Source organism: Morchella importuna, assembly GCF_003444635.1.
Source record: "Morchella importuna strain M04M26 chromosome Unknown Morimp01GS051, whole genome shotgun sequence".
Lineage (NCBI taxonomy): Eukaryota > Fungi > Ascomycota > Pezizomycetes > Pezizales > Morchellaceae > Morchella > Morchella importuna.
The window spans coordinates 117,829-189,917 of NW_025763448.1; the positions used below are offsets into that span (position 1 = coordinate 117,829).

At 45.7% G+C, this 72,089-nt stretch overlaps 5 protein-coding genes across 5 annotated transcripts; 3 read left to right on the forward strand and 2 right to left on the reverse strand.

The window, feature by feature from the left end:
* Positions 1-11,767: 11,767 nt before the first annotated feature.
* Positions 11,768-14,679, forward strand: LAJ45_10832 (uncharacterized protein; the record flags this gene model as incomplete). The annotated part of the gene is made up of 4 exons (XM_046120347.1): positions 11,768-12,109; positions 12,166-12,387; positions 12,442-12,591; positions 12,697-14,679. 4 exons carry the CDS (start codon positions 11,768-11,770, stop codon positions 14,677-14,679), a joined length of 2,697 nt encoding a protein of 898 aa, XP_045966472.1.
* Positions 14,680-19,567: 4,888 nt separating this feature from the next.
* On the forward strand, positions 19,568-20,559 carry LAJ45_10833 (uncharacterized protein; the record flags this gene model as incomplete). Its single annotated transcript, XM_046120348.1, has 2 exons — positions 19,568-20,014; positions 20,083-20,559. 2 exons carry the CDS (start codon positions 19,568-19,570, stop codon positions 20,557-20,559), a joined length of 924 nt encoding a protein of 307 aa, XP_045966473.1.
* A 3,754-nt stretch (positions 20,560-24,313) lies between these two features.
* Positions 24,314-26,225, forward strand: LAJ45_10834 (uncharacterized protein; the record flags this gene model as incomplete). The annotated part of the gene is made up of 2 exons (XM_046120349.1): positions 24,314-24,349; positions 24,486-26,225. The coding sequence occupies 2 exons, from the start codon at positions 24,314-24,316 to the stop codon at positions 26,223-26,225; spliced, it is 1,776 nt and encodes a 591-aa protein (XP_045966474.1).
* A 10,132-nt stretch (positions 26,226-36,357) lies between these two features.
* On the reverse strand, positions 36,358-37,427 carry LAJ45_10835 (uncharacterized protein; the record flags this gene model as incomplete). The annotated part of the gene is made up of 2 exons (XM_046120350.1): positions 36,358-36,855; positions 36,942-37,427. 2 exons carry the CDS (start codon positions 37,425-37,427, stop codon positions 36,358-36,360), a joined length of 984 nt encoding a protein of 327 aa, XP_045966475.1.
* Positions 37,428-69,359: 31,932 nt separating this feature from the next.
* LAJ45_10836 (uncharacterized protein) lies at positions 69,360-69,856 on the reverse strand (the record flags this gene model as incomplete). The annotated part of the gene is made up of 2 exons (XM_046120351.1): positions 69,360-69,689; positions 69,743-69,856. The coding sequence occupies 2 exons, from the start codon at positions 69,854-69,856 to the stop codon at positions 69,360-69,362; spliced, it is 444 nt and encodes a 147-aa protein (XP_045966476.1).
* Positions 69,857-72,089: the final 2,233 nt, after the last annotated feature.

The following is a 72,089-nucleotide window of genomic DNA, read 5'->3' on the forward strand; positions in this document are numbered from 1 at the left end:
CCAAACTGGCGGATTGGCTCCTAAGGTCACAGCCCCCCTCATCCATGTACCTAGAGAAATGGGCACCTAATAGTTGAGACTTGGTGATAGCCAAAAAAGAACAATGAAAAAGAAGAAGCTCTAGCCTTAAGGCCTTTCCTTTCCCAGGATCCACAAAACGGTGTGACGTTAGGATTTTCATTTTACACAGGGGGTGCATAGTCGTCGATTGTTTGCCACGTGGTTGACAGGTACTCTAGTTGCGGCATATGTATCGTGCTAGGGGTCTAGGGTCCCGAATAATAATTGATCAGAGAGATTCCTTTTTTCCCTTCCTCGTACATGATACCGGATACATACCGGGAGATAACCACGTTCTGAGAAACATAAGCGAGTCTTTTTGACACCTACCTCCCTTGCGCTCTACCCACTCTTACTAGCCAGGTACCTGGTACACTCCTTCGGAATCCTTCCTTTTCGTTATTTCTTTCTTTTCCCGGGAGTTGTTGTGGAGGGGTCTATTTTTTCGCCACTCGAGGTTTCTTTATCAAGGTTCCAGGTTTGGCGGCTAACTCCATGGGTGGCTTCAAGCTAGGTTCTCGTACGTCTTCTAGAAGCAGATTAAGCCCGAAAGGCCGAAATTCGAGAACACGATCCCGCCTGGGATGACTACGGCTTTCCTCCCTCCTCTTCTCATACCGGCACGCATTGATGTACACTCCCTTTAGAGAGGCTTCGGAGGGGTATGTAGAGTCTATACTTGATACGCACCATATATTCGAACAAAAGTAAATCTCCCCCTTTCTGTTATTACACAATCCTAGAGTATCTCTTTAGGCATCCCGCGAAAAAAGACCTCAAGAAGAGGACGAGGAGGAAGAAACTGGTGTGATGAGTCGATTATCACATTCTCATGAACCTACCAGGCCTAAAGAATGCATTGGTCATCGGAGTATGTCCGTATATGCAATGATATGATCATGGCGGAGGCTGGGCTGGGCTGGGAGGCACGGAGTTAATTTTCGGGACGGGAAGATGAAGGACCCTGATCTGTGATGGGTTGCAGATATATGGAGTTTACCGATTCTTCCTGTGTCAATGATGTTATTCCTCTTCTTTGGTCAGTTTCAAGTGGTATGCACGTTGGATAATTCTTGATCATGAGGTCTATGATAGTGGACATACGTTACTATGTTTTATTTAGTGAGTCCTTTAGGAAACTCCTCCCTTTTGAAGCCATTGCCGTCATGGGGGTCTCTAATCTGTGTTTTTTAACATTCCCGCCAGTTTCCAGGTAAAAGCGAGACGGCCCATGACTTCAACGGAAGCACATAGCTAGCCAGTTGTTTCGAATCAATTGATGGAAACCATTACTATTATTTATCGGTACTGTATTTGTCTAATAGTCACATATATGTGTTCGTTATACATACCGTGTAACGGCCTCAAACCCTTAGTCCTCTTCAAGAAGCCAGCTCAATGTACCGGTACATATGTTCGGTACGGATAACGGATATTACCTGCGTGCGGCAGTATCAAACCGGAGGAATGATTTCGGCAGCCACTTTGCAATTGCTTGCCATGTAGCATCGGGATTAACCGCTCCAAATCTTAATCCAGACCCAGCCAAAATTGCCACGAGTTTCGTGTGGCGGTGTGGCGGTGTGGCGGTGTGGCGGTGTGGCGGTGCCCAGTCATACAAAACTACATGTATGGACATGGTGCAATTTCGTGCCTTTCCACCTATGATACTCTACTCGCCTACTCCCCTGTTGGACCTGAGGGGTAGGTCAAGTAATTTTTGGGTAGTTTTTTTTTATACTATTTGACAGGACGCCAGTCTAGTCGCTTGAGGTTGGGAAGTAGTTCATAGCTTATATCTGAGATTGATACATGTATACAAGTACTCAAACAGAAGTTTACCAGGTTTGATCCAGAGGCCCCACAGTTGGAATATCTGTGGGAAAAGCACCCTATCGGCACTCTTTGGAGATTCAAGCAGAACGAGCGAGTCCCTACCATACTTGTAGGATAACCATAGGCACATAGATCTAAACCCGCACGCATGCGAGGTCCAACGTGCGACAGGTAGAACAGATCTCGGCGGTGATTGTGGGGCCCGCTCGAGCCTCATCACAATCAGAGTGTCCTGTCGGTCCATCCTGAGACATAGATGTCACGAGGTGGTGGGTGGGGTGTGCGGTTTTTTTCTCCTTCCCGGCAAGCGCTCCGCCTGTGTATGATAGGTTGATTTCGGCGGGCATTTTGTAACTTCTCGGCAAGCCTCGTTTCCCTAGCACGTAATTGACCTGCTTTTGCGAGATTCTAGCTGTGCCGTTTTGCTTTTTTGTTTCTGTTTCAGCTCGCCTGTTGGTGGGTGCGCCTTCTCTAGACTCACCGTTTAGCTTAAGTTTTTATTATTATTATTATTTTATTATTATTGCGGTGAGGACCGCTGGAAAACCCAGGTTCAATTGCAGACTAAAGTACTGGCACAATGATGATCAATAGCAATTGACCGGTAGGGTCAGACATACAGAAGTTCGTTACTTTGATGACCATTCGTTGGTTTTTGAGATCTACATTGAATTTTCTTTTTCATCGATCCCTATGGCCCAGGATGCTTAAACTCATGCATGGTGAACCCGGAACGATGAGGAGAGCCAGATATCCCTCCATTACTACGACACGGTCTAGTACTCGCTTCAAAGCCGTCAATAACCTTCACATGTTACAGTGTGACGACGATTGGAGATGAAATTGAAAAGCATAGCCCAATCAAAGCCTCAAGCTGTAACCTCTGACCTATGTGTAGAATTGCCTTTACAGTTCCAAGCCCGACCAGTTTCAAGGTCGTATCCAGATAATTAAGAAACTGATTGAATGCAGGGTATGCACCTGTGTCTAGTGTACGATTCGTACATCCGCCGCGCATAGTACGATGATGTAGTTGGAATTGTCAATGTGGCCCTTCCCCGCAGGGCTATCCGAAAGATTCAGTTGATGAATTATTCCCGAACCGCGTCAAAGGTGGGAAGGGTCCACAGGTAATTAGAGTGCATACTCCACATGTAGGCACTTATCAACCGACCCCTAGCGAACAAAACCCAAAACTTATTCTGGTTACTCCATGCGGTCCGCCATTTCAAAGGATCGGAAACAAACAGTTATTTCTGGGACATCAAATATATGGGCAGAGTACCAATTCGTACTAGGTCCAAAGAATTCATTACCCCACAGAAGAGTAGAGTGGAGTGCTTTATCTACTCCAGGGTAGAGCATGCGGCTAATAATGTCGCGGTTAGATACAGTCAGTGCTTGTCGTTTGTGCAAATAGGGATGTCCACAGTGTAAGTGCACACTTATTTAACCCAGTTTCATACCCACTCACGTGGGCCATGTTGTTCCTGTAAACAAGGAACAAATTTAGTAGATAAGCATGTTGACTTGTGATAACTAGCCACTTAGAGACACCCGGCCCACCATTTATGAGAAATGCCGAGCTTATTGCCGGTTGTTCCGTTCGGCGCCTCCGGAAAAAACAAGCGTCCCAGCTTCACAGGAAGGGTCTGGGTGACACTCAAAGTGGGAGCTGCTTCCCGTCTCGGTTAAACAGAGATGGTAGGTGTTGGGCTTCACTGCTCCTCTTGGCGCGATAATCGAGTGACTTCTAGTGAAGCATCTCTGGAATGTATTAGAGGTGTTCGAAACAATGGGCGAGTGGCTTCCCACACAACGATAAGCTCTATTGAAACCTGCTGTAGATCATTCTAGCGATGATGATGTGCCGGCGGCGGTGGGCACGCCTACCTGAAAGTGTAGTTGTGCCATCAAGCCCTCAAAATAATGTAGATATAGTTATTCACCGTCACCTCACTCGACGAATACCCTCTGTTGACGAGCGGGGGAGGGTTGAGGCAATAGAAATCAGCTGGAGGGTTTCACGACTTGCCATGTTTTCAACCCCTGTTTGTCAATAGGCAGTATTCGAATATTCGTTAACGACTGTACGAAACCTCGGGCTCGCCGAGAAAACCTCCTTTTATTATAATTGTCGGCGCATATTGACCCGGACCCTCAGTGAAAAATTCCACGATAGTCAGGAACTTATTTCCTATATAAGCAGCCTTTAGGCTTTGCGCTTTGTAGATCTTGTAGATCTATGCTGGTTATCAAAAGGTTACTCGTCCCTGGGAATATGCACCCTCGCTTATTAGAATTGTCTCAACGTATCCCCGTTAATCATAAGATATCACTCGGCTATGAAACCTCGTATCGCTATTCCACCCAGGAAGTAATTATAAGCTTGATAACCGAGGCTGTTTGAGGATTTCAAGCATAAAAGTTGGCCGATCCAATAATGAAACTGCGGAGATATAGCAATTGCCATCACATGTTTTCATTCGTGAGGTTTGACTTACCGATGATCCACCAATTCATCTGGCGCAGTAAGGTATCGCTTCCTCCGGAGCGCCCCTTGAACTCGATGTTTGGGAGGTGCCACAGCTTGTACCTGGTACCTAGGCATCGAGACATCTCACCAACGCTTTGAAACCTGTTTTTTCTATAATTAGTTTCTTCTCATCGTCCTTCTTCTATAAAATTCTAAATCTACTCATTCTATGATCCTTGGATTCTTCTAGAACTTTATGCCCGGAGAAATTCACGGGAAACATGTAAATCAAATGTAAACAAAAACGGACAGATCGATCTTAAATCCGATCCTAAAGCCCCCGGCGATGTGAAATAAGTGTCTTGAATGCTGTTTCAAAGCCCCCCCATCGCCCCATCTACGTCATTGTGGTACAACGACAAGCACACGGACCTTCCGCCCGTCGGTTCATCCGTCCTCTTCGTCGTTGGCCGAATATTAGGCAGGCAGGTAAATTGAGTAGCGAATATGCTAAAGGATCCGTTGTGGTGGCCAATGAAAGAGTGTGGGGGTTACATACAGCTTGCGGTAAGATTATTGTAGAAATATGGGAGGAGCCCTATTGGCTTGCCCAGCCACAGAAACCCTGTTTTTAGACCCTGTTTCTACAATAATTTTACCTCTCGCTGTACATTCAGCACAAACCTCTGAGTTGCATGATATGTGCCTCAAATGTAGACCCTTTATGTGGTACGTATGTACCCACCATAGGGTTTTGACCATCGAAGAATGTATATGCGCAGCTAGGATTAACGTTTCATTCATCATGTTCCAACCGGAGAATAAATATCTAGACCCGGGGACATGGTTTATACCGAAACTTTCGATTATGTCTTTCCGATGAGGTTCTGTAAACTGATTATACTGTGAGTCGCGAGATTTTGGGCGGGGAGTTCTCCGGGGTATTAGGAATGAGTTTGTCTGAGTGGTTGGTGAACCTATCAAAGGTGCATAACTAATGTAAGCACTTAGATAGTAGGTTCAGCCCCAAAGATGAGAACGTTGTGCAGAGAAATTGCTCATATCTATTCGAATGAAGATTTGAATTTGAAATAGTCGAACCTACATAGAGGCACTTGTGGAGCATAAGAATTGACTAAAACTCAGGTCAGGTTTGTGTTCCGCTTTAGATGTACTATAAGTGTAAGTACGCTCTTCGACGTACGCGTAGCTGGTTGCTTAAAATGCGTGCGTGATCACTGGTGATCACGTTTTTTAGGATCTACTCCACTGTAATTTTAGTTGCAACGCAAATCTCGTGACTTTACTTACTCCTGCTTTCCTTGGGTGGGTAATACAAGGTGTGATCCCAAGATGCTTAAATTATAAATGTAAATGGCCTTGGCTTAACATGCACATGTGTGTAATGAAATAATTCTATGATACGTTAGGTACCGCTGTCAAGGATACCGGAGGAAACAAACATATACTTGACTCCTCTTTTAGCCCAACGACAATCGACCAGTAACGTGTTTCACCGGGAAAGCGATCATCACCAGGAAAGCAACCGAAGCTCACAGAAGGGCATTATGAGCACCAAAACAATATCTATGAAGCCATACATGTATAGGAGAGTTCTTTTGGTGTTTTTGACTATTTCTTATGATCATAGCGAGTATACATAGTGGAGTCCCGATAGTAGCAACCTCGATAATAGCATATCCTCGATAGTAGCATATAGTTGGGCAATCCCAAACGAGTCGGTACGGGCAAAGTTATTCCCGATACAAGCATATCCCCGATAGTGGCACACGAAAATCCGTTCCCGACCATATGCTATTATCGAGACTCCACTGTAGCTGTGGGAGGGTCATCAGCTGTCATCAAGCCTTGATGACCCTCCCACAGCTATATACTCGCTACCTATTAGTAACAATCATCAGAAATATTCGAAAGATATCTCAAAATGACTTTAGTGTATTTCGTTCTGTAATTCTGGGTGATTTTGAATTTTCACAGCAATTCGCGATCCCGTTCATGTCATGCTTGATTGCTTTCCCGGTGACGATTGCGTTCCCGGTGAAAAACGTTATTCTGTAAGGTAATAAAATCAAATTTTGAGATAGACGTAGAAATAACATGGGGTTTATAGCAACCCTCTATCTATTCACACCCGGAAATGCGTAGAAGAATACTATTGCACCATAAATTGGTAAGCCTTTGAACCAGTAAATTATTGAGAATCCCTTTGTCAGTCTCGAAGCAGAAAGCTACATGCTACCTAAGTTTCGCGCCGCTGGATGGGTGCAAACATACGTATATATACGGAACCAGATCTTATTTAGATGACGGCTTGGTTATTACTTTGATCATGGACACAGAGGGTCGGAAAAGTTCTTTTTTTTACCAGTATTTATCGTTTTTCATGGGCAAGCATGAACGGGAAACAATAGCCTCTGACCCTGAAAGTTGATGGCATAAGTGTGAAATCTGATCTTTGGTCATGCTCTTGAACCTGCGTAGGATATATTGTCAGCTTCTTTATGAGACCTATTTGGATACGTATCGGATTCACAATGTGGAAGAAAATAACAGCGTTTCTCTTAAAATTGAAGAAATAAAGAAGCAAAGAAAAGAAAAACACTACTTGGGCCGAAGCCACCGAAGCCTGAGAACTGGAAATTAAGTAGTGGTTAGAATAGTTCGCGAACTATACAAGAACCCATACATATGAGTAAATGAAGAGTATAGAAAGTGCTTGTCATCGAGCTCTTACATAAAGCTCCTTGCTCAGTATCTTCGTCTAGGGGACTTTATCTTATTTGTTTTGACGCGATAATCGAATATTGCTCCTTAATCCATGAACTATATATTAGACTTTCGTATATTGACACTGACTGTCAATTTTGAACCCAAGATCTCATTGAGGTGAGCCAATTATTACTCGCTGCCTGGTAGCAACAGACATCAAGTATAGATGGTTGTTTGTAGTTTCGATTCGTTTGAATTTGAGGGGTTGGACGAGAGGCTGCAGGCGTGTTGTCAGATATAGTTACTTTGGGGGTTTAAAAAAGATGCATGTACTCTCTTAAAATTAGAAGAATTGTAGGTGGGTGTATGGTTCTCTTAAATCAAACAAATGGATTCGTAGAAGGTACCAACATTGTCCTTCGTGATGTGATCAACCTCTCCTTATGATGTGTTTATCTTGTGTAAACCATTGGGCATGTTGCCATGAATTCAGCTCGACCTAGTAGACAGAATTATTCCATCGCAATGATCGAGTATTTGTAGTGGCCTAAAGACTGAGAGACATTGAAGACTGATTATAGAAAGGTGTGGTAGGTGATACGTGAGAAGAGGGGCAGAATGAAAGCTTACAGTAATGAATGTGGCCTGATGAGAGTGTGCGCATGTAATTAGGAAAATAAAGCTCCAACCTTAATTAAAATGCCCCTTGGGTGCGGTTCCTTGTAGGATAGAATTCGTAAAGCTATATAATCCACACCACTTACACTATGTAACGTGATCTGATACATCACAATTTCGACGCTACCAGCGGCGTAATATTAATGTGATACAGTTGGTAGGCAATATCACCCGCCATCACCCGCCATCACCCGCCATCATTCGCCATCGCCTGCCATCACGTGCTATTACAAGCTCCATTTAATATTTCATACTATTCACTGTTTGCTCTTCCAAAAATTTAGTGTTCTATTTCTTTTATCGGAGCTTCAATAAGTAAGTAACTCGAATCGTTATAAGCTCCTTTGTTTGTATCCTGACTTTGACATAGATCTATCTCACGCGCTGTCTTCGAAGCTGTCTTCGAAGCCATTTTCAAGCTCATCCTCAAGGTCATTCATTAGTGACAGTTTCAACGAGATGCAGGCTTAGTAAGACTCAGAACGAGATGTTCTCTTATATTCTCAACCGGTAATGGTTTCCCATTATTCTAGAGAGCAAGTTTAAAAAAGTTCAATATCGACAAAACAACGAGAGTGGTGGTCTAATGTGGTATGCACAGGGCAAAATCTTGGTATAAGTGATGATACCTCTAGCATCTGTAGTAACAGTTTGGTGTGGTCAACGAGACGAGTCAACCCGAGTAGCCACGAACAACTACTTTCACGATCGCGAGTCGAGATAATTAATTCGAGCTTATCTCACTGCTCGACTTGAGAAGCTCGAGTTTTTTAGGTGTTGCTTCTATGCACTCCCCACCTTTCTTTGTCTTGAAATAATCTTCTAGAGATGCGGACAATATCAGTGATAATTTAACACTTTGGCATGGAGCCTCAGTATATATTTGGCTCCCAAATTCAGAATAATGAGTTTATAAGATCTTGGGGTATCAAACACGAGCAATATAATATATTGACATAAACAGAGCTAGTATGACTTCAAGGGCTAATAATCGAGACCACTTGAGTCAAGCCGAGTAGCTGCCAGTATCACAGGTCGAGTCGAACTTTTCCTCGGCCTTCCTCTCTTCTCGAGCTGGCTCTAATCAATAAATCAATCAATCAACCAATCTCGAGCTGGCTCGCGGACCACATCCACTACAAGGAGCAATTACCAAAGTTTTTTGTCAGTTCTAACATAACCTTGGTATTTGTCTTCCTTATCCTGGTAGCGGCCAAATTTATCCTCGTCTTAGCAGGTCCTAGTTGCAGCTTTCCCCCAAGTGCACCTCTTAAACCCCATATTATCAATCCGGCGGACCATTATTGGACCTGTACGGGGTATATGAGTGATGATAGAGTATTAGATCATATCTCGAGACAAATCTTAGCCTTGTCTCGAGATGAAGTTCCTCCAAACGCTCTGTATTGCCGGGTGATCTTGCAGGCATGCGTGCAAGTCTCAAGACGATAGCTCGAGATATCTTGTCTCGTGGCCATCACTAGACAGTGACTTCCGACCTCCAGAAATGTCCTGCATTCAGTTTAGACAAACATCGTGGTACCAAAAATCCATGGGACATTCCAAACCAGAGTATTTTAAGGCATTTTAAACACCGGATACGTATACAAATCTTAAGATAGAGATAGAAGTGTTTTCAAGCTATTAAATATCGTATACTTCGAGTTACGTATGTGGAGCTATGCAATTCAGAAATTGGGGTGGGTCATCATCCGATTAATTCATTGTGCGTGGTCATGACATATATGTCATACTAAACCCAAATTACAGATTTGGGTCATACGCCATCACTCGTTCATACCACATATCGGAGTGTTCGTAAGAATCAATTACTCCTCAACGCATACAAGTATACAAGCTAAACACACGTACGTAGCCTGGTGTCGCCGACTCCGAGCCCTTCAAGAAAAGATTCCCGGATACATTCGTACGACTTCATGTAATACTATTTGTAACCCAGCTGGAACTTGAAAAAGGACGGGGAAACAAAGTTTTTAATGCTCATTGAGTATCATATAAGGATAACGTCAGTCTTGGACCTAGGCAATCAGTCCATACCCTAGTCTCGTTCCCAGACTGTGTTATGTGTGACCATGTGCACCATGAGCACAGTCTGGTGTAATAAGTTTTCGGAACTTCCTCTGAGAAATGTCCGAGTGACTCCGGGGGGCTCTCGGAGAGTCTAGGGGTTTGGAGAGATTTTAAAACCCCGAAATACTTGATTTTGTATGGCAAAGTCGCAAAGATTTAAGGTTCGCCGGGGATATTTAAGGTTCAGAAAACCTCCGCTAGCGTTCAAATTTTACGCTAGTTCGGGGTACTCTCGGGGGGGTGCTGAGCCCATACAAAATACCCCGAAAAGCCTCTTTGAGAGCCCCCCGAGAGCCCTCCGACGCTAATATCTCCGAGAAAATAAGCCACCAAACGAAAAAGACCTATTACACCAGACTGTGCCGGTGTTGGCACATTCTGGGCACGAGACTACCCATACCCATATATATCTCCCCGAACCGAAAACCATGCATCCTTGATTACAAATCAATATATTACTAGGGAAGGGCAATGTGTAAGGATAGATTGCAAGTCTGCCGATAGCTAGGGTTAGTCATTCGTTAATAGCACTGTATTCGTGGCTAGAGAGAATAGTCAGCATCATACAAGTAGAACAGATCATATACCAGACTAACTGGTATATTCTCGGCCAGGGGACTCTTCTACAGCCACAAAATTATCTACATTACAAGGACAGGACTTTTTACAACGAGTGAGAATTTATGACGGAACCCACCGCTTCTTCACTCTCGAGTCTGTCGCTGATCCCACGTCATCCCACTAAGCCTCGGTTGTTGATTCTGTCAAACATCATTTGATGATTACCATAGGAAATCATCACAATACAAATTGGTTCCAATCGGGATTGTGTGAGCGGGGTATTCCCGAATGCGGATAGGAACCTGTGAGTAGAAATGTGAATTCTCTTTTGCCATATCGAATTCATTGCAAGTGAGATAACGTGTAACAGATGTGATTTAGGTTGTTGATAAATGATGAACGGGATTCATACGGCGTCAGGGCATCAAATCGATTATCTTATCCACCTCTTGCTCGTCTCTGTTTCAGGTCTGTGCATGCAGACACATAGGACTACGAACGCTTGCCCGGGCAGTGGGGCTGAAGTATGGCGGCCGGAAGGGTTGTAACCTTTTATTGAAAGTCGAGTATTCGCCAACTTTCTGGTTGGGCCCGCAATTCTTCATATTCGGGGAGAACAGGAATTGGCGAGGGATAGGATGGTACATGCATATATACACCACGGATATATCGGTCTGGGTAATTGGCGAGGGGTAAGATGGTGTGTATACACCACTCCACGCATGCAGTATTTCCTTTTTTTTGCGACTTGGCATATATAGGGTTAGGGCCAGACTCAATAGTAGATACTAATATACCTATGTTGAGACCCCTATGATTGCGGTTTTACTTAATTAAGGACATATATACGTAATTGTAACCAAACGATGCTTGCTGTCTCTTGAGCTGTCCAAACAGTCCCGGGCGCAGTGCATGGAGCGCTCACGATAATGATGGACATTCACTAGCATGGCCATTATGGTGCGAAGTTCTTCACTGGTTAACTGTCAAAATTCTTATTTTGGTAACCAACATGGTGGCGGCGCTTGGCTGAAATACGTAGATATGTGCTTACCTACATGTAGCGTAGGCAGCAGTTCAGCTTCGCCGGAGCAAAAGTGAATGCAGAAGTCTGATTGATTGGCTGCGGCGCTTCTGGATAATGCGCATGTTACACCAATCCCGGGTGTGGCAGTGGCCAGTGACAAAGCGCATGCCCGAATACGTATGTATGTATTACATAGGAGGCAGCGCAGCCAGCAGCGCAAGCTGTGAAAACTGTGATCAAAAAGATGGGGGACAAGGGAGGTGTACTAGTACTCTTCTTCGAATCTTCAACAACATTCACCCCCGACCATGGCAAAACGAGCCCCGACACCGATACCGCCGCTCGATATTCTTCGGTTCAAGCTCAACACAAAGTTCGAAACAGCGAACGAAATTGTTGAGCACTCGGAGGGCGTGGGGTCAGGGTGGTTATGGCCGGTCGTCTGGCTGCTGCAGGTAGGCGCTAGATGGAAGACGGGGCAGAAGCTCGGCGAGGGCGGGTACGGGGAGGTCTATCTTCAGCAGGAGCAACAGACGGGTGAATTGAGGGCGGTCAAGAAGGTAAAGCTGAATAGCACGGGATACAAGGGGCCGGGGGATCGGCATAAGGTGGTCGAGCGGGAGTTGAGGACGATGCTTGAGTTGAGAGATGTGAGGAATTCCTCTAGCTTTTTGTGGTTGATTTACAACTGACATGAAATGGTTAGAACCACCTTTTCGTGAAATGCCTGGGATGGTACGAGGACACGAATTCAATTTATATTGCGATGGAATACATGGAGGGCGGCGACTTATCACAGTACATAAAGGATGATCATGAATCTGAGAGGATGACAGAGGAAAAGGCCCGACAAATAATTGAGCAAGTACTCGATGGGCTTGTGGTATTGCATAAGTTAAAAATATGTCACAGAGATTTAAAGCCAAAGGTATGGGAATTTCTGATTTGCTTGCTCAGTTGTTGAAACCATACCCCGTACTAGGATCGTTCCCAGTCCCATATCGACCCGATACCCACAAATGGTTTACTACTACTCGAGTTTAGTTATGAGCTGCAAATATGGAGGTCGTATCAAGGTAAGATCTCTATGGTGGAGCTCAATCTAAACAGAAAAAGTATATCAATGGGGGGTGTCAGTGTAGTGGGAAACCTCAATTATCTATGCCTAACCATTGTGTATATTTGTGCATTGATATTCCTGGCAAACATATTAAGATTCCTTACTAAAGAATTGTAGAATATTCTTATCGCCGACTTCGACCCCTTGCGTATCAAGTTGGCAGATTTCGGATCATCAAAATCCATGGTGAATAAGACCCAGTCAGGTAATCGGGGAGGGACCTTTGGATACATGGCGCCGGAGCTACTGGGATACCATATGCCCAAAGAAGTCTTTGATTGGACGGCTGTGGATATGTGGGCTCTAGGTTGTGTTGTTTTCGAGGTCATGACCGGTCAAACGCCTTTTGCTGTAGCCGCTAAAGCTACCGATTCCGAGAGCTTTTCTTGCCTTCACCCGGAAGCGTATACCCTAGAGGCTAACACAAAGCTTTTTAACGCTTACTGCACCGGTAACGCGGAATTTCCGGAGAAGACCTTGAAGCATCGCATCCCTGTCTCTGAGTGGGGTGTGGAATTTTCTCAGAGGTGCCTAGCTCCCGAACAGTGGCTTAGGATAACCTCAAGTGAGGCCCGGATGCATAGGTGGATAACAAAGCGGGACGAGCTTGAGGACTTGATGTACAAGTATGGGATGGGCGACATTTCAGCCATGAGAGAAGCACTCATATTGGCGGCGAGCAGTGGGAGAACAAAGTGCTTATCCAACCTCTTGGATAAACAAGGGGTTGACATCAACGCGTACGCCAATGAGCCTAGAGTACATGGTAGGACACCACTCCAGGTGGTAGTGGATGAAGGGCATATCGAAGTCGTAAGATATCTCTTGGATAGGGGTGCGGACATCAATCTTGAAGCAGGGGAATTTGGAGGTCGAACAGCACTTCAGACAGCAGCAGGTAGAGGGCACCTCAATATTGTATCACTCCTCTTGGGTCGAGGCGCGGACATCAATGCCAGGCCAGCGGAATTTGATGGACGGACGGCGCTTCAAGCAGCGGCAGGTAACGGACATATCGAAGTGGTGGAACTCCTCTTGGAAAAGGATGCGGCCATAAATGCTAGAGCAGGATATGACCACGGTCGAACAGCATTACAGGCAGCGGCGGAGGGTGGTCATCTTAGGGTTGTGGAACTTCTCTTGAGCAAACGTGCCGATGTCAACGGACAGCCGGGGGATGAGTATGGTCGAACGGCACTACAAGCAGCGGCAGGTCGTGGACACGCTGGGGTCGTGAGCTGCCTCTTGGATAATGGTGCCGATGCCAACGCCGAACCAGGAGGCAGCGGCGGCCTTACAGCTTTGCAAGCAGCAGCAGCTGAAGGGTACGCGGACGTCGTGAGGCTGTTATATATAAATGACGCCAACATCGATGCTAGAGCAGGAGAGAACGGTGGTCGGACAGCACTGCAAGCAGCGGCAGGTAATGGCCAAACACGAATGGTGATGATTCTCTTGACTATTATGGATGCCGATATCGACGCTGCAGGGGCACAATCTAATGGCCGAACAGCGCTGCAGGCGGCGGCAGAAGGGGGACACCTCGATACCGTGACGTTGCTCCTGAAGCGCGGCGCATACGTCAACGCCAGAGCAGTGGATTATCACGGTCGAACAGCGCTACAAGCAGCAGCAGGCAACGGATACACCAAAATCGTCTCACTTCTGTTGAGTAAGGGTGCGAATGTCAATGCCCCCGCAGGGCATAGCAATGGTCGAACAGCACTGCAAGCAGCGGCGGAAAACGGTCATATGGATATTGTGCGCATCCTCCTGGATAGAGGGGCGAATGTCAATGACGAGCCGGGGGATATCGAGGGCCGAACAGCACTCCAGGCAGCAGCAGGTGGAGGGCATCTCGACATCGTGTTACTCCTCATAGAGAAGGGTGCCAATGTCAATGCTAGTGCTGGGTGGGGCAACGGCATGACAGCGTTTCAGGCAGCAGCAAACGGCGGGCACGGCTCGATACTGAGAGTCCTTTTTGAGAAAGGTGCTAACTTCAAACCAAAAGACGAAACCTCCAGTGGCCGGATAACACTCGGGATTTCAGAAATTACAAGGATGCTACGACGTCCCTCACTCGAAGGTGTTCTTTGATTAGAGCTTCAGCGTTAACCCCTTTCTTTTCTTTCACATATATTCTTCTTTTCTTATGCACTCTTCTTAATTCTACTTTCTTTTAAAGCATTTATTTATATATGTGTATAGCGCATTTGTATATAGTACTCATAACAGACCCGCCCACGTATTTCTTTTGTCCTAATTATGTAATTATGTATAACGCCACACGATCGCAGTATTCATATTTTTTCATTAAGCTACATTTACCCTCATGACTGACCCATATTCTTCAAAGAAGTGGCCAAAAAAAAACCCCCCAATCATAATCTCCGACTGACACTTGGCATCTAGATGTATGATCTGCAGTTACCTGTGAGCGCCTAATTATTGTTCATCAGATGCAATCCGCGTCTAGTCTATACTAGAGTTTACGGATAACAGATACCCAGCTGCAGGCAGCTAGTATATTTGATGTTGGAATGTGGGGGGTAGTAGTAGTATGGCGTTGGAGACTTTTGTGGAATTTTTTTTGTATATGTATATATTAGGAGAGACGAGCTGTGCATACACACATAGGCCAAATACTGTGCTTGAACACATAAGCGTTAAGTTTATAAGAGGTGTGCGTGCATGCGCTACTATTAATTAATTTCGGGGTCTTAACCAGGTAATCAATTAATAATATCTCGGGTATATATATATTTCTGGCGAGTGATGCCCTATGCGCCAAGCCATGGACAAGGTTCTTGTCAATAGGCCGGACTCGGACAGGGTGCTTCACCCGTCTTTTGGGTTTTAGCACCTGTGTATGTACAGCCAGTCAGCAAAAGTGTTTGAGATATAGTTTTAATGTCGGTGCGCAGTGTGGCGCATCCGTAATACTGATGTTATTAAAGTTGAGATTCAAAACAACGAGAAATATATAATATTGTCCGTGACTATTATAGATATATATAAAAGGAAGATAGGTCATTGATCGTAGTATTCTTCATTAACTTGGGCACCATTGGTCACTGGGAAGGTCTTCTGATCTTGGGGGTTCTTGATGGCCCACCACGGTTACATATGGAGAAATGCCTCACTCCGAAATCGGAATCACGAACAGTTTTGCAGAGTGGCTGTAGCTACAGTCACCTCTCGATATAAGGATATGGTCGGGACCGAAAATCTGTGTTGAATATATTCTTATCGCTTCGTCTGGCGAAAAATGCGGACCCCACCCCCCCCCCCCAAAAAAAAAAAAAAAGAAAAAAAGCAAACTTTTGTGTGGCTTTACTAACAGATCCTGCTATCTCTCTTATCAAATAATAGATCTCCCATACAAATTTAATTCCTCTATTATAGGGGGGTCAGCATTGCCAGACTAAGGGATAAGGCGAGTATCACTATAAGAAGTAAGGAGATACTAGTAAGAAGGTATTTCGGGACCACCGATTGCTATCATTATAACGAGAGTATCACTATATGAAGTATCACTATAACGAGAGTCGACTGTAGAGACCCCACTCCATACTATGACCAAGTTAGGCCAATGACCGAAACAATATCGATGAGTGCTTGAGTTCATCTATCCTTGGGTATTATATATACGTCCCTTTGATCTCGAATGGAACACCCATGACCATAGCTACATGTACCCAGGGCTGCTGGAAAGTGATGTAACGGCTAGTTCTTGGGTGACTTCGCAACCACCCTAGTTTCTAATTTTGTTTAAACTTGATTGATGAACTCGATCCTTATACTCTCTTTACTCTATATAACCATTTATTGTTGCTTCGTTAGAGTTAAAGTTGGGTCGTGCGTGGTTGAGGTCTTGAGAGTCGTTGCATCACTTTCGATTTCTGGGTACATACATGTACCCAGGGGTGCCGGAAAGTGATGCAACGACTCAATTCACTACTCACGATTTCAACCACATGCAACCCAACTTTGGCTTTACTAATGAAGCAGCGATATATAGTATGTAAAGTAAAGAGAGTATGAAGAATTCATCAATCATATCAAAATAAAAGAAATTACATGTAAGGTGGTTGCGAATTCACTAGGACCTCACCCTATATTTCCAAGCCGTTGCATCACTTTTGGGTACCCCTGGGTACATACACAGAGTACAGGCATAGATGTACCGTATATACCGAGCGCTTCATCATGCTCTCACCCGTTTTGAGTCTTACATAGATACATGTATGTACCAATTACTTGTAAGTCCTTTTAGAACTAATGTACAGCCACTCGTCAAAAGTGTTCGTGATACAATTTTAATGTTAGTGCACAGTGTGGCGCACCCGTAATACTGATGTTATTAAAGTTGAGATTTAAAACAACGAAAAATATATATAATATAGTTCGTGGCTATATATAAAAAGAAGATAGCTCATTGATCGTATTCTTCATTAATTTGGGTGCCATTGGTCACTGGGAAAGTCTTCTCTTGGGGTGTTCTTGATGGTCCGCCGCAGTTACATATGGAGAAATGTCTCACTCTGAAATCGGAATCACGAACACTTTTGCAGAGTGGCTGTAGCTATATGTAGCTACAAGTACATTCTGTAGCTATAACCCCCACTGCTCCCACGACTCCCACTGCGATCGAGTGATCCCACATGCGCCAAGCTAGCTAGCCGAGTGTAAGCCCACCCACGAGCAGACTGGCAGAAGTAAGGCTTACCACATACACATACAACTCTTGTCATGTCATGTAACCCGTACCTACGCTACCTACCTACTTACCTCGTTGTGCAAAAAAGGTCTCTCCATATAGATTCGCCCATATCTGCCCTTTCCCACCCCCTCCCTTCCCCCCCGCGGCCAGTGCAGCTCTACCGCCAGAACCAGAACCACCAGAACGCAAACACCCGCGGTTAACCCATCCCCTCCGCGGTGCCCTCGCCCCTCCGGCTCCCTCGGTCTGAAACCCAACCCCCAGGAAAGCAAAGCAGCGGGGCAAATCACAAGAGTGGGGGGGGGGGGGAGGCGATCAAACGGTCGCGTAATCATAGACCCTATCAGTAGGGACTATGGGGGAGGCAGTGGCTGCGCATGGAGGGGGGGGGGGGGGAGGGTGGATGCGCATCTTATATGGTTGTTCAACGGCTGGCTGGGTGGGGTTTGGGGGGGGGGGGTCCGGGGTCCGGGGGTCCGGGGGAGTAGATAGCATATACATGTGCTCTGCGCAGTGCGTGTTGGAGTGGGTATGGTGCTATACATGTAGAGTACATGTAGAGTACTAGTAGCGATTCTACGATCTCATCCGCCGATGCTACTCTACCTACCTACTCTACTTGGACGGCCGGCCAGGACTACGACTGCGCGCGTATACTTTGCTCTGGAGTATTCTATTCTACTCCGCTCTACATTGCCTTGTACTGTTGCAGGTACATACCGGATCCGTCTGTACCGGTCCGTCCGGCAGCGTATGTACATACTCTACAAGTATGCACATACTTCCTTCTCCGTCCTGGCCACTCCTCGGCAATCGATCGCTGAGCACTATAGACAGTCTCATCCTGGTCCGGCGGGTAGAGTACTATACAGGTAGCTATCTATATCACCATGTATCTATCCATCCAACTCAGTACTCTAATCACAGCTCTCTACTTAGATGTAGCTCTAGTTCTAGAGCCAAGCACACTAGCCGCAACGGACCTGACGTTTTTGAAACGGCCTAGCCGCGACGGGCGGGGCAGGTACAGCCTTTAACACTGTACTCTATGTAGATCGTGTGCTGTGGGGGTTGGGTCGAGTTTGGTTGTTGTGCATAGAGAGTAGAGTAGGGTAGGTGAGTATATTGTTGGTGGGAACTGTAGATGTGGATGTAGGTATCATCAGAGAGTGAGAGAGGAGAGGACCAGTCTGCGAGAAACTCGTAAACCTCACTCACTCACTTACTCACTCATGGATGTATGTATGTATCAAGTATGTGCTCTACTCTACTCTACCTCCTCTACCCTACCCGGGGCGTACTCTACCGTACCGTGCTGCCCCCCAAAATTCCACCGACGTAGAATATGTATCCTCGACAGCTCCACCGACGTAGCTGGCTGGCCACACATCCCTACCTACCTAGGTACTCTGGGAGTACTCTACTCTAGCTTCTCATGCTCGCGCGTAGAGAAAACTACTAGTCCGTCTCCTCAGGCACCCCCCCAACAAACGTTACTTCTGCGCACACTCAGTAGGTACACGTACCACGCGTTCTCTGATCTGATAGGCTGCTCGCCAGCGCAGCCCTAACCCTCGCCTCTCGCACGACACTGGACCAGCACATGTCTGTGGATGGTGGTGTGTGGTTGGGTTGGGTTGTGTGGTGTCATGCACGCCGACAGGAGGGGGGCGCTTATGCGGCCCGGTTGGGGGTGGGAGTATGTATGTATGGCGAGGGGTCGGTCACGATATCGACGGAGCTGGCTGAGGAGACACAGTGGAGGTCGGATGGTGGGTGATAGGTGCTGGGGGAGGGTGTTGGGAGATTTGGCGTTTAGGTGAGAGTGAGGGGATGGGAATAACTACAGAAGGGGAAAAAGACGGAGACGGAGGGCATGAAACAAAGGCATGCCAGGCTGGTGGGTGAGTGAGTGAGTGAGTGAGTGAGTGAGTGAGTGAGGCAGGCATGCAGTGTGCGGGTACCACCCGTGTATGTACGAGTAGGTAAGTAAGTAGAGCCCAAGATGTCGGGTTGGCTGTGTGGACTGATATAAGTAACCCTGGCCAACTCACCCGCCCACCACTTCCTTTCCTCTCTCCTCTCTCCTTCTCTCGATCTCTTTCCTCAATTCATGTTCCCGTGAGGAGTTTTGTGCTACAACTTCAGTCAGTGCAACACACACTCTCACACTCACTCACTTACTCTCACGCATCCATCCATCCCAACACAACCAATTACTCGAATCCCACCCACCACCACCACCACCACCACCACCACACAATGTCCAAATCCTCCAAATCCTCCTCCAAGCACCTTCCCAACGACCCCACCACCCTCTCCTCCACCCTCTTCACCACAATCCTCCTCTTCGACACCATCAGCACCCACAAAACGCACTCCAAAAAGCACCAATCCCTGCTCCTGCAACTCTCCATCGAGCGCCTCTTCCTCATCACCTGGGGCAAGACGCTCGGCCTCCTCCGCGACAAGGGCCACAACCCCCGCCCGCTCGACGCCCGCCTCAACAGCATCGAGACCCGCAACGTCATCACAAACCTCCTCACCCTCATCGCCGGCGGCTTCAGCGAGCGCGGCGGCCTCGAGCGTCTCCGCGACGACGAGGTCATCGTCACGCGGGAGGGATTTGAGTGGACGCACGTGAACCTCCGCTGCCTGAGTAAGAAGCTGCAGAAGAAGGCGGCCGCGAAGAAGAAGGTGTTTTGGGTCGTGAGTGACCGCAGCCGCTTCTCGGCGCTGGTGAAGGAGATTAGGGGCTATAATGAGAGCTTGAATAGGGTGCTGCCGGCGGGCGGTGGGGGTGGTGGCGGGGGTGGCGGGGGAGTGGGGGTACGTCGAGTACGGAGACGATGGAGATTGTGGTGCAGCATCAGACGTTTGGGAATGGCATGGGGATGGGGGGCATGGGGAATGGTGGGGTGGCGTATAATGTCAATATGAGCAATGGCTTGGTGTCGCCGACGGCGTTCGATCACCATCATCAGCATGTGCATCAGCACCAGTTCATCACGCAGCACGCGGGCCACCAGCAGCAGCAGCAGCAGCAGGGGCAGCAGCAGCAGACAATGTATATACCGACGATCCCGTCGCCGCCGCCAGCGGCACCGCATCCGGCGCAGTATTTGATGATTGAGGCGCCCCCGCCGCCGCCGCTGATGCTGCAGCAGACGCCGTATTATGATGATATGGTTGAGATTGAGGAGGCGCGGCATCCGGATGAGAGGGAGACGGTGCATATGTATAGGACGTATTAGGGCCCGCGGAGGTGTGGGGAATGATTAAATGGGTGTTTTTCTTTTCTTTTTTCTTTTAGGCTTTTATTACATGGAGGGCGGGGGGGGATCTGATTTTGCTAGTTGGCTTTTTTTCTGTCGTTTTTTTTTCTTTAAGTCTTGCTTGTGCTTTAAAGTCTTTGCTTGCGAGATATATCTGCTTTGTCGGAGTTTGGCTGTTATTTTTCTTCCGCTTGCTAGTTCTATTTCATTTTTTCCCCTTCTTGTTCTCTGGTTTCGGGCTTCGGGATGGGATAGGATGGGATATATTAGGTCGTTCGTTGATGATAGTGCACGTAGTAATGATGACGAGACGAGACAAGGCATGAGTTGGGTGGGGCGGGGGGTGGAGGTTAGAAGAGTGGAGGTTAGAAGAGAGGGGGAGGGAGGGGGAAGGGGAGAGGAGGAAGATGAGGGAGAGGAAATGATATTCATAGCGTAGCATACATATAATACACACCACTGGATCGATCTGTTTATATACAGCACAGTACCGCTATAGAGGTGGATATTACCTTGATCAAAGTATAGTAGCGCAGCCACCCACTCTTACGTAACATGCTGTGGTTTCGATCAATCAGTCGACCAAGGGAACAATGTAGATTGATGTAAAGATAGATGTGTAGACTCATCTGTGCTTAAGTAGTGTAGGTAGGTGGGTAGGTGGGTACATGTAGGTAACTGGCGAGGAGGTAGGTAGGCAGTGAGGAGGTACATGTAGGTTGCACAAGTAGCTATTTACATAGCTACATGGCTAAATCTACATGTAGGTGCGCAAGTGGTCAATCAAACCACCTAGCTATATAGCTCGGCTCTGACCATGGTCCGCTTCGACCGTACAACGTAACGGTGCTGTCTGTGCTGGTCTTCTAGTTCGGGTGCAAAAAAAGGACATCATGACTATAACTAGCTGGTATAGTTGGCTAGCTAGCTATGTATAATATACCGTATACAGCGCGAAACTGTGAGGAAGAGGTGGCGTGATAGTCTGGCTGTACGTGCCCTTGGTTATGGCGTGTGTATATAGGGGAGAAATCCGGGCGGTGATGTTGGTAGGCTCTTCTATCGTCTAGTAGGTGGTTTGGGCTCTAGATCTTGTTGCAGAAAGTAGCTATAGCTATGTATTGGGATACGGCGGGAGGTGGGGGTGGGGGGTCATGGATTATCATCCGTACTAATATCTGTTTCTAGACAGCATGATATCACGATAGAGCACTCGGCGCAGATGTAGTCCTTTGATATTAATGTTTCTTTCTTTCTATTTTCGACCGCCATGTGTAATGGGGCTAGCTACATAGGTGCAGGATTGATATATGTATAACTATAGGAGTCAAGGTTTCTGGGCTGCATATATATGGGCGGGCTGTTGTGTTTTTTTTTTTTTTACAGTTTTTGATATTATATCTGTTGTTACTACTTTGTCTATATAGACAACGATTGATGATACGTGTTTATTGTTAGCTAGTTATAACAGGAGCCTGTTCGTTCCTTCTTCTCTCGTTACTTCGCTATTTAATTCAATCATATAATTAGTATGACCCGGGGGTCCCTATAAGTAATGCAACAATCATGTCATATCAGACAGATATCTATCTAATCCATACTTCCCAACACCAATAGGATAGGAAGTGAATTTATGGTAATCTACAACCTGGGGACCACCATTCTAGCAAGGAATGTTACGAATAGCTGTTGCTTGTCCCTTTTATCACCTTTGGCACTAGCTAGTGGTCGGAAGAAGTTAACTTTGCAAAACGCAGATTCTATACTAGAGGCTCCGCCCCGGTGTTATGCGTATGATCAGAATATCTGTGTTTAAACACCGGAATCTGGTGCCTTTTGGCGTTGTTGCATCACTTTAGGGACCCCCGGATACCGTGGTATTGGATATCGGCTGATGTGGGGTAGCGTAGGGTAGTGGGAGTGGGAGGGTATGGGTTCTAAAGATGGATATGGGCCGGGGTGAGCTAGGGTGTTCCTGACTGGTGCTGGCCCTGGGCTTGGGATGGGATGGGATGGGATGGGATGGGATGGGATGGTATAGAGCCGTTTGGTAGCTGGCGGGGGCTTTTTGGTAGCTGGTAGCTGGTAGGTGGTATTACCCACATTCACATTCACATTCACATTCACGCCCCCACCAGCAAAAAGAGGCAAGAAAGAAAAAGAAAGAAAAAAAAAAAAGAGGCAAAAAGAACCAGCGAAAGCAAAAACCACACCATACTTACAACCCCCACCGCCACTCTTAATACCCCTCCTCCTCCTCCTCCTCCTCCCCCCCCCCCGGCCCCCCTCTCCTCCTCCCCCCTCCTCCTCCCCTCCTCCCTACTCCCCCCAATCCTCCGCACCCCATCCACAACCCCCTTGACAAACCCCCTCACCTCCGCAATCTCCATCGCCCCCAGCCCATTCATCATCACATACGTCCCCTCCACGCCCGCGCGCACGCCCTCACGCACCTTCCCCTGCCGCACCTCGCGCAGCTCGCGCAGCTGCACGCGCACGTCGCCGATGTCGTCCGCGGCGACTTCGAGCAGCAGCTCGGCCGTCTCGAGCCAGCGGAAGGGCAGCAGCGCGCTGAAGAAGGTGGACTCGGTTTCGGATCTGAGCGCGGCGTCGAGTTGCGGGGGCGTGAGCCAGGGGGGGGGAGGATGTTGCAGCGCCGTTGACGCTTGAGGAGGAGGGCGAGCCAGAGGGGGACGGTGGCGCGTTGCGGGGGGTGGAAGGCGGGGAGGGTGCCCTGTGGTAGTGGTGGGGTTGTTAGTGGTGTGGTGAGGAGGGGGAGAGGAGGGAGGGGGGGGGGGGGGGGACGGACAGAGATGAGGGGGAGACGGTCGAGGCGCTGGCGTGGGATTATGGTGATTGGTTGGGACTCGGCGAGGAAGGCGATTTCGGAGGGGGTGAGGGGGCCCGTGCCGGGGAGGGGGGAGCCGGCGGTGGTCATTTTGTGTGTGTTTGGTGGTGGGGAGTGTGTGGATGGTGTTTGGTGGTGGGGAGTGTGTGGATGGGGGTTGTGGATGGGGGTTGTGGATGGGGGTTGTTTGGTAACTTGTTTATCGCAGCACGCGACTCGAGTAAGAGGTGAGAGGTGAGGTTTCAAGACCAGAGCGAGGACTCGCACCCCGTTCCATGTCGGCCCTTTCTGCACTTGAATCTCTGCCTTGTATCACTCCATGATCCTCCGGTGCCTCAACGTCTACAGGGTTAGGGTTGCCACACCACTCACTTGTGATTGGTTACACGGCAGGGCTAGGGGCCGCGGCAAACTCTTCAGTGCCAGGGTCCAACACTCGGCACATTCCGTGAGGGAAAGATTGGGGGTTTCTTGTAGATGGAGATGTGTTGCGGTGTTTACGGGATATGTAGGACACGAATTGCAGAGCTCCTCCAGTGTTGTCTATCTGTCTCTGTATATTACTCTACTGTCGATCATGCCTTCTCTATATTACTCACCGAAGAGGCAGAGACAGACAGCCATTGGTCCACAGTGCAGTGGGTGAGTGAGGCTCAACAGAAACGTGCAGTGGACAACCGACAACTATCTAGCTGAACTGCGTCCTTTCCCTTTCCCTCTTTCCTTCTCCCCTCCCCTCCCCTCCCCCCGACACTCCTCACTTCCCCATACACGCAAAAAAAATTACAAAAAGCAAATACACAACCAGAGGGGTGTATCAACAAGAAAAATGCACCCTCTCATCCCCGGGCCTGCGTCATCGCCGCGGCGACTGTGGCCGTGAGCATGCTCGTCAACACTGTTGTGCCGGAGCCCTATCTGGTACGCCGGTCCTAATTGCTCTTGATGTTGCTGGAGGTAGAGGTGGTGGTGGTGGTGGTGGTGGTGGTAGTAGTAGTAGTAGTTGGTACATAGCGGAGGGCAGGCAGCGCTGACAGCCCTCTCTCTCCCCGCACAGGACGAAGTCTTCCACATCCCGCAAGCACAAGCCTACTGCAGCAACCGCTTCGCCGTCTGGGACCCGAAACTCACCACCCCCGCCGGCCTCTACCTGCTCTCCTACCCGCTCGCCTTCATCTCCACGTGCACGCCCGCCGCGCTGCGGTTGCTCAACGCCGTCGGTGTGGCTCTCGTGCTGCCGCTCGTCACGTACCAGATCCTGCGTCTCGTGCACCCGGGCTTGCCGCGCGCCGCGGCCGCACACAGCGCTGTCAACGTGGCGCTGTTCCCGCTGCTGTTCTTCTTTGCCGGATTGTACTACACGGACGTGTATTCGACGGTGTTTGTGCTGCTAAGCTACTTGTGCTGGCTGCAGCGCCGGACGTGGGCGAGTGCGGGGGCGGGATGGGTGGCGCTGTGGTTCAGGCAGACGAATGTGTTGTGGGCTGTGTTTCTGGTTGTGCTGGAGGGCGTGAGGGCGCTTGAGGTTGCGCAGGGGGAGGAGAAGGCGGAGGAGCCTGCTGCTGCTGCGGCGGCGGCGGTCGAGGCGGTGGCGGAGGGGAAGGAGGTGACGCCGGCGGTGACACCGATTGCGTCGCCGGGGGGGAGGAGGAAGAAGAGGAAGGGACGGCCGGCCGTGGCATCCCCGCAGGCACCGACGCCGCCGGCGCTGAGTAGGGTGAATTCACGGCTTGCGGAGGAGGAGCCGCTGCAGCCGCTGGTGGTGCTGCCGCAGGAGGAGGTCCAGGATGGGCCGTGGACTATCAATGTGCAGTCCACCCCCGCGCGCACCAGCGAGCTGTCCCAAGCGTGGTCCCGCGTCCTCGACATGGCGTCCAAGATCCGCGTCTGGAACCCTCCGTTCACGGCCTCCGTCACTGCGCAGGACTTCTTCTTCTCAACCCCCGTGTCCATCCTCCTCGCGGCGCTGCAGCACTGGACCGCCCTGCTCGTCGCGATCCTACCGTACCTGTGTGTGCTCTCGTCCTTCGCCATCTTCATCCTCTGGAACAACCTCTCCATCGTCCTCGGCGACAAATCCGCGCACCAGCCCACCCTCCACATCCCACAGCTCTTCTACTTCGCAACCTTCACGCTCCTCACCTCCTGGCCACTCCTGCTCTCAAAATCCTTCATCGCAGAGTGCTGGGCCGATAACGTCGGCATCTACATCACGCTCCCACGCCGCTCCGCACGCGGCAAACGCGCGCGCAAGCTCCCGCCTGGCTTCGCCCCCGCCGCGGCCACAAAGCCCGTGTCAGTGGCCTGGCTGACACTGCTCCGCACCACATGTTTCTTAGCGGCGATTGTGTTTACTGTTCATTACAACACGTACCTGCACCCGTACCTGCTTGCGGACAACCGGCACTTTGTGTTTTACGTATTCCGGCGGAGCATCCTGCGCCACCCGCTCGTGCGGTATGCGTTGGCGCCGGTGTATCTGGTCGCTGCATGGAGCGTGCTCGCGGGTCTGCGGCGCGGGGGCGTGGTGAGTGTGGTGTGGATGTGGGGGTGGACAGCGGCGGTCGTGGGGACGCTGGTGGGCGCGGGGCTGGTGGAGCCGCGGTATTTTGTTGTGGGGTGGGTGTTGTGGAGGGTGCATGTTTGTGGTGGCGGGGAGGGGGAGGGGGTGGAAAAGTGGAGGAGGTGGGCAGAGACTGTGGGCTTTGTGCTCGTGAATGCGGGAGTGTTGTGGGTGTTTTTGAGGTGGGGATTCGCGTGGGAGGGTGAAGCGGGGGTGCAGAGGTTTATGTGGTAGTGGGGAGGGGGAAGCAGAGGGAAGGGAGTTGGGAGCCCAGGGGAGCGCGGGAGAGAGATATCAATGTAGTTTCCATTTATTTGTGCTGGAATAGCAGGGCAGAATAGCGGTGTGTGGGGAATAAAGTCGAATAGTGAAGCAATAAATACCCACGCTTATACCTACTCCCCGTACCGTCCATCTCTCCACCACCAAGCACTTACATCACAAACCCTCACTCGCAATGCACGAGTGATAGCACATGATCGTACACCAGGTCTAGCTTTTCTGGGTCCATCAGAAACGGCACCCCGTGAGCCTATGATACGCATCGAGGGACGCCTAGCTGGAAAGACTGCATCTGTATCCATCTGTACCATCAACTTTTATTGAGTCGTTATACAGGCCCCAAACACCACCTTGAATGCACGGTTTCGGGGCACTTCTAGCGGGTGTCTTCACTACTGCCGCAGGTACAGACATGAGGTTTAGCAGAGCGAGGTTTCAAATCTATTTATTGATCCTGGTACCGGGTCCGTAGTCTTCGAACGTGTGCAGCATCGAAGAGTCGCTACTACCTTTGGGGATTTACTGCTGGTACGTATTTGAGACTGGGTCAGGCTGGTGCTGTGCAGTGGTAGGTGGGCCTATAGCTCAGTGAGTGGGTTTGTGTATACGTGTAATATGGATCCCCCGGTTTGTGCGTGGATGGGTGTATATATGGATGTGATGATTCTGGGTAGGTGGGGGTGACGTTGGGTGCGATAGAGTTTAGTGACTTGTTGGTTTGTGCCGGAAACATGCAAACTGAAGCGCTTTGTTGTTTATGGTCTTCTAGATATATGAGGCGGTGATGAGCAGGAGTGTCTGTATTTGTATCTGTGTCCGCCGCAAATCAAGTAGAAGCATCCAGAGCCCTTATTTGCCGGGCCCGAGTAATCTGTAGGGTTGGCGGCCACGTTATTCGATTGCACTCCCTGGTGCTGTTTAGATTTAGGCATGCGGGCTTGATGTAGTGGGTGGGTTGTGCGCTGTAGTAGCTGCGTGCTGCTGGGTTGGTTGACCTGTGAGGCGGCGGTGGTGTGAGGTGAGTGATGGTGATGATGGTTGTAGTGCACGTGGTTTATGGAGGTGATACTCTACCCCGGGTCACGTTAATGGCTGCAAGCAGCGGTGGGTAGAAGCTTACATCTAAGTACCGCTGTGTGTTACTCGGTTGGCTGGCTAAGACAATCCTACGACCGCGGGCCACGCCACCGTGAAAAGGTGAAGGGAATCAGGAGCGTGGTGCCGACAGTATTGTCTGGTTGTCTAATGCTTGGTTATCCTTTTTTCTTTCCTTTGGTGAGTTAACGAAGAGTCAATTTATATATATCTTTGAGACGGTACACCATGGTGAAGCGTTCTGACCTTGGTCTCTAGCAGCCCCCCCCCCCCGAGCCGCAGCCATATGATGTGGTCGAGCTTTTGATGGTAGTGTGATATGAGCTGCAAGCCAGCTTGGGGTCTCGACCAACCCTCTGGTACCGTTCAATGGTTGATGGCTGGATTATATCGCTGGGAAACTTGAAGGGAATGAATTGCGGAGGTCCAAACTGTGGGAGCGAGTGGGATGATAGTACGTACTGTATCAGTTAAGGTACAAGAGAAGAGAGGAAAGATAAGAAAGACAGGGGATGATGTCGAGAACTTGAACATACGCTCATGAGCCCCCTTTCTAAAGCTTCTCGCTCACTCCTGACTGGATATAGGTAACGACACATGTCTTCTGGGATGATATTTTGAAGCAGTGGAGAGCCGAGAGCATAAATTGTATTGTATGCGATGATGATTGGAAAGAAGAGGAGGGTGAGAAGGGTTCCTCTTTATAGGTAGTTTACAGTTAAGAGAACAAACGGCTTTAAGACGAAAGTACAGATAGTTTGGGACAACATCCAAACATCATGAAACGTTAATAACAACAACAACTACATTCACCTGTCACAGACAATAACCAATAGTTTAACAGTTTTGGAGTATCTGTGAGTAGATATAGAGGTTAAGCTAGGAATGTCTAGCCATAGATCGACAGGGAAATAGGATTCGGCATATATTGGCTGATATTTTCACTGACTTCTTCGTGTGCTTATCCTTCGATCCCATCTACGTCCTGAATTACTTTGTTGGTCTATTTACAAACGTCTTTCTCGGTCTCAAGTAATCGGTAGGGCTATCAGCTGGATGTGTATATAAATTTGATCTTTACCAAATACGAAAAAATCCAACAACACTCTTTGGCGCCTTGTAGCTGGCGCCGGTGCCTTCACCTCTGCCACAAATCCGTGAAACCCACAGCCTGTACCTACTTACAGAGAATACTAACCAGGTAATATGCATGGGAAGGATATTGTGTGTCTCTCCAACGAAAACTGTGGTAGAGAGTGGAAATTGTCGTAGATAGTGGAAACTGTCGTAGATAGCAAGTGATTGTATTATACTCCGATAGTAGAGAATTTGAGCTGCGCCAGTTGAAGTGAAAGTCAGATAGGTTGGACAGAGAGTCTAGCAATTATAAGCAAGGCTGTAGTCAATCAGAGGTGTAAGGCTTTCTATTTAACTGGTGTAGTTAAAACTCTGTATGTTTACTGAGAAATATCCGTAATTCAACTACAGTCTTCACCAGGCTTTTTAATGGGCTGGACCGGTCACAGAAAAATAGATATATAGCCCATCCAAAGAAATTTATTGAAGTCGAAATAGCTAGAAGGGAATTTGGAACCTGTTTTTCTTTCACAATCGGTAGAGATATATAGTTATAAATCGGCCCATATATTTGGACCGGTCCGGCCCATATATCTGGCGGCCCATTAAAAAGCCTGGTCTTCACCGCCACTTGACGAATATAGCTAGCTGACGAATAGGGGACTTTGTATGGAGCGGTAAATGTGTCAAAAGTAATTTTACCAACGGTAGTAAATCGTTTTTACCACCGGTGGTGAAAATAATGCCATCATTTATACCTTATAATGGATAAAAGCACAGACCTTTTGGCCAAAAGGGGCTATATAATGCCAATTTATGAGTCCTATTGTCCACCGGTGGGGAATTCACCATTGGTGACAGGTATTTTACCACCAGTGGCAGGTATTTCACCACTGGTGGGAAACTTTCATAAGTGTTGGCATTAATGATTGAATATCTACTAATGAAGTATAGCACAGCATAAAGATTGAAATTCAGTGTTTATACTGGCACAAGGACTGAAATTCAGTACTTATACAACCGGTGGTAAATAACCTATCAATCGTTGGTAAAATCACTTTTGACACATTTACCGCTCCATACAATAGTACCTAAAAAGACTGGAGATCTCACAGCTTGGTTGTTGCTTGATCATAAATGTTTCCTGCCACACATGGAGTTAATCCTGGTTCTGTCAGTATTCGTCAAGAAACGGTTAATGACTAGTATGTAGTCAACGTGGATATAAGAGATTTCAATGGGCTTGAGGTTATATGGACTGGCCTGAGCTTTGGCTTAACAGGCTAGGCTTAGGTCATCGTATCTGATTTTGGGCTAGGCTTGGTCATAAAAGGGTTGAGGCCCGGGCTTTAGGGGTGATATATGGGCCAATTAAGAAAGTAAGATCGAACAATAAGAGTTTCTAGTACCAACTGTTAACTATGCTTCGCAGAAATACTCGCTCATCAACCAAAGAATCAGAATCCATCAGAACCAAATCCTTAAATCAAATTTTGACCAGTAAAAATATTGTGTGAATTATCAAAGAAGCCCGAGATTAAGCCTATTTAGATGGGCTAGGATGGACCCCGCTTCTGCTTGTTGGGCTTGGGCTAGTCTATACCTATTTCGGGCCCAGTCCCGCCTATTAAAACCTCTGGTGGATATATAATGGATTTTACACATCCGCACATCCCTGCATAGATGCATTCAATCGTTATGAATTTGGTAGCATTGTGAACCACTGATCCAGTGCCGGCTTCCTACGAATGTGCTCATAGTTTGGCGCGTAGGAAGCATAAGCTCCATATATCAAGACATGTAGATATATCATGTCAAAGATGCTGTTACTGTTACGGATATTGGCGGAGACTGGCTTGCAATTGGGTGAATAAAGAGGCCACCGACAGGGGAGTTAGTGTTAGTAATGGCCGGGGGTCCTCACAATCTCGGCCATGATGAGGAATGACAGGTCGTTAAAGGGCGTGTGTCATGTGTCGTTATTGGTGAGTTATGGTAAGCTCTATTCTCCTCTTTTTGGTTGAATCCGTCAACACTTTCTAGAGATAGTTCTTGAACTGTATTGCAATCGGTGTAGAATGCCCCGCTGTACTGTAATGTATTTCCCCGAATTTTTTGTGTCTTAATAGCCTGTCAATATAGCCACAACGGCTATTAATAGCCAGAGTTAGGCACATATGTACATGTGCGTAACCGCATCACATCACAGTAGAGTACTTGTTTACCACGAAAAGAACCAGAAAATGCAGTTGCTCAGGGCAAGGATTATTTGTATGGAGTGGCGGTGATCTCTCATACAAACTATCCCTGTTTCCGTCACTTGCATTTGCTGGTTCTTTTCATGGTAAACGAGTACATACAAGGCCAGCGGCAATGCACCATGATCTGCAGGTAGCCGCGCGATTGATTGGGATGGATGTTCTTTCGATGAGAGATCGTACTAACCGTGCGTCGTTTCATAGATCCAATATGGTGAAAATTTCAATCATTGTCGTGAGATGATGACACTGAAGGGTGATATCCTCTCCCAACAAATTTAGGATGACGGGGGGGTTACATGCAAATGTTCTGGTGATGTCCAGGCGTGCTCTACCTAACTTGACAGCGCTAGGCGACCAACTCTTGGCGTGCGCAGTGAGTCAAGTGATGTCTACATATACCTTTCTCCTCCCTCATATTCCTACGTTCATCCCATCCCCCAACAACATTCTTCCCGGATAGAATAACCATAGACAAATCCGGAATTTTAGCCAACATTTACACATTCCATCGTCCAAACATTTCGGTGATAGGCCGGACCACCTACGAAGGTAGCCAGCGGACACTGTTTGACTTTTTGGTTAATTCAAACATCGATTCGACCCCACAGCCTTGTTCCCATCAGCCGCAAGTTTCTCCAGCATTGCACATGGTCGCAATTTTCTCATCGAGATTTTCCAGGAGCATTGCAAAGGAGCGCAGATTGCATTTCAATCACCTTTTCTAATATTTCTTCTTCCTGGAGTGTACTGCTACAGCTGGAAGGGCCTGTACCTGTTATGTCATGATGTTCACCTTCGTTAGGGCGCGTCGAGGTAATCTACTCGTCATTCCGTAACGTTTCTGGACTGGGCTAGATCAGTATGTGTTCAACCAATGATTGTTACATACACCGTTGTGCAGATTTTGCAGTCATATACAGACTCGGCCCAATCAAGGCCGGAAATATTATGAAATCACGAGTGTTCTGCCTCCTTCGGGCTCCACTGCGCATCATCTCACGCATATTGCAGTCGGTGGCTTTATTATCTTTGGAGCAGTAGCTACTTTGGATTGTTCACCGGTTTTTACAGCTGGTAGCGAGTTTCCAGGCTCAAGTGCAGCATCAAAGTTGTTGCTGTGGCGACCCAGGAGGACAGTATAATATGCCATTCTTGCCTCACGACTCGGGGTATATGCCAAAGAGTCGAGCAAGAACCAAACAAGTTTTATGAGGTCTTAATAGGACACTCATCCAGTTTCTATTATGGCCGGGAGGGGGGAACAAGAATGATACAGCTTCGGAGAAACCGAGAGACTCCAGAGAAAATTTAGGTTAGAGATACAACAGTCTTTAATTATAATTTCTTTTAGGAGGGTGATTGCTTTAAAGGCTCTATCTCGCCGATTAAAATGGAGGCTAAAATGAACTTTTGAGCACAATACTTCTAAGCTTATACCAAGACCGAGAGATCCAAAATATTGGAATATTTTATCATGGGTACGCTCGATATATGAGACTGGATAACCGTTTCTATAATGGTCCCGATCAAGGCACAAGCCTTAGGCTAGAAATCGGGTTTTCACTTATATCATAAGTCGAAGACATTAAAGTGGGGTTTCTTCAACTCCCCCCGCCGAAAGTCTTCTATGTATAGACATTGTTTCGGTTCCTGGTATCCATACCGAGAATTTACTATATCAATCTATATTTTCTATTGATTGTTTCGGAACCTTCCCGAACGGACGGCCCTTAGAGACAACAAAACAGATCACCCTTTCTTTAACAAATCACCAGCTCTGGGGCACTGCTAAGGGAAGGACCACGGGCGGAATTTTGTAGGACGCAGTATCATTTTGAAGCAATATTTAGCTGTGGAACAGACTAGCAGAAACGTTGGAGGTGTTGAGGACTAGTTTTTTATAATAGTGTACTATCGTCCCATTCCGTGGAGATGGCTCCCTACTGGAATGATCGGGACTTCGAAGCATATGACAAGTATTTTTAAGCAGTGAAGACATGCTGCCGACTTTTGTCGGAGATAAAGTGTGGTTTTGCTAGAGAATACTCCTAGCATTCATTCGGCCCAAGTCGATCCTCTACGAAATTCACTGTAGACACTGGATCACCATAATGAACAATCAACACTGACAAGCTAACAGAGAAGTCTCTCAGCTGGTTGGAAAATTTGGTTCCTCACATGCCAATCTCAGAAATTTGTTCAGATCTACTAAACGTAAGATCTGACGAAGAAACTGTTAAATATGGATCGCTGATTTTATCCATGGTTTACTTGCATAGGATCAGAATCAATAGAGCCCTGTCCCTCCGAGATCTTGGCAGGATATCAGCTCTAATATCTTTACTTTCTAGGAATCGCTCCGACTCTAGAGACCCTACGTCCTCTACCAAGTGGAGCAACCATGGCATCATTTTTTTTCTTTCTTTTTTCCTTTCTGAGAATATTACAGCTTCCGCAACGTTTTCGAGCCACTAATGATTTGAGGAATCTAATCTACCGAAAACAGAGGTCTATTACGATTACAGAATTTATCTTACAGCTAATCAAGACACCACCTCATTGAGTCGTAGCTACCCCCTTTGACGGTATACTGGCACGACATCCCCAGACTCTCTTATAGGGCCCGCGAGTAGTCGCATGCCCCGAAGAATCTGAATTGGTGTCTAGGAAGTGCCCCCTCGCAGCTACGCAGCAGCCTCATATGACTGATCTGATTATAATTTTTTAATGGAATGTCGATATGTTATTTTGGGTTAGAGTCGTTCACATGTAGTAGCCAATCAGAGGCGATATAAGCTCTTACCTCCATGCCCTCACTTCGTTTAGGGCATATAGGAGTCATAGAGTAAACTTCTATCCCGACCACCGCCGACTACGATAGAACAAGTTTATTTCCGAACCGTTCTACCCAGGCAAATGGACTCAACCAGAGCTTATAAATACTCTAATTTCTACCTGTGGATTCTGAATGCAATCAGGTTCCTCACGGCTTGATGTAATTTACCTTGTAACGAACTAGATCAACGATAGCGCGAGGTAGACTTGATTCTTCTTTGAACTCTCAAGCTTAATTCTAGTTTGTGCTATGGAATTCGATAAATTGAGGGCGAGGATGGTCTCGAAAGGGAAACGCCCTGGCCCATTTTTACGGCATCCATACAGCAGCAGGTCAGTGGTAGTAGTAGCCACAATTCACAGCCTCATTGCTATTACTGTTACAGAGAGTTGTATACGGCGATCGCAGAGACCACAACCTGTAATCCGCTCAGTGCAGAACTTCTCGGGATGGTGGAGAGCTCTAGAAGTATATTAAGGCCGTAGTACCCGTTAGAGGACTTCGAAAGCCCAAAACAACCGCAGTATCCTATAATTAACTACCCGGTTTTATCGACTGTCTGGCCTTTGGGTGGCAAGTAAGGCCATGTATATTTGCACTATGAGCTTTAAGGCCATGTTGGGCAGTTATAGGGAGACATAACACCTTTTCTCTATGGTTGAGAATAAACAGGATCGAGTGCTATTTCATGACCGGTCGCTCTTGGGACGTATAGGGCGGGCAGTTATCCGTGGGGGAGTAACGGAGTACATACCAGGTCTAGTTTTACAGCAGTTTTCGCGTTGTCTGTCCACACTGGATTACACACACGTAAGATAATTCCCGAGTTAGGAAACCGTAATTACTCTCTTAGGTATGGGCGTATGTGATCTAGCTGTTACTACTAATAAGCATTGCCTAAATGGGCCGTCACTCAATGTGTATGGGATCCGGAGTCGGCAGACGATATGAAAACAGCTATAAGACATCGGACTACATGCCGGGGGTACGGACATTGCACAGATAGACTGTACGATTCGGGTTATTTCCCGGGCCACAGATACGTGGGATTCCTTGATTAATAAACTCATCGCCCCTTGCATTAAGTAATTTCTGCTGCCAATGAGTTCAAGGGATTAGATAGTGGCACGAGCTCCTCGGACGTCTGTTCCTACTTGCCTACCAGCATATGAACTAGAAAATGCGAAGGCTCAAAACAAGGGTTATTTGTCAGAACGGCGCCACTCCATCAAATAATCCTTCATTTTAGCACTCGCATTTTCTGGTTCATATGCTGGTAGGCAAGAACAGAGGAGGCTCATATATTTATCGGGACGAGGTAACTGACATCCCGGTTCCCCAGCTTGTTTGATAGCGATAAAGTTAGCTAGCTGCAGTGCAGTATCTATTATTAACAATGAGCTTTTTAGGCTTCCCGATTTCTAAATTTCTCTACTGGCTCATGATTTAGCCTACAGAATTAAGGGTACTACTTTAGGACTACTCCTAGGACAGAAAATACCTAGATCTCCCTTGCGCTGAGACATGACGCTCGTGATTTCGCAATGATGTTGCACTCTAACCAAAACATGTTTTATCCCTTTGTTTTGTTTTATCTCTCAAGCTGTGAGTGCTTGCAAGCCACTAAGAAACTGAAGCCCGTAATCTTGTTTCATATCGAGCCACAGCATATTGTTTCAAAGAAGGGTCAGCATGTTGTTTTAGCACCCTTAATGTATAAACGTCATTTATGGCCAACCCCCGAGAGAACGGTTGCATCTTGACTCAAAGTAAGATGTACTCGATCGCTCGTCAACCAACATAAAATGCATAGTACGTATGTTTGGTCAGAGTTAAAGGTAACCGTTGCTTTAAGTACTTAATTAAAGACATGAACGACATGTCGTGGACTAGTTTGGGCATGATAGGCTAATAGTTTGCGCATTTTCGTGACACTCTTTGGGGATGTGCCCCTTTCGCTCGAGTGTACCTGAACGGAATTAGCTTGAGGCTGAGCAACGGCGGTTGCCAAGACCGGGGCGACCTAGCGTAGGCGCACTGTCACCGGTAGTAACCACACTTCGGGTACCTTACATGCAGAGCCTCAATTATGTTAAGTTCGGTAGGCAGGGATATATCATAATATACAGAAAGAAATTGCTCGCCTGCTGATGGCTGTAATGGTATTACATGTACCTATTATTATTGGTGTAAAAGACAGTATGACCTCATCCCGCGATCGAGGGAGTACAAATTGCAAAATTTCCCTCGAGCATTGACATATGAACAGGCGTACTCGCACATTAAATTTCGACTTTCGTGGACGTTGACAGTCCTGGGAAACTTCGTCTGATAAAAATCGTCACCAACAGAGGGCGCAGTCTGGTGAGAATATGAAGCAGTTGGTTATTCGCGAGAGTAAACAAATGGTCTGGAACTGTGGGGGCAGTGGGGTTGCACATTTCCAGCTGTTGGCGTTAATCCAGATGGTCTATAGGCACATGTACGCATGAATCACAGCGGATCAGTCTGGGTGTACAACGTGATTCATTTTTTTATCAATCTCCGCAAGCCTGCGTCTATTCGTATCCGTCTAAAAACAAAGGAAAGAAACAAAAGAAAGAAGAAATTTCGAGAGGAATTACTATTCTTAACGACCATAGCCGGGGCGTGGCCGCCAACACTACATGCATTCATGTGAAATTAAGTGACTGCTTTTGATGAATTAGGAAATACATTCCATAGGGCTGGGAGGGGAATAGACTCATTCAAGGCTGAGAAAATAATTATACGGGTACCTGAAGATCACAGCCGTTCGCTTTGTTCGATTGCCGTCTTATCCTTGCCTAGAAAACCGCCCTGTTAATCTTCTAAAAATTCGTTTGAGAGTACCCCCCTCGTACGCGTTCGCTGCCGCCAAATTGGTTTCGACTGCAGCTGGCACTTCTCCCGTATTACTAGCTTCCGGAATGCCGCCTTCATTCCCCGCGATATCTCCCGCCGTCCGATCTTCATTCTCCAACTGTACTGAAATCTTGATACGCTGTTCGATATCTTCAAGAGTGGGGATGACGAATTTCTTCAAACGCATCAGAAGACTTTGCAGACTTTTAGGCGATGAAGTTGAAAGAATGTCCCATATTTTTCGCCAGTACTCCGAGTCCTCTTGTGAGGTTGGAGTAACTATCGCTTTGATCTCGTTTGCCACCTGAAGAATAGTAGCCCAAAAACCTTCGTAGATAGGATGGGAAGTAGGCTCTATGTTGAGAGAACTCAGGATGTGGAGTAGTTGATCTCGGAAGGATTCCTGAAGAGATTGTGACTTGAGAAATTCCTGAGATGAGAAAGAATGTTAATTAGTCGGGCATGTTAAGTACAGACATAAATGAGCATTGAAAGAATTCCATTCGTAGAACATACCTCCAAGTCTTTGACCTCTGAGATCCTGGATTTTAGAGCCTCTATATCCTTCTCTGCGTTCCGAAATATTGTCCAGCCCTCATTAAGATATTTTCGAGCATCCCGGCGTAGTTGCAAAATTTCCACAGATTGGTCGTCGCCATATATAGTGCGAGACGTTAGAAGTGAATCTATAGCAACCAACTCGCGCAGTTCTTCTTTGAGGAGAACGATTTCAACTGGCCTGCACCAAACTCGTGGTAGCAGCTCTTCCAATGTCCAGGGCTCGTAGTTTGCATCCCCAGGGTACTCTGCTGGCACAGCATTCGAGCGCTCGACGACTACGAGGTCAACATCACTTCGATCTGTTTGTTGGTCCCTCGAAAAGGAACCAAAGACACCAATCCATAGAATATTTTTGAAATCAGGTAGAGATAGGGCCTTTTTAGAAGACGTTCTTAGGTCGGCGATATTCCGACTGCGCCCATCATAGTAGACGCTAACCATGATTGGAACCTATCGAGCAACGTCAGATGAGTGAATCTTCTCTTCATTCACGAGAAGGAAACGCCAACCTATTTAGACCTTTAGCTTTTCTCGTCGAATGGCTCGACACATGGATACATGTATGTACGAGCGTATATCGTGGGGTGAAGTTCCTGGTGATTGTTTCATTGGAAAAACTCTGTGTTCTGGTCTGATGGAGGAACTATAAATATATGGTTAGCTAACCTTACAAATTTGAGTTTGGTTAATTTCAATGGAATTTGAGTTTGGTTAATTTCAATGGAATTTGAGGCGTTATTTCATTTCCAATATAATATTAACAGGAGCTTTATATGTTGAAAGTCGAAGAAGGGTGGACGCGGGCGATCCAAACGTTGGCTCGGTATAACAGGGCCTCGATTCCAAGGCTGTACTCAATAGCCTTTGTATCGCTCTATGGTATAGTGCATTTACATGTGACTATGTATAGTCTATACCAAATATCGAAAAGCGAAATTTAATGTAGGTCGATGACGTATAGCAGTCTCACGCGAGAGGAACAGAACACTCGGGGTCTACGAAATCAAGGATGGGTTTTGTCATGTTGAACAGCAATTCGGACCACCTGCTACCGTCCCTACCCCGAGTTATTAATTACGGCATACGCGGGTAAATATTGTCCAAGGCCCATACAAATGAAAAACGTAAGTACTACATACACACCCGATGATATATATAGCGTGGGGTTGAGCTACATGTACATACATGTATTGTATAAAAACAGGCCAATAGGGCTCCTCCTGTATTTTCGCATAGCGGGAATAGAATGTGGCTGCCAGGCTAACCATCAGAGTTAAGCGATGTAGCGGGGTTGCGGGTGAATGTGCGCTGAGGACCCGTTTTAGCACATGCAAAAAAACCGGGCTGTTACACGTAATTTCTAAAATGTGGTGACACTTGGCAGTCAAGCAGTTTTTTAGATAATGTTTCCAACAGCAATCATGCCAATTGTGGAATAGTGATTAAAAGCATAGCAAGAAGTAGTTAAGGAACAGTAAAGCTACAATATATATTGTTCAATGGAAATTTATGGGCCCAAACCGATTAATTTATTATATGTCAAACTATAGTTAAAAAACATGATTTTTATGAAAGTTTTCTGATCCTATAGTGGGTTAAAGCTGCGTATTGATTCGATTTGCATATCTTCAGCCATAGCTTTTAATCGGATCACACATCTATTCGGCTGTCACCCTTTTTTTTGTAGTAATTTCCTCTATTTAAATATACAGTGTTTAAGGATTGGATTTGGAGATATTCAGGCTTCCATATTACTGACACTTTTCATATTAAAGACAAATGATATAATAATGGAGTTGTTCACCTATATCATTCAACTTCAAGTGTAATACGCTGTATTTAAGTTTATATGTCTAATCAAGCGAGAGCACTGGCAATTTATTGTAAAGATTAGGTGAAGTTTGTCAGAATAATTGACAATCACTGGACTTTTGAATTTGAATCTCTCCAGATAATATATTTGGAGAAATTACAAGGTACGACGGAAATGACCACTTGGGAAAAACTAAAGTTCTTGGTAGTAGGACTCCAATACTAGTAAGTGCAATCAATAGAATACTGTCATTCTAAATATATTAATATTTGAGAAATAGTACCTCAAATGAAAATTTAGAGGCAGTATTGCTTATATTATCAGAGCCAATACCTATATCAGAAAAAAACGGGTTTCATTAGGATGAATCCGCGCCCACAAATGTTCAAATTCGTCCGAGTCTTCTGCGCTCAAAACCTCTTCTATTGCTACCAATGTTTCTGTAACGGCAGTATTACAATTAGGCTAAAGCGATAGATTGCATCATGAAGAGAAGGTATTGCGCAGTTGAATTAGGATTTGTAATGGGGTTTCCTTTATGTTCTTTCAGTTTCTGTTACGCAGATCATTGGTCAGCGATTGACTAGGAGTTGGATATATAAGGGGGCGTTGTCTCGTGTCTTTTCATGTTTTCCTTCCTTTCCTCTTCTCTTTACGTAACCTTTTGTATTTACTCCACGAATACTACTTTGTTCTACCCCTCGTCATAGGGTTCAACTAGTTTGTCATACTAGGCAGAGTCGCCCCATAGTCCATAGACTTGAATACCTACTGCTACGTTTTCGCCTCAGTTGTATTCCTTGGCACTATAGTCCCTACGTCCATAGACCCCGTTACAGTCTCGTACCGGCCATCAGCAAGCATAACAATTTCTGTAAAGTATTTCCTGTATCTTCAGAGAATTCAAATCTATTTTGATATATCAGGAGAGCCTCAGGAGACTCAGGAGACTGTTGGGAGACTCATGAATATGTACAAACTTGTTGATGCACTGCTGCTATAATGTGAGACATCGTCTTTTGACGCCTATTAAGAATCCAAAATGTGATATCCTGTCTTTTAACGCCTAGTAGGCATACAAAATATGACCTCTCATTGTTTGAAGCTACATAATTTTACAAAGCGCGAGGTACCGTAGCGAATCTGCCTAAGTCCTTGCACTAGCCCTGACCTCATTAGCAAATTATGTTAGATTTGACATCTCAAAAATCCCATCTACGTACCTATACACCTAGCTGCCTACCTCCTGCTTTTTTGCCTATCTGCCTACCTCCCTCTTAATACCTACCTCAAAATCCAACTCCTATGAGCAGTGATGTCTACCTCCTACCTGCAACAACACCTACCTCCTACCTGCAGCCATGCCTACCTCCTACTAGCAGCGATTCATACCTCCTACCTACAGCAATGCGAACTTCGATACATACCTACTACCAGCAGCGATGCATTCTTCCTACCAGCAACGATGACTATCTCCTACTTGTCGCGAACTCTGGATAAATACTAGTATTTACCTACCTGTATTTTGATGCCTGTATTGACAACGCTGCAGACTGCTCAATAATAACAAATCGCTGCCCAAATCATTACTTAATTGTATCAAGTTAACAGTGAATCACTACCTAAATTGATGTTAAACCGTCAATTAATCATACATAACCTATGCTTTAATATACACATTACTGTATGAATTCATTTGCGCATTAATATACACCCAAATCTACGCTGAGTCTATGACTGACGATGCACACAAGCGACGTTGATTGAGAACTTAATTGGTATGTAGCAGGCAGCCTGAGGCAGTTAGGCAGGTAGTTGGGTAGTCGGGTGTTAGGTAGACAGGCAGTTGTGGGGGTATGGAGGCAGGTACGGGGGTAGGCAGGCAGGTGCGGGGATGGGCAGGCAATCAAGTGTGTACGTAGGCAGGTAGGCAGGCAGTCTCAAGGGAAAGAGTAGCAAGTATTCCACAGGGTACGTAGGGTGGTGGTGGAGGCTGACAAGTTAGTCTCCAATAAGAATCTGGGGTGGGAGTTTAGTGTCGGTGAAGGTCAATGAGGTCAAAAGAGTAGCAATACACTGATCTCCTAGCAAGAGGAGAGGAAATTGTTATTGTATAACAAATAGACAGCGTAGGTACAAAAGATAAATAGATAGTTTTAATATTGCTTCAAAGTATAGGTTTATCGGACACTAACTCCGCCAAAAACATAGTAAGAATATATAAGAAAAAAACGCAAGGAAAAGAAAAGAAAAGAGGAAACGTTCGATAAGGAAAGTAGGAACTCATAACCGAGCCGTAAGAAAACTATTCCTCCACTGCTTCATCCAGTTTGTACCAGTTGAGTAATTGTGTTTTTGTTTCAAATTGTAAGATTAAGTTGATTTTTAGTTTTGTGAAAATCTAGTTTTCCCATATGGCTGGGACTGGGATTTTCTCGATGAGAGGTCTGCAGATTTGGGCCCATTATGAGCATTCGAGGGGGAGGTATTTGGCTGATTGTTCCAATCCACATTGGCATGGTTCAGGTTCGATATATACTGAATGTCTGTCTATACTAGTAGATTGGCGGGAAATTCTGTAAATTATTTTCAATTTTGACACAGGGCGTTTCAAGGTTTTTGGGTGGTGTTTTAGGTTTCCGAGTTAGGTGAAATCGAAGATGGGCTTGGTGTTCTATTCCTCTATTATTTGTTTTGTGAGAAGGTCATTTTGTATCCACTGTTATCTCCTGTTTCCTATTTCCTAGAAGGGGAGAATGATTGATGTGATTCGGTTGAGTCCTGTTCATTTGATATTTGAAGTTTTGGGTAGTAGGATACTCGTTAGGAGTTCGTTGTTTGGGCGGTCAGCTGGGAAATATAGAATTCTTGTTCCCTATTTTCTGGATTTATGGTCAAGGGGGTATTCGAGTAGGGGGAGTGTTGCTTCTTTGAGCAGTCTCTCTATTCAAGTTTTGATCTATTTTGGGAGGCCGGTGATAGACCAGGCAGCTTCATTATATACTAGTAGGGGGGGAAGTGAGAATATAATATAGTCCGCTCCTATCCACCATACTTCGGATCCCTATAGGATTTTTGGGAGGAATCCTTGTTTGACTAATGTGTATATTGTTCGGACTGTGGTTCCTGTTAAAAGAGTGAGGTTTTTGATTTTGCTGTTTACTCAGAGGCCTTTGAGGACGGTTTTTTCAATGTGTAGTTGGAAGCACAATTTAACATTCAGCCATACCCTGAGTTAATTCAGTTTATCTTTTGGTTGGATAGCTTCTCCCGAAATCACTATGGTATTTGTTGATTTTGAGGTTTTTGATAAGTTGTTGAAGAAAACTATATCAAATTTAAGGGGTTCTTATGTGATGTTTAGAGGATTTACTTTGAGGATTCTTTCTGTCATATTTTCTTCTAGCCTTTTTATTATGAAGGCTGATGACTTGGCCAGTTGTACAACGACATCATCACCGATATATATGTTGTTGAGTTCATTCGGGAATGTTACAGGGTATGTTATTACACCCACATAGATTATGAAGAGTACCGGAGATAATTGGAAGCCTTGAGGTAAGCCTTAGTTGTAGGGTTGTGGATTTTCCAATTCATGATTGAATTGGAATTGAAGGTTGTGATTGGTGTTGAATTCCTTACACCAATCAGTCAGGTATTTGGGGAATTTTGTTTGTGTCATGATTTCGGTTAGGGAGTTGGAGTCGACGCAGTTGAATGCTCCTTGTGTGTCGTTTGTAAGGAGTGTTGGTCGATCTATAGGTTTTCCCGTTATCGTTTTGGTCAGTAAACTTTGTTGTATGAGGGTGAGAGTGCGGAGGAGGACGTCCACTGCTGATATTATAGCTCTCCCTTGAATAGGTTTTTAGTGGGAGTTTCTAAAATTAACTACACTGTGGATAGTTTTGTCCTAATAATTTTTTCCTGGAATTTGCTGAAGCATTGAAAGAGGAATATTGGTAGATGGGCTTTGGATTGGGAATAGTCTGATATTTCTGGTTTCGGAATTGGGATACATTTTGCAACTTTCTATCTATTGAGGTATACAGAATATCGTAACATAACTGTGAAAATCTTTTGGAATAGTTATATATTGACCTTGATAAGTTCTTGTATGAATGGGTATGAAATGTTAACTGGTACTGTTGCTAAATACATTGAGCAGGATTTGATGTCTATTAAGAGTTTTTCTTCTGTGACTTCTTGGAAAGTGTCACTAAAGCCAAATCAAGGGGGTTTTGTTTTGAGATTGGAGTTGTTGGGGGACTTCCAATTTATCGGGAAAATTTGGACTCTTATAGCTTGGCACTTCTCCGCATAAGTTTCTTCATCTTGTATAATTTGGATTATATAGTCCCTCCTTTTCCCTGCATTTACGAGTTTCCATATGCTACTTCCTTTTGTCTCACTGAGTTTCTTATGCTTTTTCATGGATTGATTAATTAACACGCTGGGTTACGAAGAGTTAGATTAGTCAGAAAGGTTGTTTTAGGTTCTCTTGTATTCTGTTTATCGTAAGAGTGTAAGTCACTGTTGATTTGTCATCGCTGAGATTTCCTTTTGTATATTAAGGGGCTTCACCCTTTCTTCAGTTCTCTTTCTCTTCTTTCCGTTGATAATCAACGTCTTCTGTCTCTCGCAACACCAAAACCTTCGAAAAAGAATACTTTTGCGTCGCACTTTCATCAAACTTTATTTAGAACACGTTCCTGTATGTTAATAGCTTCAGTAAAACATGGGTTTCGCCAGGAAGAATCCGCTCGTCCAGATGTACAAGCTCGTGTTCCACGCCCAAAACCTCGTTTATTGCTCACAAAACCTCATTTATTGCTTACAAAACCTCGTCCCGGTACCACCAAAATGTGATACGTCTTCTTTTGGCACCTATTATGCATACAAAATTTGATAGATCGTCTTTTAACGCATATTAGGCATCCTAAATATGACCTCTTACCTTTTAACGCCTAGTAGTCGTCCCAAATATGACACCTCGCCTCTCGACGCCTCACCGCCTCCCAAAACGCGACCCACTGTGGTGAATCTGCCTAAATCTTAATGCTAGCCCTGAGTTCGCTAGCGAATGACGTCACATTTCACATCTCGAGGATCCCCACCTGCTTACCTACCTACATACCTACCTACCTACCTATCTGCTTACCTGCTGCCTTCTTGCTTATCTCCCTACCTTCCTCTTGACGCCTACCTCAAACCCTACCTCCTTCCATCGTCGACACCTATTTTGTACCTGCAGTGATGCCTGGCTCCCACTAGCAGCGACGCTTACATCCTACCTGCAGCGATGCCTGCATATGTAACGGCGATACTGTATCTTGGCTAGGGCGATAGATTGGATTGTGTGGAGGAGGTATTGCATAGTGGAACTAGGATTTGTAATGGGATTTCCGTTATGTTCTTTCGGTTTCCGTTACGCGAGGTATTAGTCATCAATGGACTAGGAGTTGGATATATAAGGGGGCGTTGTCTCGTGCCTTTTCATGTTTCTCTTTCTTTCCTTTTCTCCTCACGGAACCTCCTGTATCTACTCGCGCCCGACCGCGCGGGAGACAGGACCCCCTCCCGTCTCGACATCCTGATTCTCGAATTGCTTCAGGCCCTGAGCGAGACGTCCCCCTATCTACCGAGTTGAAGCCTTTTACTAGGAGCCGTCCTTCTTCTTACCCCTCCTCAAACCCGTCGGCGCCCCCGATCGCGACACCCAAACGACCAGCCCCTCGAGGCTACCCCTCTCTACGTCGTATTGGCACTCTGTCAATAGTCTGGAGGTCAGCGCAGACCTATTGCCAAAGCCTACGATAACCCACGGTGTTAGCGACCTTACGGTCGCGAAACATTCGTTCCTTACCTTACGCGAGGTCCCTTCGTTGGGCCTTACCCCGCTTTACGGCCCTAGCCAGGCAACTTATTTTAACCGAGTCGGCTTCCCCGCTCACCCAACCCCATCGGCCCGGTACTACAACCGAGGCCACCCCATCAAGACACGGTCGGCACTTACGATTGCGACCACCTTATACACTACGGAAATCGAGTTCGAAGGTCACCACTGTAAAGACCACCAACAGGTAGTGGCTCACACTCACCCCATCCACACTTGGCCTCAGTGCCATTCCTACCTTAACTCCCTGCTGCCTGACGAGCAGACTCTCAGGGACCCCACCGACACCCCCTCCCTATGCTTTCGCACCTGATGCTTCGGCGGTCTCTCGCCTCGCCTTCGTGCAGTACTTCCTATATGGCTTTGGTAATGATCCTGGTTTACGGTGAACGGGTATATAGACGATTGACTTTATGTTGTTTGACGGAGAAGCTTTTGGGTTTTCATTTCTACTGTAGTGTTGTTACTTTGTTCGTCGCTTAGTTTCTGTTCATCTACACCATGTCGCGCGGTATTTTGTAGGTACTTTTCTTTTTGTCTTTGGCGGTAGTGTAGGCGTGCGATAAGCCCTGTGCTTCTATGCAATATAAAATCCAAATCCAAATCCTGTATCTACTCCACGAATACTACTTTTGTCCCACGTCTCGTCATAGGGTTCGACCGGTTGATCATACCAGGTAGAGCCGCCCCATAGCCCATAGTCCTGAATACCTATTGTTACGTTCTTGTCTCGGTTGTATTCCTTGGCACTATAGTCCCTACGCCCATAGACCCCCGTTACACTAGGTTCCGTCCTCTATCGCCAACCAATACAACACCATAGTCTACCATGGCAGCACATCTCCCTATTGATTATCAACAGCTAAGCGATGCCCTTCAGACCTTCTTTCAAGAACATCCAGAGGTGGATGGCAATGTTGGAATAGAAGCTTATGCACTTCTTCAACGGGCACAACATGGCCTTATTCAGTATGCAACGGACTTACAGGAGGTGGAGAGGGAGGCTGAAAATGCGAGAGAGGTGTTTGAACGAGATCTAGCTGCTGCCAGGGGCCACCGAGTTGCTGTTGAAGTGGCTGCCCCTGATGAAGAACCAATCGGAGAGGATAATGCCCCACCGGTACCTCCAGTTCCACCTGTTCCAGTGGTTACCCAACGGTCGGAAAAACTCCCAGATCCCGAAGTATTTAGAGGAGATCGCGATCGAGAAAGACTACACCTATTCAAGCAACAGATGAGGATCAAGCTATTGGGGAATGCCGACCGCTTTCACACACTACAGTCCAAGTTATCCTATGCATTTAGTCGACTGGAGGGCGTTGCCGCTAATCAGTTTTTACAATACATCGGAGAAGAAGGCATTGCTTTGACTTCCATGTTACGGTTCTATGAAATCTTAGATACTGCGTTTGGGTATCCTGATCGAATGCGCACGGCTAGGAGCAACCTAAGGAACATCCGCCAACGAAATCGAACCTTTGCTGATTATTTCGCCGAATTTCAACGGTATGCTGCCGAGTCGGGGATGGATGAAGTCTCTCGAGTTGAGGCTTTGATGGAAAGTATTAATGCGGAATTCGATGAATCGATGATACACCATGAAACTCCTGCGACAGTAGATGCCTGTGCGATACTTTTGCAACGGTTGGATAATCGCCGTCGAGCAGCAGAAGCTAAGCGAGGAAGTAAAAAGCCTTGGAATGCTACTGCTGCTCCGGCCCCTCGTCCCCCACCAGCGAATCCTGCCCCTACTCCCCGTACCGCTGCCCCAGCTGTCAATGCACCTACTCCTGAGAATCATCCCTCATTCCGCCCGGGGGGTGATGTACCGATCGATCTGTCTGGGGGACGTCGTCGCCCCACCCCCACTGAAAGAAACGCCCGCTTAGCTGAGGGCCGATGTTTCTATTGTGGAGGTGTTGGACACATGGTTAGGGACTGCCCCCAAGCAAGGGCAACGGGGAATCAGCCAAGGAGACTGGTGATGAGGGGAGCATCATTGAGAGTGGAGGGAAATGATGGAAGCGATAACGAGTCGGCAAAAGATTTGTCCCTGCACTAAGTGGCTTAGCCCAGGGACCATTTAAATATTTTTCTGAATTGCATATTTCTGGTTTTTCGGTATCAGAGGAGGAAATGGATGGGAACCAATTTGTAGTAACTTGTTCAATTTCACAGAATAAAAACACTTTCGTACCCACCTACGCCCTTATTGATACCGGAGCATCAGGATATGCTTTCATCGATGAATCTTTTGCACGCCACAATAATCTCATCATGACCCCTCTCAAAATACCGCGCCACGTAGACGTTATAGAGGGCAGACCGATCAAGTCAGGAAAGATTACTCATATTGTCGATGTCTCACTAGACATTCATGGTCATCGAGAGACTGCGTCATGTTTTGTAACAAAGCTGGGACATTATCCGATTGTGATGGGGATACCTTGGATGCGACGCCATGACGTCACGATTCGACCAAAGGAAAATTTACTTATTTTCGATTCTCAAAGCTGCTGTCAACATTGTTCGCTTAGTGGAACTACAGTTACGGTTCATGGCATCTCAATTCCCCTACCGAAAACTCACACCGTTACCGTTTCGGCGACTGAAAAACCTACCATTGATATTGAACAACTGATACCGAAAGAATTCCATCGTTATATCCATATGTTTGAAGAATATGATGCTTCGGTGCTTCCGCCACATCAACCGTTCCATGATATGAAGATAGTATTAGAAGAAGGCAAACAACCACCATGGGGACCAATATATGCTTTATCCCAAACGGAGTTGAAGGCACTTTGGGACTACCTTCAAGAGAATCTACCTAAGGGAATTATCCGCCATAGTGAATCGCCAGCAGCAGCGCCTATACTATTTGTCAAGAAAGCCGATGGGACGCTTCGTTTATGTGTTGACTATCGGGGTCTTAATGCAATTACGATTAAGAATCGTTATCCATTACCGTTACTGAAGGAAACCCTAGCCAAATTGTCGAGAGCAAAATATTATACTAAGTTGGATTTACGTTGGGGGTACAACCAGATCAGGATAGCGGAAGGAGATGAATGGAAAACGGCGTTCCGGACTCGATATGGACATTTTGAATATACGGTAATGCCTTTTGGATTAGCGAATGCTCCGGCTACATTCCAACATTGGATCAATGATATCCTGCGCCCCTACCTAGACCAATTCGTGACGGCCTATTTAGACGACATTCTTATCTATTCTGAATCCCTTGCAGAGCATAAGGATCATATTCAAAAGATTCTAAAGGTACTCGATGAGAATCATGTCCATCTCAAACCCGAAAAATGCGAATTTATGGTTCAAGAAACGAAATATCTCGGCCTAATCCTCACCCCAAACGGCAACAGAATGGATCCAAAGAAAGTTATTGATGTTCTAGAATGGTCGACACCGATAAATCTTCATGATGTTCAAGTATTTTTGGGATTTGCAAATTTTTATCGACGGTTTATTTTGGGATATTCAAAGATTGTCGCCCCGCTTACAGCTCTAACGAAGAAGAATGTTAAATTCGAATGGACAAATGAAAGGGAAAAAGCATTTCAAACTTTGAAAAGGATGTTTACAACGGCACCTATACTAGTCCATTTCGATCTGAATCGAAGGATTGTGATTGAAGCCGATGCATCTGACTACCTCTCGGCAGTAATTCTATCGCAACGTGATGATGAAGGAGTTTTACATCCGGTCGCATTCTTTTCCAAAAAACATTCCCCTGCGGAATGTAATTATGAAATTTACGATAAAGAACTTCTAGCGATCATACGATGTTTTGAAGAGTGGCGACATCATCTGGAAGGAGCACAATTTCCTATTGAAGTTTTCAGTGATCATCGGAATCTGGAATATTTTATGACGACAAAATTGTTAAATCGCCGACAAGCTCGATGGTCCGAATTCCTCTCACGTTTCGATTTTATTATACAATTCCGACCGGGAAAACAAGGAGCAAAACCTGATGCATTGACCAGAAGGTCAGGTGACCTACCTAAAGAAGGGGATGAACAGTTGACGCATCAGAGTCAAGTGGTTCTGAAGCGGAATAATTTGGATACAAAGCTAAGTTTGTTCGCGGGTTCTTTATCAAATAAATCCGCTGAAGGAATGTCTACTGTGGAGGAGTTATTTTCAAAAGTTTACCAAGTCGATAGTTTCCCAAACGAGATCCTCGCCATGCTTCAGAGTGACGTTCGCCATTCCAATAAAATTTCACTTGCGGAATTTACGGAAGACAACAATGCCCGGCTGCTTTATCGAGGTGCACTCTATGTACCAAACGAAAATGACCTCCGGTTGAGGCTCCTAGAAGAATATCATGATAAACCATCAGCAGGTCATCCGGGTAGGGCAAAAACATTGGAACTCTTAAGTCGGGAGTATTATTGGCCACAAATGCGAAAGTACGTCGATCGATATGTCAAAAATTGCAATGTGTGTGTCTGTAGCAAGGCGGCACATAACGCGCCTTATGGAGTACTTCGCCCAATGCCAATTCCCGATGGACCATGGACGGATGTCTCGATGGATTTTGTTACTGACCTTCCTGAGAGCGATGGATACAATGCGATCCTAGTTGTTGTTGATAGACTAACCAAGATGGGACATCTAATACCAACGACTAAAGAGGTAGATTCAAAGGAAGTAGCAAGGCTATATATCAATAATGTTTGGAAACTACATGGACTACCTGATACCGTTGTATCCGATCGAGGAACACAATTTGTCGCGGAGTTTTGGAAGTCGCTCTGCACACGCCTGGAAATATCTCCACGATTTTCCACTGCATTCCACCCCCAGACTGATGGACAAACTGAGAGGATCAATGCCGTAATGGAACAGTATCTTCGAAGTTATGTCTCTTATCAATAAGATGATTGGGCCCGATTATTGGCCATGGCCGAGTTTGCAACAAACAATCATGCTTCGGAAACAACAAAGGTTTCGCCCTTCTATGCCAACTCGGGAAGAAATCCAAGGATGACCTTTGGGCCCATGCAACATGGTAGAACAATGGCGGAAGACCAAGCCAATAGCATCGCGAAGGAAATGAAGGATATAGTGGAGTTCCTGAAGGGTGAAATGTTCCGAGCGCAGAGGATACAGGAAGAGTCGGCCAATTTGAATCGTTCTCCCGCCCCTCGTTATCGCATAGGAGATAAAGTTTTCTTATCGACACGCCATGTTTTGACAAAACGACCCTCCAAGAAACTCGATTGGAAACGTATTGGACCTTATAGTATTAAGCGAATCATCAACTCCTATGCCTATGAATTGGAACTTCCCCGCTCTACGAGGGTCCATCCAGTATTCCATGTTTCATTATTGTCGCCTGAAGTAGGGAATCCGTTACCTGAACAACAACAGTCGCCACCACCTCCGGTTGAGATCGAAGGAGAGGAAGAATGGGAAGTCGAGGATATTTTGGACTCTAGAAAACGAAGGGGAAGATTTGAGTATTTGGTACAATACAAAGGATATGACGATGCCTCCTGGCAACCGCTATCGGATCTTGAGCATTCACCTGATATTGTTCGACAATTCCATGAATGTTATCCACGGAAGCCTAAGCCTACCAGGAGGTAGGCCTTAGAGGGGGACGTAGTCTGTAACGGCGATACTGTATCTTGGCTAGGGCGATAGATTGGATTGTGTGGAGGAGGTATTGCATAGTGGAACTAGGATTTGTAATGGGATTTCCGTTATGTTCTTTCGGTTTCCGTTACGCGAGGTATTAGTCACCAATGGACTAGGAGTTGGATATATAAGGGGGCGTTGTCTCGTGCCTTTTCATGTTTCTCTTTCTTTCCTTTTCTCCTCACGGAATCTCCTGTATCTACTCCACGAATACTACTTTTGTCCCACGTCTCGTCATAGGGTTCGACCGGTTGATCATACCAGGTAGAGCTGCGCCATAGTCCATAGTCCTGAATACCTATTGTTACGTTCTTGTCTCGGTTGTATTCCTTGGCACTCTAGTCCCTACGCCCATAGACCCCCGTTACAGGATACGTATTTATCTACCTGTATTTTGGCGCCTGTACTGACACCGCTGCAGCCTGTTTAATAGCAGCGAATCGACGCCCAAAACGACGCTAAATTGTCGATTAAGAACACCTAATCTACACCTTAATTTACGCATTAACCTACGCCCAGATCTATGCCCAATTCTACGCCGAATTGACGACTGACGGTGCACGAAATCAACATCATGTTACGAATCACTACCGCAACACGGAGGAAGCCTGAGTCATCGGAAAGTGCCGGAAGTTCCTGCGAAGGATTAGTAATCGGGTTGTTTCTTCTTTCTTATATATAGGGGTGCTTGACCCCTCACTGTCCACTTCTTTCCTTACGCAACATCTTGTATTTTACTTTGAGTTACTACTTTGGGGGATTTACTTCGCTTCAATACACTTCTTTACTCTCAATCCCCGTTACGTCTGCTGCCCATCATGCTCTTCGCATCCGCCGTTATGTTCCTCGTCGTCGCCCTCGTGGCCCTCTGCTCGCTTACCCCGCTGTTCTCCTCGGCCCTCTCGCCGACCGCTGTCTCCTCCATCCTAGTACGGACCGTTGTCCCTGCCCTCGAGCACCCCGCTGACCCCACCCTCGTCATCGTGCGAGCCTACTTCCTCCTTCACAGGAGCCCCCTAGTGTCCTTCGACCCCCTTGCCAAGCCTTCCCACACGGTCCCTTACACATCAATTATGCTCCAAATAGGTAGATAGGTAAACAAGCAGGTGCAGGGGTAGACAGGTAAGTAGGCAGGTAAGGGGGTAGGTAGTCGGCCACGGGGTAAGCAGGCAGGTGCGGGGTAGTCAAGCAGGCAGGCGGCATGCGGAGATAGGTAGGGCGCTAGCGAATATGAACATAGAGAATTAGATAGACAGATAGACGAATATATGTAACTGCCGCACGGAAACAATGTCTTAGTCGATGTACCTTTTGCTGAGTGATCTCATTCTGCCAGCAAAAAATGATAGCGAAACCAGTTAACCGGGCCAAAGATACAAGTGTTGAGACGGTGTTGGACTCCAAAGGAGGAATCTGGGTCTAGACCTTGCGCGACAATGTCCTTTGGCAAAGAGGCACACTGGCTCCGTTTCGGTATGCTCCGGCGTCAGTCTACAAGTAAGCAAAAGTTTTGGGGCATCTGGGGTATCTGGGGCATTTTGGGCGCTCAGGTGCCCCAAGACGACATGTCATTTTTGCTGATGCTGTATTTTGACGCCTATACTGATACCACTATAGACTGCTTAATAGCAGCAAATCGACGCCCAAACCGACGCCCAAATCGACACCAGAGTGCATCAAATTCGCAGAAAATTGACGTCCAAATTGATGCCCAAAACGACACCAAACCGTCGACTAATTGCAGCAAGTCGACACCTAAACCAGCATCAAATTTATGCTTAAATCTATACTCAAATCGACGACTGACGGTGCATGGGATCGACGTCAATTAAGCTCCTCAGCGGTAGGTAGGTAAGCAAGCAGGTTCAGAGATGGGCAGGTAAGCAGGCAGGTGTGGAGGTAGGCCGGTAAGCAGCCAGGCAGTTAGGCAGACAGTCGGGTACGGGGGTAGGCAGGCAGTCAGGAAGGCAGACAGTCGGGCATGCAGTAGGGAGTCAGGAACGGGGGTAGGCAGGCAGGTAACGCGCGCGGAAGTAGTAGAGTGCTAGCAAATATCATGATGTACATAGAATTAGATTGACAAATAAAAGAATATATGTGACAGTTGCGCGGAAACCATGTCATAGTCGATGTACCTTTTGCCGAATAATCTTATACTACCAACAAAAACTGTTAGCAAAACCCATTAACCGGGCCAAAATACTAGTATGGAGACGTCAGGAGGTGACTTTGTATCTAAACCTATCGCGACGATATCACTTGACAAAGGGACGCAAAGGTCTCATCGCGGGGTACCCAGGTGTCGGTATGCAGGTAAGAAATCTCTTTGTATCGTATAGAGCATCTGGGGCATCTGGGGCACCCAGGCTTCACAAGACCAGACTTCATTTTTTGCTGATGAAGGGATACCAACAACTCCTCTAAAGAAACTAACACCACCTACATCGACGATGACGCCCGCGTTCAGCTCGCGAAAACACCTCTCTTCATCACTAAAAGACTGAATGAGAGAATGACAGAGAGAGGACAGAAAGCAATACCACTTAATATCAAATACAAATCACAAAAATCCGATTTTGTTTTCTTCAAACCCACAACATCATACACCCCATGACCAAAGAAATCAGTAACAATCGATACAGAAGAGGTCCACCCCAAAGACAGACTCAAATATGTCGGTATTTGGCTAGATTTAAACATCTCCTTCCCACCTCAAATAGAAGAAACTATCGCCAAAGGTCTTAAAGCCTGATTCATAACCAAAATAAGAAAGATAACTTACCTACTCGGAACAACTGTGAAAGTCATACATCACCTCGTGGTTCAAAACTTCCTCCCCACGATACTATAGAAATCAGAAGCATGGTAGATAGGAGCCAACCACATCCTCCGATCACTCTCCCCACTCTACGATTTTGTAACGGCAAGATTACCTGTTGGTTAGAATGATCGATTGGATCGTGAAGGGAAGGTGTTCCGCAGTTGAATTAGGATTTGTAATGGGGTTTCTGTTATGTTCTTATGGTTTCCGTTACGCGAGGTATGAGTCATCAATGGACTAGAGGTTGGATATATAAAGGGGTGTTGTCTCGTGCCTTTTCATGTTTTCCTTCCTTTCCTCTTCTCTTCACGCAACTTCTTGTATTTATTCCACGAATACTACTTTGTCCTACGCCTCATCATAGGGTTCCACTGGTTGGTCATACCAAGTAGAACCGCCCCATAGTCCATAGTCACGAACACCTATTACCACGTCTTCACCTCGGTTGTATTCCTTGCCACCATAGTCCCTACGTCCATAGACCCCTGTTACACCAAGTTGCGTCCTCTATTACCAACCAATACAACACCATAGTCTACCATGGCGGCACATCTCCCTATTGATTATCAACAGCTAAGCGATGCCCTTCAGACCTTCTTTCAAGAACATCCAGAGTTGGATGACAATGTTGGAATAGAAGCCTATGCACTTCTTCAACGGGCACAACATGGCCTTACTCAGTATGCAACGGACTTACAGGAGGTGGAGAGGGAGGCTGGAAATGCGAGAGAGGTGTTTGAACGAGATCTAGCTGCTGCCAGGGGCCACCGAGTTGCTGTTGAAGTGGCTGCCCCTGATGAAGAACCAATCGGAGAGGATAATGCCCCACCGGTACCTCCAGTTCCACCTGTTCCAGTGGTTACCCAACGGTCGGAAAAACTCCCAGACCCTGAAGTGTTTAGGGGAGATCGCGATCGAGAAAAACTACACCTATTCAAGCAACAGATGAGGATCAAACTATTGGGAAATGCCGACCGCTTTCCCACACTACAGTCCAAGTTATTCTATGCATTCAGCCGATTGGAGGGTGTCGCCGCCAATCAGTTCTTACAATATGTCGGAGAAGAAGGCATCGCTTTGCCTTCCATGTTACAGTTTTATGAAATCTTGGATACTGCTTTCGGGGATCCTTATCGAATGCGCACGGCTAGGAGGAACCTAAGGAACATCCGTCAACGAAACCGAACCTTTGCTGATTACTTCGCCGAATTCCAACGGTATGCTGCCGAGTCAGGGATGGATGAAGTCTCTAGGATTGAGGCTTTGATGGAAGGCATTAATGCGGAACTCGATGAATCAATGATACACCATGAAACTCCTGCGATGGTAGATGCATGTGCGACACTCTTGCAACGGTTAGATAATCGACGACGAGCAGCAGAAACTAAGCGAGGAAATAAAAAGCCTTGGAATGCTACTGCTGCTCCGACCCCTCGCCCCCCACCAGGGGATCCTGCCCCTACTCCTCGCGCTGCCGCCCCAGCTGTCAATTCACCTGCCCCTGAAAACCATCCCTCGTTCCGCCCGGGAGGTTATGTACCGATGGATTTCTCCGTGGGACGTCGTCGCCCCACCCCCACCGAAAGAAATGCCCGCTTAGCTGAGGGCCGATGTTTCTATTGCGGAGGAGTCGGACACATGGTTAGAGATTGCCCCCAAGCAAGGGCAACTGGAAATCAACCAAGAAGACCGGTGATGAGAGGAGCGGCATTGAGAGTAGAGGAAAATGATGGAAGCGATAACGAGTCGGCAAAAGATTTGTCCCTGCACTAAGTGGCTTAGCCCAGGGACCATTTAAGGATTTTTCTGAAATGAATATTTCTGGTTTTTCGGTATCAGAGGAGGAAATGGATGGGAACCAATTTGTAGTAACTTGTTCAATTTCACAGAATAAAAACACTTTCGTACCCACCTACGCCCTTATTGATACCGGAGCATCAGGATATGCTTTCATCGATGAATCTTTTGCACGCCACAATAATCTCATCATGACCCCTCTCAAAATACCGCGCCACGTAGACGTTATAGAGGGCAGACCGATCAAGTCAGGAAAGATTACTCATATTGTCGATGTCTCACTAGACATTCATGGTCATCGAGAGACTGCGTCATGTTTTGTAACAAAGCTGGGACATTATCCGATTGTGATGGGGATACCTTGGATGCGACGCCATGACGTCACGATTCGACCAAAGGAAAATTTACTTATTTTCGATTCTCAAAGCTGCTGTCAACATTGTTCGCTTAGTGGAACTACAGTTACGGTTCATGGCATCTCAATTCCCCTACCGAAAACTCACACCGTTACCGTTTCGGCGACTGAAAAACCTACCATTGATATTGAACAACTGATACCGAAAGAATTCCATCGTTATATCCATATGTTTGAAGAATATGATGCTTCGGTGCTTCCGCCACATCAACCGTTCCATGATATGAAGATAGTATTAGAAGAAGGCAAACAACCACCATGGGGACCAATATATGCTTTATCCCAAACGGAGTTGAAGGCACTTTGGGACTACCTTCAAGAGAATCTACCTAAGGGAATTATCCGCCATAGTGAATCGCCAGCAGCAGCGCCTATACTATTTGTCAAGAAAGCCGATGGGACGCTTCGTTTATGTGTTGACTATCGGGGTCTTAATGCAATTACGATTAAGAACCGATACCCATTACCATTAGTGAAAGAAACCTTGACTAAATTGTCGAAGCAAAATATTATACTAAATTGGATTTACGTTGGGGATATAATCAAATCAGGATAGCGGAGGGGGACGAATGGAAAACGGCATTCCGGACTCGATATGGACACTTTGAATATACGATAATGCCTTTTGGATTAGCGAATGCTCCGGCTACATTTCAACATTGGATCAATGATATCCTGCGCCCCTACCTAGACCAATTCGTGACGGCCTATTTAGACGACATTCTTATCTATTCTGAATCCCTTGCAGAGTATAAGGATCATATTCAAAAGATTTTAAAAGTACTTGAGGAGAACCATGTCCATCTCAAACCCGAAAAATGCGAATTTATGGTTCAAGAAACGAAATATCTCGGCCTAATCCTCACCCCAAACGGCAACAGAATGGATCCAAAGAAAGTTATTCATGTTCTAGAATGGTCGACACCGATAAATCTTCATGATGTTCAAGTATTTTTGGGATTTGCAAATTTTTATCGACGGTTTATTTTAGGATATTCAAAGATTGTCGCCCCGCTTACAGCTCTAAGGAAGAAAAATGTTAAATTCGAATGGACGTATGAAAGGGAGAAAGCATTTCAAACCTTGAAAGAGATGTTTACAACGGCACTTATACTAGTCCATTTCGATCCGAATCGAAAGATTGTAGTGGAAACCGATGCATCCGACTATGTCTCGGCAGGGATTCTATCACAACGTGATGATGAGGGAGTTTTACATCTGGTAGCTTTCTTTTCCAAGAAACATTCCCCTGCGGAATGTAACTATGAAATCTACGATAAAGAACTTCTAGCAATCGTACGATGTTTCGAAGAGTGGCGACATCATCTAGAAGGAGCACAATTCCCTATTGAAGTTCTCAGCGATCACCGAAACCTGGAATATTTCATGACGACAAAATTGTTAAATCGTCGGCAAGCTCGTTGGTCTGAATTTCTTTCACGTTTCGATTTCGTTATACAGTTTCGACCGGGAAAACAAGGAGTAAAACCGGATGCATTAACTAGAAGGTCAGGTGACCTACCTAAAGAGGGGGATAACGGTTGATGCATCAGAGTCAAGTGGTTCTGAAGAGAAAAAATTTGGATGCAAAGCTAAGTTTGTTCGCGGGTTCTTTATCAAATGAATCCGCTGAAGGAATGTCCACTGTGGGGGAGTTATTTTCAAAAGCTTATCAAGTTGATAGTTTCCCAAACGAAACCCTCGCTATGCTTCGGAGTGACGTTCGTCATTCTAATAAAATTTCACTCGCCGAATGTACGGAAGACAATAATGGTCGGCTACTTTATCGAGGCGCACTTTATGTACCAAATGATAATGACCTCCGGCTGAGGCTCCTACAAGAACATCATGATAAAGTATCGGCAGGTCATCCGGGTAGAGCGAAGACTTTGGAACTCCTAAGCCGGGAATATTATTGGCCACAAATGCGGAAGTATGTCGATCGGTATGTTAGGAATTGCAATGTGTGTGTCCGTAGCAAGGCACCACGCAATTCGCCTTATGGAGTACTTCGCCCAATGCCAATACCTGATGGACCATGGACGGATGTTTCGATGGATTTTGTCACTGACCTCCCTGAGAGTGAGGGATATAATGCGATCCTAGTTGTTGTTGATAGATTAACCAAAATGCGACATCTGATACCAATGACTAAAGAGGTGGATTCGAAGAAGGTAGCGATGTTGTATATCGATAATGTGTGGAAGCTACATGAACTACCTGATACTGTGGTGTCCGATAGAGGAACACAATTCGTTGCGAAATTTTGGAAATCACTTTGCAAACGCCTGGAAATATCCCCACGATTCTCCACCGCCTTCCATCCTCAGACCGATGGACAAACTGAAAGGATCAATGCCGTAATGGAACAGTATCTTCGAAGTTATGTCTCTTATCAACAAGATGATTGGACCCGACTATTGGCAATTGCTGAGTTTGCAGCAAATAATCATGTGTCGGAAACAACCAAGGTTTCCCCTTTCTATGCCAATTCAGGAAGAAATCCACGGATGACTTTTGGTCCCTTGGAGCATGGCAAAACGACAGCGGAAGATCAGGCCAATAGTATCGCAAAAGAAATGAAGAACATGGTGGAATTTCTGAAAAGCGAAATGTTTCGGTCACAAAGGATACAAGAGGAATCAGCTAATCTCAATCGTTCTCCTGCCCCTCGTTATCATATAGGAGATAAAGTTTTCTTGTCGACCCGCCACGTTCTAACAAAGCGACCCTCCAAGAAGTTTGATTGGAAACGGATTGGTCCTCATAGCATCAAACGAATCGTCAATCCCTATGCTTATGAGCTAGAACTTCCCCGCTCCATGAAGATCCATCCAGTATTCCACGTTTCATTGTTGTCACCTGAAGCAGGTAATCCATTACCTGGACAACAACAGTCGCCACCACCTCCAGTTGAGATCGAAGGGGAGGAAGAATGGGAAGTTGAAGATATTTTGGATTCTAGGAAACGCAAGGGAAGGTTTGAGTACTTGGTACGATATATGGGATATGACGATGCCTCCTGGCAACCGTTATCGGATCTTGAGCATTCACCTGATATCGTTCAACGATTCCATGAACGTTATCCACGGAAACCTAAGCCTACCAGGAGGTAGGCTTTGGAGGGGGGCGTAATCTGTAACGGCAAGATTACCTGTTGGTTAGAATGATCGATTGGATCGTGAAGGGAAGGTATTGCGCAGTTGAATTAGGATTTGTAATGGGGTTTCTGTTATGTTCTTTTGGTTTCCATTACGCGAGGTATGAGTCATCAACGGACTAGAGGTTGGATATATAAAGGGGTGTTGTCTCGTGCCTTTTCATGTTTTCCTTCCTTTCCTCTTCTCTTCACACAACTTCTTGTATTTATTCCACGAATACTACTTTGTCCTACGCCTCGTCATAGGGTTCAACTAGTTTGTCATAGTAGCTAGAGCCACTCCATAGTCCATAGTCAAGAATACCTATTCCTACGTCTTCGCCTCGGTTGTATTCCTTGGCACAATAGTCCCTACGTGCATAGACCCCCGTTACAGATTTAGCGGCCCGAATAATTACCGGCCTACTCCGATGGACTAAAACTGAAAGGCTGTTAAAAGAGTATCACGGGAACTATAGGCGATGGACTATGATGCCAAGGAATACAACCGAAGCGATGACGTGGTATTTGGGTATTCAGAACTGTAAACTATAAGATGGTTCAACCTGATCAGGAACCAAGGTGAATCCTGTGAGGGGACGTAGAACAAGGTTATCTTCGTAGAATAAGGTACAAATAAATAAATAGTTTTATATTGCTTTGAAGTACAGGATTTATCGCACGCCGAAACCTCCGCCTATGAACATAAGAAAGAACAAAAGAAAGAAAAAAGAGAAAGCGACGCGAAGGGTCATAAGGAGATACAGAAACGGAAAGAAAGAAGGAAAGAAATCGGTAGTCACTCCTCCGGGTCTTCCTCGTCCATTTCGTACCCGTCGAGTAGGTTGGTTTTTGCTGCAAATTGTAGAACCAGGTCTACATTGAGGTTGGTAAATAGCCAGTTTTCCCAAGTGGGTGGTCCTGGGATCTTGTCCATGAGTGGTCTTCGTAGTTGTGTCCATCGTGGGCAGTCAGTCATGGTGTGGTTGGAGGATTGTTTCGAGCCACATTGGCAGGGTTCGGGTTCCGTGAATGCTGCATGTCTGTCTATCCTGGTGACTTGACATCGTATGCGGTGTATGAGTTTTGCTTTGGATCGGAGAAGTTTTGCTCGCTTAGGTTGGATCTTTAGGGTTCCTGGTTCGTGGTAGTTGATGCATGGGATGGAATTCCATTCTTCCAGCATGCGTTTGGTAAGGGTGTCGTTCTGGATCCATCGTTCTCTGCGGTTGCCTGGTTCCTGGAAGTGTAGAATGAGTGATGCAATCCGATGTAGGCCTGTGCCTTTGGTATCTTTTATTCTAGTGGGGAGGAGCTGTATGAGTCCTTCGTTGAGTGGGTGGTCTGCAGGGTGGCAGAGGATGCGCGTCCCATATTTCCGTGATTTGTCGTTGAGGAGGTGTTCGAGTGGGGGAGTGCTGCCTCTTTTAGTAGTTTTTCGGTTTTTGTCCAACGGGGTAGGCCTGTTATTATCCTGGCGGCTTCATTATAGAGTGGGGATAGTGATCGGGGGATGTGGTCAGGTCCCGTCCACCATGCCTCTGATCCCCATAGGATGGTTGGGAGGAAACCTTGGACAATGAGGTGGTGAATGGCTTTTACTATTGATCTGGGGAGGTAGACGATGTTTCTGATTCTGCTTAGGGCTTTAAAGCCTTTGGCGATGGTTTCTTCAATGTGTGGTCGGAAGGAGAGAGTTGAGTCCAGCTTGACTCCTACATATTTGAGTCTGTCCTTAGGGTAGATTTCTTCCTTTCCGATCATTACTGAGTTGTTGGTGGTCAGGGTTCTCGATGTTGTGGGTTTGAAGAAGACTAGGTCGGATTTTTGTGGTTTGTACTTGATGTTGGGGGGCGCCGCTTTCTTGATTCTTTCAGCCATCCTTTCGTTAAGTCTTTTGGTGATGAAGAGAGGGGACTTCGCGAGTTGGACGAGTGCATCGTCGTCGATGTAGGTGGTGTTGATTTCTTTGGGGGAGTTGGTGTGGTCTGTTATTACCCCGGCATATATCATAAATAATACTGGGGATAGGGGGGACCCTTGGGGCAGTCCTGAGGTATATGGTTGTGGTGGTTCCAGTTCGTTGTCAAATTGAAATTGGAGTGTTCGGTTGATGTTGAACTCCAGGCACCAGTTGGTTAAGTATTTTGGGAATTTTTGTTGGGTGATGATTTCTGCAAGTAGAAGGTAGTCGACGCAGTTAAATGCTCCTTGTATGTCATATGTGCGGAGAGCTGGTCTGTCTGGGGTGGTTCCTGTGTTCCGTTTGATTAGGAGGTTCTGTTGAATGGGCGTGAGGGTGCGGAGTAAGGCATCGATCGCCAGGATTGTTGGTCTACCTCCGAATTGATCTTTACTGAGGGTTTCCAGGATAGTTCCGGCGGTGCATAGTCTTGTTGCCACTATCTTCTCCAGTACTTTGCTAAAGCATTGTAATAGGGAGATGGGTCGGTAGGCTTTGGCCGAGGAATAGTCGGGTTTTCCTGGTTTCGGGATTGGTATGCATTTTGCCACTTTCCATCGGTCTGGTTGGACTCTGTAGTGGAGCATGGCTGAGAACATGTCTTGGAAGAGTTGGGTGTTTGCCTTGATTGTTGCTTGTATGAATGGATATGGGATGTTGTCAGGGCCAGTGGCTGAGTGTGTTGGGCATGATTTGATTGCGGATGTGATTTCTTCTGGGGTTACTTCCTGAAAATCGTAACTAAGGTCAAAAGAGGGGGTTTTGATTTGGAGTGGGGGTTGTTGGGGGACGTCCAATTTGTGGGGAAGAGTTGGGCTCTTAGAGCTTGGCACTTCCCTGCAAACATTTCTGCACCTTGTATAATTGGGATTGTAATGTCCCTCCTTTTCCCCGTGTTGACTAATTTCCAGATGGCACTTCCCTTGGCCTCCGTGAATTCTTTCTCCCTTTGTTCCGCCTTGGCTTTGCGGATCGCTGCGGTCCACTTTCTGCTAGTTTTCCTGAAGGTTTCTCTCTCTTCGTCTTTTTGGGTGTTTCTGGCTTTCCTTTCTAGTGTGTTAAGGGTTGATTTAAGTTCCTTCAGCTCTGGGGTCCACCATTTCTTGGACTTGAAATGTGCTTGGCTCCATGGGGTGACTCTGTCTATTAGATTGTCTATGTGTTCGAGGATGAAGTCGACCGATTGTTTTGTGTGGTTCTGGCTTTCCCATGCTTCGGGGGGGAAATGGAGGCCTGAGATGTTTTCTTCTAGTTTTCCCCAGTTCGTTCGATACCATAGTCTCCTAGGAATGTGGGGGGGTTTTTGTATTCGTAATTGCAGAATGGTTTTCCTATGATCGAATCCTGCTCCATATCGGTCAATGTTCCAGTGGGTATCGTGGTACAGTATTGGTCCTTTGACTAATGCCAGGTCAATAATGATCGGTCTGTTGTTCCTGAGGAAGTGTGTGAATTCGCCTAGTTCGTTGAGTATGGATAACCTTTGTCGGTCGATCCATCTTTTCAACTTCTTGGATCCAGATTTATCTGCTCTAACCGTGTTGCTGTAGTCGTGGGATCTGTGTCCATACCAGAGTTGGTAGTGGCTGTTGAAGTCTCCCATGACGAGGCAATTTTGGATGGTAGTTATTTGTCGGGAGATTTCTGCGAAGGGTCCGCTTCGCCCTGGTGAGTATATGTTGAGAATTTGTGTTTTTTGGTTTTGGATTTCCACCGTGACGGAGACAATGAAGTTGTTGTGGGTGTATTGATGTTTTGGTTTCAGGTTGGCATGTTTCCTGATATATGTGGCGGCTTTGGTGCCCTTGTTGCTGCCTGTAAATAGGTAGAAAAGGGGGGATTCCGGTGGGTGGCCGTCTTTATTATTCCATGGTTCTTGTAATAAAAGAAAAAGTATATTGTGATCCTGTGCTGCTTCCTCCACGACTGACTTTGTTGTGGGCTCACTTTTCGCGCTGTTCAGTTGCTGTTCGATAGCCGTGGTTCTTTTGTTGTAACTCATTGGGAGTTATCCATGGCTGCATCTTCTTGTGGGGGGTTTTGGGCTGGGATGACTATGGGTATTAGTAGTGGGCTTGGGTTTGTATCTGGTCCTAGTTTGTTTGTGATGCGCACTTTGGTTCGTTCTGGGCAGTTGGCGTCTGTTGCTTTGTGGGGGGCCTTGCAGTGGTAGCATCCGATGGGTGTGTATGAGCATCTGAGGCCGCCGGCACATTCTGTACATGGGTGGTCTTTGGTTTGGTATTCCTTGGCACAGTGTTTACATCTTCCGTTGGTGTGGGAACAGCGTTCCTGTCTGTGGCCGTATTCGAGGCATTTAGCGCATTGAGTTTCTGGGTTTCCTGGGAGGTAGTTGTCAATTTTGCAGTTTCTGTCGAAGAGGGTGAGGTATCGGAGTCCAAGGTTCTCTTTGGTGAATTGTCCGGGGAGGGTGATGATCATGGAGGAGTGGGATTTTCCCATTCTGGCTTCTGGTTTCAACAGCCATCTCGGGATTTGTGCCAGTTTGAAGGTGTTACCGTAGTTGTTTCTGATTTCCGAGGCTAGTAGTTGTCCTGCATCGAAGGCTTCACCTATGGAGGAGGGGATGCCGTGGAAGATGAATTCGGACTATCTGGAGTTAACTCGGATGTCCACGAAGGGTACTTTTAGTTCATTCAGGGCGGTTTCGATTTCTTTTTGGTATTCAAGGACCTTCGTTGCCGGGGTTGCAAACTTTGATTCCAGGATGATGTTGTTTTTGGTTGTTTTCCGGGCGGCGATTAGTTGACAGTCTGGGTCTTGGATTTTTCCGTTATTTTAGCTCTAATGTCCGACGGGGTGACTGACAGTTCCTTGTTTGTTTCGATTACCATATCTCGGTTGAGCTTGGTAATTTCGGGCTTGAATAGGGGATCTGCTTTGGGTTTGGTCTTACTCTTATTCGTGACCGTCGTGAATTCAGGGTTGGTATTTCCTGCTGCGGCAGATGCATAGGATTTCGGTGCTGGTAGGGTCGGTGTTTCTTTGCCTTTTCCTTTATTTTGTTGGGCATGATTGGGGTTATTGGCCAGTGTGGTGGAGGAGGGGGTGGTGGTGGTGGCAGCAGCAACGGCGGCGATTGCAGCAGCTTTTCCTTCAGTAACTATTTGGTTGTTGGGGCTAGTGACAGAGAGGTGGATGAGTTGCTGATGGAGGCGGTGGAGTTTTTCGGATGTTTTGTCTTGATTCTTTGTCATTTCAAACGTTTGTTTGGCCAGGACGTCGACAGTGTGTTTGAGGGATTCGTTTTGGGTGGATAGGACTTCGATGGTAGCTTTTAAATCTCTCTTGATTTGTTCGGTCGTTTGATTGAGGGGTTCAAATGCTACAGTGAGGGTATTTCTAACTACCCAGTAGAAGTAATTTAGGTCCATTCTGGCGTGGGTTTCTTCAGGAACGATACTGGGGTGGATGTAGTCATATTTTGGAGCATATGGTTCGTTGTATTGAGTATGTTTGACGAAAATGGAGAACGGTTCATTGCCGAGTTGGGTCTGTTCTACCGTGGTGGATTCTGTCTGTTGAGTCGATTGGGTGTCGGGGAAGCGGGGGGGTGCCGGAGTTCCGGGTGGGGGGGCTCCTGCAAACCAGGAGCTCAGAGAGGCTTGTTGGGACATCACTGATGTTCCGGTTCGGGTTGGCTTGGGAAAGACTTCTGATAGAGTTCTCTTCCTGCCCGCGATCATATTTGGTGGGTTGGGTGAGTTTGGTGAGGCCAGGTTGTTGTTTTTCGCTGTTGTCGCGAGGCTTAAGCGAGGGTTGAGGGTAGAGAGTTCACAACTCAGGAACTAGAGCGTGAATAACTTCGTGTACGAACAGATGTGCGATATAATACCAGTAGATTACGTGGTCTACTGACATACAGGATCGTGTTCGAGTAAAAGTTTTATCGGGAGTGCAGGCCAAAAGTATTGTTTGATCGAAAGTTTTGGTGTTGCGAGGGTAAGATACAAAGGTTGCATGAGGAGAAAAGAGAAGGAAAGGAAACAAGAACTGACACGAGACAATACCCCTTTATCTATCCAATACCCTTGTCCGATGATGACTCATACCTCTGCGTAACAGAAACTGAAAGAACATAATAGAAATTTTCATTACAAATCTTAATCCCCTGCGCAATACCTTCTCTTCCTATTCTAACATATTGCCGAGCTGAACTGCATAGCTGCCGTTACAAAGAGGTATCACTCCCTCCCCTTGAACACGTCCTCAACTATAACTCACGAAAATACGGAACCCGTATACTCTTCTACCCTGCTGACCACCTACTCAATTCAGAAGTTATCCAACTCCTGCCCACCAAAACAAAACAGACTAAAGGAAATGGCCTCCATCGGATTACATCGCTGATGTTACCCATCCATGAATCCAGCAACAACAGAGATCGATGGATACAAACGATCTCCTTACCAAACAAATAATGGAAGAATGGAACTCTATACCATGGACTAACTACCAGCAACCTGGAACCCTCAAAAAATAGTCCAAACTCTCATAACTCCCACTATCCAAATCAAAACTCATACACTGCATATGATGTCAAGCTATCAGGCTTGACAGACACGCAGCATATATGGACCCCGAAACATGCCAATGAGGCATGGAGCAATCATCAAAACACACCATTATCGAATGGCCTCCATGGTTACAGATACGAATACTACTGATTAATAATGTCCTGGGCCCACTCATTTGGGAAAACTGACTTTTACAAACCTCAATATACACCGGGTCTACAATGTACAGCAAAAATGAACCCACTCGACTGGTGTGAAATGGACGAGGAGGATCCAAAAGAATAATGTCGCCCAGTTTTCTTTTATCTCCTTTTTTACCTTTTTAAACTTAGACGACTCTTCTTTGATTTCCTTTCAGCGTCTTTTTCCTTTTTTCTTTCTTTTTGTTTAATAGTGGATGCTGGCAAACGATAAGTGTTGTACTTTAAAGCAATATAAATATCTATTTATGTTGTATTATACTTTGGATTATCATCTTTGGGGATTTACTTCGTTTCAATATACACTCTACTTAAAGTCACGTTATGTCTGTTGTCCTAAATGAATATCTCTGTCATCATCGCTTTTCTCTGGGTACTCTCTACCCTCACTGTTCCACTTGTGATATTCATCATCATTGCTGCTCCCCCTTCGATCGCAACGACCCTCGCTGTTTACTTTCATGAATCGATGAGTTCGCACGCTGGGTTACGAAGAGTTGGATTAGTCAGAAAAGTTCTATGAGTTTCTATATGGTTCTGTTGATCGCAAGGATATGAGTCACTTCAGATTTGTTATCGCTAGGGTTTCCTTGGGTATATTAGTAGGTGTTGCCCTCACTTCTGTTCTCTTTCTCTCACTTTCCTTCTATACGCAATGTCTTCTGTAAGTAAGCTGTTTTCTACTTCATAATACTATTCTCTCTTTGCAATTGAAAAGACTATTGCGCCGTACTAGTACTTTGTTGACCACTTTGACCCTTCTCCATATCAGAACCCATTGTGGGATTTCCTTCCTACTCTATTTAGTCCATTTATACCCTCACATTATGTACCCTGTGGAATACTCGCTACACGTCCCTTTAAGATCTATGCTGTCGTACTCGATTGCGTACGAATTAGAGAAAGTATGTAGGAGAGATAAAGTAATTGATCATGTTATTGTTTTAGCTAAGGGGGAATGCCCCGTATTTATACTAAAGAGAGGTAGTACAAAAGGAATACAATGAGTCATAAACGTGTGAGTAATAGAATGACTAATAGGAAAGTGAGACATGAGTCAGTCATACGCTGATAACAAATATTATAATGAAATGTTGAGAATCCTTCAATACTATGAAACGTGCTGAGTGCCCTATTTCAAAACGAATCACCGTTCACATACTGGCGTACACCGTTGACTTCGTTTATTACAAGCCCTCTCGTTGTCCCTCAACCGCTAGAGTTATTTCTCGCCCATAGTTCCTTAAACATTTTTAGGAAATGAATGATAGAAGAATAAAATGAACATCTCATTCTCCACTACCATGATCCTAGCAGCCTTAAACTATACGCTAAACTTACTCAACTCCTACTAACCAAAACAAAATAACTATACCGAACCTGATTACAGTCTACCTATTGAGATAAACATTCAGCTTGAATATACCCTGAACTTGAAGCATGCCAACTCAGAGCTGAACTTGAACAGTCAGCCCGATATACCCTTATAGACTGCCTATGCTGTGGTCAAATACAAAGACTTCTTATTGAGAATATTCTTAGGCAACAAAAATGAGAAAATTGGATGTTCACAAACTTCAAAGAACACTTGATTTTTGAATTGGCTAGGGCGACAAGCTACTAAAGTGGTACAAAATGGATGAAGGAGAGGATATGTAGGGTTGATGATTTTCGAAGGCTTTCTCCATATGTTGGTTTTCTGTTTCTATTGTCTCTCTCTCTTGATATATTATTCTGTTTGATCTCTTTTCTTTGTCTTTTTTCTTTTTGTTTTTTGTTTATTTAGGCAGTTCAGTTTAGTGTGCGATAAGTCTTGTACTTCAAAGCAACATAAAAACCTTTACATTTACCTTTTCCTCGCTCCTTTACCTGCTAGCTACTTTAACCCAGTCCTTGATCTCATTACACGAACCTGATCCTCTTGAATCCCAGGATTCAGGTCGTACACTTTGAATACTTCAGCTTCCTCCTCAAGCTTGTCCTGTTCCTTATACCTGTCTATTCGAAAGTGTCCCGAGTCGCATCCGATCAGAACCTGTCCTGTTAGAGCTAGGAACTCATCAATTCTTCCTCTCAAAATAGATCCATGTCCTCAATAGCTTAGAATATAGATACCTCGTAGTTGGTAGCTAATTACCACTACCAGTACTATTTTTCCTTAAATTATTAGTATTCCACGATACCTATCAGCTTATTAGGGGCCCCGTAACAGTCGAAGCACATGATGAATATGAAAAGCATAATCATTAATAGATATCAGGAAAAAATTCAATAATTGTTTGACCTCCCATATTACTGAATTTAAAATGTCGGCTAAAGGAACTCTCTACTGGTTTTTTAACGCTTGAAAATTTGTAAGAACGGGAATATATCTCATCGCAAACAAGGGATAGAAGAAACAGATAAATCCTAAACAAAATAGGTAATGTATTAGTAATTCACTGAACATTTGCCTTCCAAAATTTAATTTGTTAGTAGAAAATTCAACTAGTTCCCCTCTAGAATCCCTTGAAACACTCGGAGGTCTATCCCCGGGTAATTAACAAAAGCGGACTTCAATTGAGCGATAATATCGCTTACAGTTATGATGATTTTTGACCTCATCCCTAACGGGAATATTCTCTACCGGTATTGCCCACTAATATTAAAAACGCTCTAACTATATAACTTCAATACTGGCGTCTATCAGGTAGAATCTTGAATGCGAAAAAGAGTGATATCTAATGGCAGCTTTCAGTGGGAAGTACCCTAAATTATGAGTTCCGAAGAAATTTACCTGTAACCGGTACTTCAATGGAAGAAAGTATTATGACAAGTGACTTCAAGAGATTTTATATTAACGAACCTTCTGAGTGGAAAATACCAAATACGAGATATATCTAATTAGTTTCCTTATAGAAGTTCGGTGGTTTGTAGTCTTTGATAGGGCAACTCCAAAAAAGTTGATCCAGACAAAATCGTATATACTTGAGAAGACCTCCGACTCGGATACTTGTCCTTTCCTTTCTTCGATCAGAACCGAGGACAAAGGTACTTTAGGTCAACGACAGGCCGTGGTTCTATCAGTACATCCCGTCACAAAATCACTACTGACATGTATCCAGTGAGACCATCCTCAATAATCGGTTGTGGATTCCTTTAGACCTATATCTTACCCTGACAACGAGAAACACCAGTAATATCAAAGTCTAGCTCTGACTGGCCTTCCAGTTACTGGCAAGCGTGCGACTCTTCAGTCCTGCTTCCCTAACTAGTTCCTTTGTCAATAGACCAGAAAGTGCTCGTACCTGAAGCTGGTAGCGAACCACCGGTCACAAGGTCGCCTACTACTACTGGCTACTGTGTGGTGAACTTTCGATAAATAATTTACCCTCAAGCTAGGACTACAATGGCACAATGATTAGATTGTGGCGAGCAGTATCAAATTAGCGTCCACATTACATAACGTTTACTGTATCATGCCTGCTGCGGATAGCTAGTAGTTGCCCTGCTAATTGGTACTGGCCGGGTGGAAGGGCCATAAGGATCATCTATAAGAGTATCACTACGGTTGACACAGTCACAACTCCTAGGGGGCCCGCAATTTACTGCTTGGCCCTCTGGTGATACGAAGATGACTTTCGTTTCTACCTGCCCAGCATGTACCAACCCATCTCGCCTGACGTTCGTTGCTGTGTCGCCTCGTCACGAATATTTATATCCTAGGTAGCATGTGATATTTCAAGAGAACTTGATGAATTTGAGTTAATAATTATCAACCAAATTGCGCTAGTGGTGCACTCGCCCACGAGCAGATGGTTGATTCTACCTCGTGATGCAATATGATTGAACGTGGTATCGCTAGAAATAGAGCTAGTTAATTCTACTATGTTATTCCCTTCAAATTTTATCCTCTATGATAGAAGAGTCATCACCCTCTGAGCGAGTGTACTATTTATCAATCATTAGACAACATCGATTATTGGGTTTGTGTCAAATAAACTAGAATTGTGGGTCGTTATAGGTAGCTTAATTTGGTTGACGATAGCTAGTGCGAGTTGAATAACATACAAACATATATCTCTTGATCCCCCTCCAAGATTTCATAACAGTAATTGTAAAACAAAGGTACACAACATCGACAACTAAAGGACAGCGGCAGTAGAAGGTTCCCTTTCCTTGATAGCCCCCTCAAGCTTGACCATAATCTGGGGGAAATCTTTATCAATAAAACTCCACATATCCCCATAATTAACGTTATTTTTCCCGGGAATATTGGAATACTCGTGCCCTGCACTATTCCTCATATCCTTAATACGCAAACAGTAATCATGTCCAATGATATCCTTTAACGTTTGTAGTGGTTTGATGCCGCAAAGGCTGGACGACAGTGCTATCACATTCATTAAGATAGCAGCACGCCCATCTTCTTCAGGAGTGGAGGATGTTTCTCCTTCGACAATTCCGACGAACGTCTAAGGTAAAGTTAGTTTCAACGTCTAGGAGATGATTGAGTGTTAACAGTAACCTCTTCAGTGAAACACCATCTTTTGCATTGTTCTTGGATTTTGAGCATCAGAGTCAACCCCTTTTGGAGTTTAGCCAACGTCATGCCTTCGGGTTCCATTCCTCTAGGAGCCATTTTGACTGTTGTAATGTAAGACCGACCGAGCTCGTGTGATGTGTTGTGGGAGATGATTTTGCTGATGCGTAGTGACTGATCAATGTATATCTAGCTGGCTTGAGAGCTTATAATTTATATAACTCTAAATAAGAGGCTCATCTGTGATGTTTATGTAATACCGCCTATGTTTATCATGTTCATACACACGCATATGAGTTGTCATTGCATTTGAAAAGCAGTCGATCCATGTGCCTTTAGGGCCCAAAAGAGGCTCATCGAGTGGAGAGATATAATATACGCATGCAAATTGGGTCCAATCATCGATACTTAATCTGACGTACGTGAGAACTTTAACCAATTATGAGTATACTAAATAAACATATTGAAAATCCAACTAGTTAGGTTTCAACGCCATGCAGGAAGTGTCTTACAGGATAAACTATAGACCAAATACCCGAAATTTATCTACATGAGGGAGGTATGCAGAAACATTTACACACGTACATTTATGCACGAATCGAATTATTAGCTTGATCGATCGATTAATATGCCAACAATTCCAAGGCCGAGTGACATTCGGTGACTCCCATGCACGAGAATTTCGAATTAACGGAATATGACACGTACTTGCAGTTATCCTGTCTTCCTACCGTTAACAATCGCTGTAAAGGGCTGGAACGCGTCAGCTTATGATGGCGTAATCCCAAGATTTGAGGTTGGTAAAAATTCTTTCCTCGTGCTTTTGGCGTATGGTAAATAATTGCTCATCTATATTTATTTATTTATTGATGAATGGGAAACTTCTTATGGCAAGTTATCGCTCGATCGCCTGATCATTAGAATAATCTCGAGTTAAAACTTGAACTAGTTTGATTTAGAAAGTTAGTGCCTCAGGCTCAGCTGATCAACCTCAATTCACTTTCTCTCATTTTTTGAATATTAGTACCCCTATGACGTCGTGCATGCGCATATATGTTGGCACGAAAAGCGGACGCTTGATTAATGAGACGTTATAAGAGGCTCTGCGCACGGCGTGGCCTTACTCGGAGTGTACGTACTTCCCATGTGCCAGTTCATCTTTCTATCATACTCCATCACGTAAATTACGCCAAAGGTCACTTACGATCCTTCCTCTAATGTTTTTTATCACGGGAGTCTGAGACTCGAAGAATTGTCAACCAAAAGTACAGCTGCAAGATCATAGGGGCCCTAGGGGTTGTTTACTATCAGCTGCTAAATTGACGCTGGGGCCGGACGACTACGAGACTCACCTTCGGCTCTCGGTGGAAGAACTGCGAAAGACGACTGAAAGCCATGAAAGTGGATGAGTTGTCTGTATGTTTCCGTCTTGACCTTTGATTACGCAGATTGACAATGATGAAATCGAATAGGTCCGAGTTCGGTTACGTTACTTGCCTACATGTTGTTAACCATTCGGTACTAGCTGGACGTGAATTCTGCATCGTGTCGCTGATCGTTCACGTCTCGAGGACTCAAGTTCCAAACTAGAGAATATCACGTTATAACGTATACGTAACCTGGGTTCACTTGTACGATATGCGAGACTATCAGAGTGTGTGAGAGATATTGGACGCCTTCAGTTACTCATTGGAGCTCAAAGGACTGTCGTATACAACAAACACGTTTGCGATTTCACATCAAGCCAATGCCATACTGGTGAAAAGATAAAGAAAAGGAACTTTGCTAACTGCGCATATTGTATAGGTTGTATATATATGTCCTTCCCGGTTACTGAGCACACGTCTAAAGCACGGGCACAACCTAAATTTTCTAAGCAGGCGGGGCTCACAAATTATGAGGAAAGAATTTACAAATAAGGGTGATCTAGGATGGAAAGGAAAGGCGCTATTGGCAAAGAAACCAACTATATACTTCAACTGATAAGGAAAGAGATGTTCCGTCCAACTTCCATAAACAAAATATCGGATTGGCTAAAGCCCCCTATTAGGGTTCCAAGGTCTTCCCTGGAAACAAAGAGAAGGAACATTCTTGAAGCTGTCCATTTTCTATATACCTCTCACCGACCATATATAAAATTAACCAATTTATATTTGCTCAACGCCCAGCGGGTAGATTCGACTGTTCTAGAAGAGATATGGAATACTTAGAGAAAGTGTGTGGGAGAAGTGAAGTAATTGATCGTGTTTTTTGTACTAGCTAAGGGGGAATGCCCCGTATTTATACTAATGAAAGGTAGTACAAAGAGAAATACAATGAGTCATGGACGTGT